At 36.5% G+C, this 72,089-nt stretch overlaps 1 long non-coding RNA gene and 1 other non-coding gene across 2 annotated transcripts; one reads left to right on the forward strand and one right to left on the reverse strand.

The window, feature by feature from the left end:
• Positions 1 to 18,838: 18,838 nt before the first annotated feature.
• Positions 18,839 to 51,756, forward strand: LOC136208404 (uncharacterized). Its single transcript, XR_010677112.1, has 3 exons — positions 18,839 to 18,896; positions 18,982 to 19,085; positions 51,645 to 51,756. It is a non-coding gene; the product is annotated as an uncharacterized lncRNA (long non-coding RNA).
• Positions 37,913 to 38,019, reverse strand: LOC136210053 (small nucleolar RNA R71). Its single transcript, XR_010677764.1, has one exon. It is a non-coding gene; the product is annotated as a small nucleolar RNA R71 (small nucleolar RNA).
• Positions 51,757 to 72,089: the final 20,333 nt, after the last annotated feature.

A 72,089-nucleotide genomic window follows, 5' to 3' on the forward strand; every position in this document is an offset into this window, starting at 1 on the left:
GGGCATGTTTCTATGCCCCAGCTACTTGATCGCCCTGCCCATAGTATTGCCACGGTAAGATGATACTATAAATCTTTGCATTTGGGGTCTATTTTATCTATTCATGTTTGGGGTCTAGTTTATCTACTCATGTTTGGGGTCTAATTTAATTTATCTATGTATTTTATAGCTGCTGTGGAATATTTATGGACTGCTGGTAGAGCCCTTCATTGAGGGGCCATTTCCTGGCCGAGAGCGAATTGCTGAACGATACATCAGCAACAGGGCAGGTTATGTAGCAACTGCCAGGAGATGGACTTAAGAGCATGCAGGGGATATATGATGTGCAAATAGCAAGTAAGGGGGGCATTATGATATGACGTGCGAATAGCGTACAAGGAGGGGCGTGATGTGTGAATAGCAAGAAAATTTGGATGTTGGGCAATCATTGAGTTAGATGGTGTGGACTACTGGATGGGCATAGAGCCAATCTTGAAGAACAAAATGATTACTGATTACAAATGTACTTGGTATTCAATCTGATCTTCAATGTTGGCTCCATGCCCCGCCAGTATTCGACGCCATTTAACTCTAATGGTTCCCCATCATCCCGATATCCTTGGTTACCATCTGCACATTCTTGAAGAAAAGAGATTTGGATGCCAAAGAAACACTGAGCTGAATGGTGTGGACTACTGGATGGACATTACTGATTACAGAATGATTACAAATATAGCCCCCCCTTGTACGCTATTCGCACGTCACATCATAATACCCCCCTTGCACGCTATCCTTTTTTGATAGGCAATACAAAGTAGACAACTTATTCAAGTAGACATATATATGTATATTCAAGTGGATCATAACATGCTATAACAAAGTAGTCAACTTATTCGTTTATGTCTATTAAATTGAATCAGTTCTACTTCCTAACACATAACATGCTAAATTGATATGAAACATATGTCTATTCCTGAATCAGTTACTTCATAAACAGAACATAAAACAAGACAACATGCTTCATACATAGACACATAACACATAACATGCTAAATTGACATGAAACATATGTCTCATCAGCATAACTCATGTTAAAATAGAAAAGAATCAGGCAAGTTCATCATTTTCAGCTTTAAGAGTATGTATGATCAGCTACCTTCCTAAACATAATATCAAGTTCATAACTTATGCTGATAGCATCGAAAACCCATCAACATCCTGAATGGTTTCAATCAGATAACAAGCCAAGTGGAAGGTATATTGTAAACTTATCTCATCACCATCCTGAATGGTTTCATAACATTTTTAGCTTTAAGAGTATGCCTAACATGTTATAACAAATAGACAACTTATTCGTGCATGTCTAAAACTTGTTCTCATAGCATCATAAAGCCACCACTATGTACCTGCCACTTGGATTGTACAGTTCATGATGAAGTTAGCATGGTGATGAAGTGTATGATACTGTCACCACAAGCTTAGTCATAAACTTGTGTTGTTAGAATCATACAACTTCATCATACATAGTAATGGAGATTTAGGAGTATGTCTAACATGCTATAACAAGTAGACAACTTATTCAAGCAGGCATGTAAATTCAAGTGAACATGCTATGACAAGCATACAACTTATTCCTTACTTATCATCATAGGTCATGTTCAAATAAAAAAGAGAATGGTGATATATATATTATCATTTGCAAGCTATATCAGTACATGCAATTAGCCTAAATTTACCCTTTAATACATGCTTCACACATGCTCAATGACCCTTTTACAATGTTCCTCTAATACTTGATGCATGATTAATAAGCTACATGCCCAAATGAACAATCGTACACATACTCATATAGAACCTCAAACATAAACATCAACATAACATCAGACATAAACATGTTTCATACACATACACATACTCAATCACTTCTATCAGTATAACTCATAGGTGTAAGAGTATTGTCAATCACAATGAACATTCAAAGCTTTAGAGTATGCCTAATCAGTTATATCTAACCAATCAGTTCATACCAATCATTTCATCATCACCCACAACATCATACATATATGTAATCGTTCAGTTCAAACCCACATAACAATATATATATGTATACTCAAAATCAGGCTAGTTTCCTAAATCAATGAGTTCTATGTTCATATACATACACATATGATGCGTGGTTCGTCTAGCTGTGTTTACGGATGTAGTGTGATATGAGTGTGCTATAGGACTATGGATGTGGTCTTTCTAATTGCTCTAAATTCACTAGACGCAACGACTACTTAGGGGCAAGTGTACCCCGTCGTATCAAGTAATAATCCGGTTAAGACTGGGTATCGAATCCATGGGATTTATAATTACAAGTATTAGACGACTCGGTTTCGTATGTTATTTAAGCGGTAATTACTTTGGGGTTAAGTAAGACACAACTACACACTATTCCTCACTATTGGCGACATAGATTTATGTAGCTAAAACTCTATGAAGTGGGATGAATATGATAAGTTATAACCATGATAAATAATGACTCTAAATGTATACGGATAATAGTTTACTCTTGCAAAGACGACCAAGTGTAGTAGAACCGACCCGTGAAGCACTTAGACTACGTGATTCCTAGTCAAGGCGTGTCTAATGCGGGGGAATTAGAAACTAGGGCCCATAAGTTCCGTGGCTTGTCAATTCCTACGGTTTCCGGTTTGTCACTTCCGGTAAGGCAACACCTATATAACTCCCTAAAGATAGCCCGAATGGCGGCGGTAATCGCGTTCTCCTACACAATAATCAATTATCAATATCAAAACAAGCAATAAATATTAACACATAAAGGGAAATAGAGATTATAAATCATAAATTATAAATATGGAAAGTGATTAGATGAAATACAACCAAGCCTAGTACATAGGAAGAGTACAAGGTAATTAGCAAGTAAAAAGGGAGAATCCGCCCTTGGAACTAGCTTATCTGACTCAAAGCCGTCTCCTAGGTCGTGGAGGTGGAACTCTCGAGCTTGGTGACGAATGGTGGAACGGAACTTCAATGGAACGCCGGAACAATCGAACAAGCTCTCGAGGGGGAGAGTTTAACTTACAAAATCTGAATCTAAATTACAAGGAAAGAAAAGAGTATAGTGTAGCTCTCTAGTATGTAATTGGTGTCAAATGAAGTTCAAGAGCTTCTTATTTATAGACATCAAGCAAGGGCAAGTTTGTAATTTCACAAAGCACAAGTATTGAGCAACATTATTTGGTGCAGAAATCCCATGATACGCCCCGCGTAAATTGGTGGATTTTTGCTCATTTCTCGTACCTGAAATACAAAACTTAAGAGCCGAGTTAGCTTGACGTTTTTATTTCCTAAACTAATCAAAAATAAGGAAAATAAACTGAAAGTATGAGATTTATTTTTATTTCTTTATTTTATCAAAACACTTTATTTTTTGTAATCAAACTTATTTATTTTATCCAAAATCAACCCGTAAATCACGCTAAAAGATAGGGGTAAAATACCCTTATCAACATACTCATTCAGATAACAATCCAAGTGGAAGATATATTGCAAACCTATCTCAGTAGCACCACCCACAACAACATCATACATGCAACCAATCAGTTCAAACCAACATAACAACAATATATACTCAATAAGTTAAAGAAATCTTCCCATATGCTAAACGCAAGAACTGAATGACAATCTCTTCAGTCAGCCTTCGCATGTAGCATTCTTACTATCCCTGCAAATATTATGTTCAAATAAAAAGAAATCAGAACATCTTCAGCAACCGGCACTGTATTGCCCTAGGTTAAAAAAAATGACCCAAGAATTTTAGCGGTGAATCTAACAATGAATATAATAAAATCAGTATCTAAACGAGAGATCTAACCCTTTAAATCATAGCTCTGAAAATCAATAGATCCTTATTCCAGCTGCTGAAATCGACATACACAAAAGTAAATCAGATGAGGAAAAGAGAGAGATTAAGGAACAATGAAAATCAATAGATACTTACCAGTACCGTGTTTATAGCTCAGCTAGTGATTGCATGTTCAAATAAGCCATAGAGATGGAGAGGGATGAGAGGGATGAAGCTCTTGTGTAACCTAAACTGGGGTTTGGGATTAGAGAGAGGGTTTATATATCAGCTGAAATTCCAGTCAAACAAGAGCGCCTAAAATTTGGGGATTGGCCGCGTAAGTGAAATTTCATTTGCCATTTTTTTTGTTTTCGCCAAACAATGACATTCATTTATTAGAAGTGTCATCTGTTGAGTAAGTGAAATTTAACGAAAACGTTCGTTTTCTTTAGATGACGGGATTATGTAATCGTAATGTCATCTGAGAATCAAGCGCATTTTTTATTTCGCTTTCAGATGACATACAGTTAAAATACTATCACGAAAAATATTCACACGACACGAAAATAAATGTCTGTCATGTATCTTGTGTCATGTGAAAGGGAAAATGACATAGTGATGACTAATAATCAAACGATTGTACGGGAAAAGCAAGGATTGTGAAAATGTTTCCCTGGGTTCCTAGTTGCCGTCAGCACGACTTTAACTAGAATTGGACCAAATAGTTTTCAATAATTAAAAATGTAGGAATAATAAAGCAAACACAAGAATTTTGGAATTTTTTCTTTATATTTACTTTAAAATAAGAGTTTTGGGTTACAATAAACCGAATAGGAATAATTACAGCCAAGACAAATAACAAATTTAATATCCACAATGTCAAAAGCAATAATAATAATTGAAATGAATTAACCAAAACGGTGAGCTGTTGTGTCAAAGCGTCGCGTTGAAACGTTGTGTCGAAGCATTGCGTTGAAACGTTGTGTCTGTCTGAGGTCGTTATCCCAAGACCGATGCTTGACTTGAGTAAAATGCGTGTTTAGTGGGCTTAATTGATTGGGCTTGAATATTTGGAAATTGGAATTGCTATGATAAGATTGATATTTTGGCTAGGAAATTGAGTTTTTGGATGTGAATTTGAGTAGGAAAACGAATCAGAATTGTGTTTGGTTGGAAAAGAGCAAATTATACCGAATCAGGGACCGAGAGGGACAATTTTAGTGGCTAAAATCGGACAAAAAGGGGGCTGTTGTAAATTGATATTCAAATTGATAAACAAAAGCTCGAGATTATAGCGATTGTAGCTAAAATTGATTATAAGAATCAAGGATTAATGATTGGAATTTGCTCGGAAGCTGGAGAATTGTATTTAGGAATGAAATTAGACCGAATTGGGACCGAATTTGGCTAGAAAGATATGAATAGGCTAAATATAAATTGTATTGATATGTGTTGTGTATTGTTGTATTGGATTGATTATTTTGGTATTGATATTGATTTTTTGTATTGATTGATTGGTTGTTGATTATTGGTTGAGGGGGTTTGAATGAAGAGGAGGAAATGTTATTTATAGGAGGAATTTACACCCACTAAGCACACACTTACCCACTACTCATACCATGACTCCACTAAGCACAAAATGGAGTAGTGTTTCCTTATTTTTAGGCCTCAACTTGGCTTGTGTAAGTTGACCCGAAATTGCTTGTGTTTCTGCAGCTGACTTCATAAAATTCCTGCTCTCTCTGTATTCATCCTATGGTGCTGCTGAAGATGGATCCAGAAAGCTGGGGACGTCTATTTTCTGGATCCAAGCTCACTTCTGAAGTTCTTGAACGTTTAGCTCTTCGAACAATTTAATCAAAAGTGATCAGTGGCCTATTTCGGATTTTCCTGCATTTAGAAGTTAGTTTAGTGGCATTTTCCACTTTGTCACCCACTAACCACCACTTTGTCACCCACTAACTCACTTTCTTCTCTTCTTTTGACTATTTCTTTTTTTCTTTTATATTTTATATTTTATATTTCTTTTATTTTTGTATTCTTTTATTTTTCTTTTCATTTCCTTTATTTTTACACCAAAATACTAAAAATGACAAACTATAGGTTATAATTGTAACCTATGGTTTGAATACGAATAAATGTAAAAATGACAAACTATAGGTTATAATTTTTGTATTCTTTTATTTTTCTTTTTATTTCCTTTATTTTTACCCCCAACACCTTCTAAAGTCCATAACACTCAATTCCTTTGTTACATGTCGTAACTAGATCTAAAGTTCGGTAATTTGGGTCCTTTTACTATTATGTTGTCAATATCCACAAATTTCGGTATAGACAGCTGAATTTAGACTCGCAATATGAACCAAGTATTTGTTTGGACTTTTGAATGATTTAATTCAATTAAGCAGAAGCAAAAACATACAGATAAAACCTCAATTGGAATCAATACCGAAATTATATTAAAGATGGAAAATAATATGTCACAGATACAACCAACTCAGAATTCATAGTGAAGATCTCAAAGCTAACATAGACTAAGAAGGTAGAAATCCCTTTTTGGAACCTCTCGACTCAAGCAGTTGTCTTTCTGAGATTGGAGGAGGAGACTTGAGAATCCTTGAAGCGGAGATGGAAGAAGCTTTTTGGTGCTTTTAATGGCATATGGAGGATTGAGGGATGACTTCTCATGGCTTACCGAGTTTTAGCAATTGACAGTGGATGATCTACAAATTGAAATACAAGCCTATTTATAGGCCAAAATAAACCTAAAAATGCTCAAGTTAATGTTACAATTCAAAATTAGGAATACAGAGGTAAGATCCCACTAAATATGGGAGAAGAATCAGTCTTAAAAGACTGATTAATAGGTCCAACTTGCCGAGCTAGCCCCAGGAGGCGACGCCAGCCCATAAGCTGGCCCCCAAGGGTCCCCAAGTGCGATTTTTTTCTCTTTTTTGTCCCGGACGATCTTGCCCTTTCCGTATTTGACCTGCAACACCACACTAAAACTCCAAAAATATTAGTTCTAAGGCTAAATTGATTCACCAAATTTAATCTTTAAGTACCGAATCAATTTATAAAGACATTTAGTGAATCAATTAGCCCAAAAGATAAAAGGAAACTTTAGTCGAGTGCTTAACTTGGCATTGTTTTATTCAAAATGACATAAAAACTACATAAAAGTGATAAAAGTGCTAAAAGTGAACTAAAAACTAAATATTTGATAAAAGTGAAATAAAGCATGGGAAATTGATATTAATTTATTGGAATTGGCATAAAAACACCAAAAAAACATAAGATAGGGGGTTTTCACCCCTATCAATATGTCAAACGGCGGATACTGCAACACATACACCTTTGTATTGGATAACATGTGCATATACCAAAAGTACAAATAGTGCATCATATACACCTCTCGATTGGAGAGCATACGTCAACACATGGATACTATAATTCATACACCTCTCTAGTGGATAACATGGGAATATGTTACAAGTGCAAATAGTATACCTTATACACCTCAATAGTGGATAATGCAAATCGTATGTCAAAAGACGGATACTACTACGTGTACACCTCTATGGTGGATAACATGGGGAATACGTTAGAAGTGCGGATAATGCACCATATACACCTCTCTAATGGATAATACTAAGCATACACTTTCAAAGTTTTCAAAATTCCACATTCGAGGACTGGATGGACATGTGGTACTCATGAATTTTCTCCCCTTAAGGGTTAAGGGAAATGTATATATGTATTTTTATTTTTACATAAGAGGACAATTTTTTGCTTCAAAATATTGGTCAAGGTATAAAAATACGTTTTTACTAAAAAAAACATTTCAATATCAGTCCATCTTAAGTCCCGAAGTTGATGACGGGGCCCTCTGACTTATTTTATTTTTCCTTCCTTGAATCTTCTTCATATTTTTTGAGGAACCTATCCAACTCACCACTTTTGATCATCTTCTTTGGCTCTATTATCAACTGTCTACAATCTTTAGTTTCGTGGCCCTCACTTTTGTGGTAGTGACAGTATTTCTCGTTGCTTCGGCTCTTTTTGAGCTTAGGTGGATATTCAATTCACATTTTGTTGTCTTCTATCCAGAAAGCATCTCTTTTTAGGAGCGTTAAAGGTGACATGAGGTTTGTCCCTTTTCTCCCAAGGATTTGGAGGGTTTCTATCTCTTTTATCTTTATCTTTGGATTTTTTTTATTATTAGGCCCCCAGCTTTATTTTAAGCAATGGGTTCGACTTGTGCTCATCCCATTTAGTATATATTCTTGCCCTCGTCATTAGCTCTTGAAAATCTTTGAGTCAAGAGGTAATAATGCCCTGCTGGAGTGCTCAACTTTGACAGTTGCTTGCCATAGCATCAATGGCTCTGCCTACACTGAAATCCTTGATTCGAATGGCCAAAGCTTGGGATCCCTCAATGAACTGGGCCAAGGTTTCGCCTTCAGTTTGGACCAATCCATTGAGGTCCTGCAATGTTTTTCCCTCTAGGATGGAAGTTACGAAGTGGTTTACAAAGGATTCGACCATCTGATTGAAGTTGTGGATGGATTTTGAGAGAAGTTGTTCGTACCAAAAAGTTGCTGACTCCTTTAGAGTTGTGGGAAAAAAGATAACAAAGCACTTTTGTCCATGGCTGTAGAGGCTTTCATGATCCGTCTAAAGTTTTTAACGTGGTTTATCGGGTCTCCACTACCTCTATATTGGTTGAAAGTAAGGATTCAAAACCCCTTAGACATTGTTTAATGCTGGATTTCCTTGGATAAATGTGTGCACATGTCTGATAAGGATGAATGACTGTTTTATATACTGGGTCTACCCAATGCTTCTTTCCTAAGGATTTCATATATCTCCTTCTTACTAACAAAGCTTGTCCTTATTCTCCTCATTCGATGTGCCCTTATTCGCTTGCCTGCTATAATTAGCTACAGGTTTTCGATGAGATCACTTTCTACTTTCGCTTCGCTCTTTCGAATGGTGCTTTTGCCTGCCTTTAGGACTTTTTGCTTTTTCTTTACGTCTAGGAGGACTTCTGGCTGGGTAATATCTTCTTGTGGGGGAGAGACTTCTAGAACGCTCTTTAGGCATTTTTGTAGATCGACGACTGGATTCTACCGTATTATTGAGATTGTTTCGTAAATCCTCTTTGGCTTTTTTCAATTGTTGCTTGAGTTCTGCCATCTCTATCTCATGTGCAACTCTTATGTCGTCCATCTCTTTTTTCATTGCCACCAAGTTTTGCCCAAATATCCAGGAGACTTCGTTTACCAATAGTTGGTATTGAGGCTCTAGTTGTGGTGGGTGCTCAACTTCCTGAATGGATTCTTCTCTATTAATCTGGTGAATTTCCGACTGGATGCGACTTGACTCTTCCATCTCTGAATGATTTGATTTATAGCTCATTTTGTTGAAGGTCGATGCTCACCACACCAATGATAACGTGTTTATGGACTCTGAATAGAGGGTCCAAACATCTTGATGAATCTTTTTAGATGAACCTGTAAAATAGAACCAAAAGTCAGTAGGGGTCGGAGTCCAATGAACCCACTCTGATGTCTATTCAATATGTGCTTATGAAAGGTTGAAGAGTAAAAAATCAGTGTGGGTTATAGAGTTAACGTATCATAGAATGTAGCTATACATGTCTATATATAGGGTTAGACCGAATCCCTGTCTTATAGGAATCCTTTATCTATTAGGATTTCTTCTCCTGTTAGGAGTCTGGTTTCTAAAAGAAATCGTCCATGGTGAGGAGTCTTTGACCTAGCCGCATGGGGGTTCCTTTCTTAAGAAGTAGACGTTACATGGAAGCTTCGTGGTAGATCCGAAGGCTTGTTTTGAGATACGTGGTGGTTGATCTGAGAACTCCTAAGATGCCACGTGTCGATATTGTCTTATACAATATTAGTGAAAATACCAATATTTTTTAATAGGAGAAATGCCAAATAGTACTTTTGAGTAGGGAAAAAACAAGCCATGTTTTAGAAATGGCCCCCATTTCCTAAAAAGGCCATCTCTCCCCATTATATTAGGTGTTTTTTTGCTTTCTCCCTTTACATTGTAAGAAACAGAAACAACATTCACTTTGATAGCCTACTAATCAATTCATTTTTTTTTTCTTTTGTTTCCACCTTATTCAGATGAATCAGATGAAGTGATGTTGAAATTGTTTTTTTTTTTGTTCAATTTGCAATTATAATATTACAGAATATTAAAACATTTATTTAAGATATAAAAGAGGACTCCATTAATTAGAATGTCTAAAACATAGTTTATCCTATATTAAAGTTTGTATTTATAAAAAAAATAAAAGGAGAAAAAATAATAATATTATCTTTAGGGCCATAGATTAATTTTACAAGAAATTATAAACTTACATGTGGCAAAATGGAAAATATTTTCATGTGCACAAAATAATTGGAATTTTTTTTTTATCGTAATTCACTTTAATGTCCTAGCAACTAGTCAAGTCTTTTTCTCTTTTAAGAAAAAAAGGACTTCCTCCCTAATCAATCAATGCATATCTTAAAATGTAACCCTCCATTATAAGAAAACATATTTGATTTACTTGTTAAATTAGAGATTGATTAAATAATAATAAAAAGAAGAAGTGGGTCAAGTTTCTCAAATGCAAAAAGTATTGTGAAATCTTTCCTATTTTATTTAGATATATTAAGTTATCGATAATTTATATTTATTAAACATTTATTTACTAAATCATTTAGTTGTGAATATCGAATTAAGTTAAAAAGACAATATTTGTTATTCAATTCATTTATGTTTAAAATTATATAATTTACTGTTCGAACTAATATTTTTATAATTTTTTTATAACTACATTATATATATAAAAAATACTTTTAGACGATAAAAAATATAAATTTTAAATACATATGAAATAAATACCATTCTACTAACTATTTTTTTATTATTAAAAGTTTGATGTGAGAAGTTCGAATTCTAATGTACGTAGAAAATTTTAATTGGAAAAGGATCCATCTAAAAAGTGTTTGACGAGTCTTGAATCGAAAAATCGGATAAATTATATATATATAAAAAGCTTGATGTGACAAAAATTAGTGAACCAAAATGAAATATTAGCACCTAATAATGCTTGATGGCTTTATCAAATTGGCTGGCTTAAGACATGTTTAGCATACATCATGGTCAAGGTAGAGTGTGAGAGAGATGTTATGGTGTGGGCCATTCCATAGGGACATTCATGGGATATATGTCTTACCAAATCTAGGGGAAATAATGGATTTATATTACATTTCTGGAATTTTTTTTAAAAGTATATTTATTATTAACATAAATTATAATACATATTTTTATTCATAAAAATGGCATATTATTACAATTGCAATGAGTTTTAAATAGTTATCCTATTGGAAAAAGTTACAAAAATAAACCCGTGGTTTAGTGGATTTGTAAAGAGAGTTCTCGTAGTTTAATTATGAACATATGTCTGTACTTTATGAATTTTATGATTAAATGATATATGTGTCTATTTTTCAGTCAAATAATATTTATGGTTTAGTTATTTTGCAAAGTTAGATCTTGAATTTTAGATAATTTGCAAAGTCAGTTTTTTTAATTGCTCCAAATCGTTTTATTTTGGAAAAATAGTCACGACAACAATTTTTAAAAGAATGATTGAATTTGTAAACTGCAAAAAGCACAAACATCTGTTTACAAATTTTTAAACCATATAAATTATCTTTTACAAACCCATCTTTTATATATATATAATATATTCACATTGATAATTAATACATCACCTAATAAATATAAATAATAAACATATTTGATAAATGAGAAAAATTATTTTATATAAGGGTAATTAATTTATTAGTCCCTATATTTTGATAAAACACACTGTTTAGTCCCTGTATTTTTAAAAACACATGTAAAGTCCCTAACATTTTTCTCAGTGAACTGTTTAGTCCTTCAGTCTGTTTGTTAGATTTTTTTACCGTTTATGACTTCAGAAATGACTAAATTACCTTTTACTATTTACATTCAAACTTCAGAAGAGGGAATCCAATTTAGAAGAAGAAGCTATTTGTATGGAGAACAAGAAAAAGAACAGACCCAATGCTTACAAATTTGAACGATTAAGAAGAAAATCAAGAGAAGAACATTCAAAGTTAATTTCAGATGCATTAGAGTTTAAAGAAAAAGAAAATAAAAGAAAAGAAGAACGCAAATCTAAATTGACTAACAAAATCTTCATGAGAGTCTAACGGCAAGGACTAAATAGTTCACCGAGAAAAACGTTAGAGACTAAACAGTTCATCGAGAAAAATATTAGGGACTTTACCGTGTGTTTTTTAAAATACAGGACTAAACAGTGTGTTTTGTCAAAATATAAAGACTAATAAATTAATTACTCTTTATATAATTATAAAAATCCAAGATGTAAAGCAAAACAGAACATGATGATATATTTAATTATGAAATAGCACTCATAGAATAGTTTATTTATATTATAAAAATAAAAACACATAAATTGTTGGGTTCTTTCTATTTTAGGGTTAATACTTGTATATAACTTTATATTTATTCGTGTTGTCATATATATTCTTATATCAAATAACAATAAAATATGTACTCATATTTTTGAAATGACACAAAGTCTCTATATCACTTTGATTCCACATATCACTCCACCTATATCAAATAAACAACTAAATATGACATCATAATTATTAATGTTAGAGAAATATACTTTTAGTGGTGCAGGGGCGGATTTGGGGGGGGGGGGGGGGGGGGGGGTCAAAGGGGGCATTTGCCCCCCTTGAGCCGGGAATTTTTTTTTTCTCTCCAAAATGACGTCGTTTTAGTTCCAAACAAAACGATATTGTTTTGTTTTATGCTTTTTAATTTATAAAAGCAGCGGACGCACAAGTGTATCGTGCGATTCTTCTCCTCGACTCCATCCATCGACAAACGCAGTGCAAGCGCCCCTCTCCTCTCCTCCAGCAAGTGACGCCCCTCCTGTCACGTCCGTGTCTAAATTTCTAGAATTTATATTTTTATATTAGTATATATTATAATTATTGGTTGTGTGAAGTTAATTTGATACTATAGGAAAAATTTAGAGTTAATTTGAGGGTTTTATGTGTAAAATAAAAGTTTAGAGTAATTTTTAAAGATTATATAAAGATGGAGGACCAAACGGGATTTTTGCCGGATTTGGGATATATATCCCAAATCTCCGGCCACGTTCTACTCTATTCTTTTCTTTTTTTTTTTCGTCTTCTTTCTGCTTCTTTTGCAGATTCATCGATCCTGAACCGTTTTTTCACCGTTTCTTTGATTTACGGAGATTCGACCGTCCGAATCACTCGAAATTTTAAACATAGCATCCTTATGCATAGATCTAAGTCCTAACCGAAAAGTTTTTGAGTTTCGGCAGTGTTTGGAGGGAAACGTCTTAGACAAAATTTAGACGAGAATTGAACGTGTGTTTTCCTCAATTAGTAGCCAAGGTAAGTAACTATCAACTATATTTTGAGTTTTGTATATATATATATATATATATATATATATATATATATATATATATATATATATATATATATAATCAAAGAAGTTTCAGAAATTGATATTTTAGGGTTATGCAGGAATTTTGTAAAATTGGTGGTTTTCCTGATTTTGCTTTTTATTGTGACATTACGGTTCAAATGAAGCTATTGATTATGCTTCTATGTGAATCTTAGATTTTACTTGATTATGTTGATTTAAGGCTTAATTTGGTTGATTTACATATATACATATATGTTTTTGGTTTCAATATATATCTATATTGAACAAAATGAATTTGATGATTTCTTACGAATTGTTTTTGGATTGAGAAATCTATTGTGGTTATTGTTGTTATTATTTTGGATTGAAGTCCAAATATGATTTTTATGATATAAAAGGGCTAATTGAAGCCAAATGATTTATGGTTATGAAATAGTTTGGAATTTGATTGTGAAAGGAAATTTGAGTACGTTATGATTTTATAATTTTATATCCATCGAGAGTTATCCGGATCGGTGGTTTTATATTTGAAGACCATATTTAGTGAGAAATATGGCCTGTGTACACAGTCTGAAGACCTATTGGGTATGGCAGTGAAGTGTTGGGTAAGACCATATGGGATAGGCAATGTTAAGAGACGTCTCGACTATATGTGTGGTTATGGATTGATACTTAAGGGGAGAAACTCGAGGATGGATACAATGTTTTAAGTTCATTTGGATTACGTTTTCGGTTATGATTGATTTTGATATAAGGTTTTACGTTTGATTGATTACGAGTTGATTTGATAAAACATTTATTTGATTATGAATTGGTTTGATGAAACGTTTATTTGTTTTGATTTGTTTTGACAAAAAGCATTATATATATGAAGTTATATGAACTTAAGTTTTGAGTATATTTTATAAGGTTTTGATTAAATCACTTTATAAATGTATATATGTAGATATGTTAAGTAAAATTGGTTTTTTTATAGCTTATAGTTTCTTACTGAGATTTTTGTCTCACGTTTTTTTAAATGTTTTAATGTTTTTAGGTGAGAAAGTACAGGATATAGAGAAGGTTACCGATCGATTAGGCGAGATTTGCAAGTTGGCTGCTTATTGTTAGAATTATGGTTAGAACTTTGGTATTGCAATTGTAATATAATGATATTTGGATAAATTGGAGACTCCTAAGTATTGATTATGATATTTCTATTTCACGCGCGATGCCGATTGAGGTCGTTTAGGGTCGGGTGTGACAGTTTGGTATCAGAGCTCTAGGTTAAATTCTTCGGATCTAAGGTTGATAGTAATTGAGGAATATGAATATTTGGTGATAGCTAAGACATAATCGATAATAATTACGGAATATGGATATTTGATGCAAGCGAAGAAATAATTTGAGATTTTTTTAGGATTTAGTGACTAGCTAATGAGGCGCAAAAATGAGATTTGATGGTTAGCATTATCTAGGTGTATGAAAAATAGGAAATTATTTGATATTTGGGTGATATGGGTTATGAGTAAGTCATAACTTTGAGCTAGAGATGTAGAGAATTGTCTATATAGGTGCTGCTGGAAAATTAGATTCGTACCTGAATTTTGTGATGCATTTTTAGACCAGATATAGGCCGAATCTGTCATGAAGTCCTAAATGAAAGTTCTTTATTTTTATCTTACGTTTCCAGGGGTTTTTGAATCGCCTTAATCGGACTCCGTATGAAAAAGTTATGCTGGAAATGACATATGTTGGCTATTTTAGCTTTAAACCAGAATTTGGTTTTTATTTTGATTTTTCTCCTTAGTATGACTTAGAGTTGATATTTGAGAGTTTAATAGTTAGCTGAAAAATATACGTATCTCAGATGTGAAGTAAGGTTAGGAGACTTTGAAATTATATGATGAGTTTTGAAGTTAATATATATGTGATCAAGAAAGCGAAAATGTGGAGATTTCAATTAATTGTTTTAGAGGTTGATTATAAATTGGAGATTATGATATGAGTTTAACAAGTTATGAAATCTTAATTTGAATAAATGATATCCGAATTCAAAGTGCAGATCTATTGTTGAACTTTATCGGGTTGAGGTTTAGAATTATTGAGAGTTATTTAAATGATGTTTAGAGAGATACCGATGGTAGTGATCAATGAGAAGTAAAGTGGGAGAATATATTTGATGTTTGAGGAAATAATTAAGATATGAATTTTGAGGACAAATTTTTCTGATCTTAAGCACAGTTTGAGGTAGGAAATTAAGAGATAAATATGATATAAGAGGATATAGATAATTGAAATTTTGTAGTACATATATTGTTAATAGAAGTTATTTTTAGTTGAAGTTTGTGTGATTATAGTTTAAGTTTATATAAGGATCAAATTGAGTGTTTATAGGTCAAATAAGAAAATCGAATGATTTATAGATTTATTGACTTTTATGTGTGTAAAGATATTATTTGGAGTTTGGAGGAAAAAAAACATTGATTATCATAATTTAGGTACTCTATCTTCCTTGGGTATACGGTTTTATGGTTTGGAGAAGAGATTGAAGTTTCGAGGATTATAGTATAAATTTACATAAAGATCAAATTGAGTCGTTATAGATCAAATAAAGAAATTGAATGACATTATAAAAATTTTAGGCTTTTATTGTGTTTGAGGATATTGCTTGGAGATTTCAAAAACTGTTACATTGCGATTTAAGTAAATCGTATTTGTTATCCATATAGTTTGATGAGAAACTTAAATTTATTTGGAGTTATTAATGGGATGTAGGATGATGGGTATAAGAATGATCTATATTGATTTTTCTTATCGTAAGGATTTGATTATAGAGGTTTTACAAAAATAAATAAGTCAAGGTGATATTCATAGAGGAAATATGTTATCGATAATAAGGTTTATATTTGATTGATGATGATGACTTGGAGTTCGTATTCATCATGATTGGAGTGAAAAATTAGAGATATAAGTACTATTATTATGATGAAGTAAGATTATATGCTGATGCAAATCATTGATTCGAATTATTTGAAGTTTAAGAAAAATATAATATGTAGCGGTTCAAAAGTGATATTTTTGAAGTCTGTAGAACTTGGAGATAAGTGAAATATAATTGATATATATGCAATTGATGGAATCAATTGTGATTTAAATTTATTAACGTGAGATTTAGTGTATGTTAGGAAGATATGAATGATATTTGAAGTTTAAAGTTACTAAGATTTATATTTAAAGGATTGTTATAAGGATGTCGATATTGATAAATGTTGAAGTTAATGGAAGGAAACATTAGAATTTGTGGTCTTATTATGATTATGAGGAATCTTGATAATGTGAAATAATTTTGTGATCTTGGAGATTATTTGAGGAAGAAAATTTAGATTAGAGAACATGAATTTCGAGGACGAAATTTCTTAAGGTGTGGAAAATTGTCACGTCCGTGTCTAAATTTCTAGAATTTATATTTTTATATTAGTATATATTATAATTATTGGTTGTGTGAAGTTAATTTGATATTATAGGAAAAGTTTAAAGTTAATTTGAGGGTTTTATGTGTAAAATAAAAGTTTAGAGTAATTTTTAAAGATTATATAAAGATGGAGGACCAAACGGGATTTTTGCCGAATTTGGGACATATATCCCAAATCTCCAGCCACGTTCTACTCTATTCTTTTCTTTTTCCTCTTCTTCTTCTTTCTGCTTCTTTTGCAGATTCATCGATCCTGAACCGTTTTTCTACCGTTTCTTTGATTTACGGAGATTCGACCGTTCGAATCACTCGAAATTTTAAAAATAGCATCCTTATGCATAGATCTAAGTCCTAACCGAAAAGTTTTTGAGTTTCGGCAGTGTTTGGAGGGAAACGTCTTAGACAGAATTTAGAGGAGAATTGAACGTGTGTGTTTTCCTCAATTAGTAGCCAAGGTAAGTAACTATCAACTATATTTTGAGTTTTATGTATATAGATATATATATAATCAAAGAAGTTTCAGAAATTGATATTTTAGGGTTATGCAGGAATTTTGTAAAGTTAGGGTTTTTCCTGATTTTGCTTTTTATTGTGACATTACGGTTCAAATGAAGCTATTGATTATGCTTCTATGTGAATCTCAGATTTTACTTGATTATGTTGATTTAAGGCTTAATTTGGTTGATTTATATATATACATATATGTTTTTGGTTTCAATATATATCTATATTGAACAAAATGAATTTGATGATTTCTTACGAATTGTTTTTGGATTGAGAAATCTATTGCGGTTATTGTTGTTATTATTTTGGATTGAAGTCCAAATATGATTTTTATGATATAAAATGGATAATTGAAGCCAAATGATTTATGGTTATGAAATAGTTTGGAATTTGATTGTGAAAGGAAATTTGAGTACGTTATGATTTTATGATTTTATATCCATCGAGAGTTATCCGGATCGGTGGTTTTATATTTGAAGACCATATTTAGTGAGAAATATGGCCTGTGTACACAGTCTGAAGACCTATTGGGTATGGCAGCGAAGTGTTGGGTAAGACCATATGGGATAGGCAATGTTAAGAGACGTCTCGACTATATATGTGGTTATGGATTGATACTTAAGGAGAGAAACTCGAGGATGGATACAATGTTTTAAGTTCATTTGGATTACGTTTTCGGTTATGATTGATTTTGATATAAGGTTTTATGTTTGATTGATTACGAGTTGATTTGATAAAACATTTATTTGATTATGAATTGGTTTGATGAAACGTTTATTTGTTTTGATTCGTTTTGACAAAAAGCATTATATATATGAAGTTATATGAACTTAAGTTTTGAGTATATTTTATAAGGTTTTGATTAAATCACTTTATAAATGTATATATGTAGCTATGTTACGTAAAGTTGGTTTTTTATAGCTTATAGTTTCTTACTGAGATTTTTGTCTCACGTTTTTAAATATTTTAATGTCTTTAGGTGAGAAAGTACAGGATATAGAGAAGGTTACCGATCGATTAGGCGAGATTTGGAAGTTGGCTGCTTATTGTTAGAATTATGGTTAGAACTTTGGTATTGCAATTGTAATATAATGATATTTGGATAAATTGGAGACTCCTAAGTATTGATTATGATCTTTCTATTTCACGCCCGATGCCGATTGAGGTCGTTTAGGGTCGGGTGTGACACCTCCCCTCCTCTTCTCCAGCAAGCGACGCCCCTCCTTCTCCGGTCGGCCACCATCAACGCCTCATCAATCAATTTCAGGTTAGCGACTCCCCTCCTCTCCTAACCGTTAGTTTAACTTTTGCCCTTTAATTTTAATTTTAGGTTAATGGATATTGATTGATAGTTTGTTCTTAATTTTAGGTTATTCTTAATTTTAGGTTAAATGTTAATGGACAAATTGATTGAATATTGATTGATAGTTTATTCTTAATTTTAGGTTAATGTTAATAGACAAATTGATTGAGTATTGATTGATATACACATGCTGTCGAAGAGGGTTACAGAAGCTTTAAATGCCACAAAAGCAGTTGTCGAAGAGGGCATTGTACCTGGTAACTTAAGTTCTAACTTTCTCTTCATAGATAATGGAAATGAAAATCAGTAGGCCATTCTCTTATGTGCACTCTTCTTTTACAGGCGGTGGTGTTGCTCTCCTTTATGCATCAAAAGAGTTGGATAAATTGCAGACTGCTAACTTTGACCAGAAGATCGGTGTCCAAATCATTCAGAATGCCCTAAAGGTTTGTCGATTTACCATGTTAACTCAATTAGGTTGCAAGTCTGAGGTCTGAGTTGAATCTTCCAAAATGTGTGATGATTATGTTGAAACATCTTTCCACATAATTTTGATTTGACAAAATTGTTTAAGTATAATTAAAAACATATTCTAAACACACTAAGTTTAAATGCTTTGATTTATTCTACTAATGTGTTTGTTCAATGTTGAGTTAAATTGTTTATAAGACACAAAGATTAAAAGGCCCAAAGCCCAATACGGAAGTCAAAGCCCACGTCAAACAGTTTAAGGCAACTCGGCCCGCATATGTCAAAACGCTGTCGTTATGTACAAAACGCAACTCAGCGGAAGAAGGATCTAGAAGACCTTCGTGGAACAACTTCGGGATGAAGCTGCTGAGTTGATTCGACAAAGAGTACAAGACATCAGTTGGCTAAGAACAACTTCCGGACAAAGTGTTTCCACTTTGGGTAAAGTTCAGAAGACAAAGAATGCTGTCTAGTTGACTTTACCAAAAATGGAGAGACATTTTGCCGAGCTGACCAAAAGCTGACCGAGGACAGAAGATACTCAAATCTGATTGGCCGAGAGCTCTGAGCAAGTCAGGATGACAATGACAGGAAGCCGTTTCCCTCCAACGGTTATTTCGAAATTCGAAATGACCAATGCCTCAGATGTCTCTATAAATAGAGCCCTTTAGTTGCTTCATTCCTCTGAGAACTTGATCAAGCCATTACGCTGACCAAATTTCTACGCAAAGTTCTGCAAGAAAAAGCAAAGCAATCTTACACTAAATTTCATATCTTTTGTGTAAAAGTCTAGAGTGATTATTCAATCATCTAAGGTGTCTTAGCAATCATTGTTTAAGACAAACACTTATCATTTCTAGAGATTAGAAAGGAGAGGCTGAGTACTCGGTTATAGTACTCAGCAAGAGATTAGGATTGAGTAGAGGTATAGAGTAAGGTACTCTTGTTATACTCAGTTGCTAAGATTGTAAAAGGTTTGATGCTCTACCGTTAAAGAGCTCAGTAGAGAATTCGAAATCTCGAAACGTGTTCCGGGGACAGGACGTAGGCTTGGAGGCCGAACCTGGATAAATCTACTGAGTAACACATTTCTAACCTTAAACTCCTTTATATATTTATTGATTGCTTAAACAAAAACTGACCAAGTAAAGAGGTCAAGCTGAGTTGTGCGCATTGAATATCTGAGCTCAGGAATAGACTCTAAGTGCTATCTCCTGACTCAAGTAAAGAAACTGACCTAGTCACTAGTTGACTAAGCCAGTATCTTGCTATTCACTCAGCGCCGCTGTTAAAACCTTTTTCTCACGAAAAAGAAGTCTGCCCTAACTTAAATTTTTTTAAATAGTTCCTAACCCCCCCTTGGAACTATACTTGTAACGTTATAAGGGACCAACAAGTGGTATCAGAGCTTAAAAGCTCACTGTAAAAGGTTTAACCACCTTGAGCTGATCCCCACTATGGGCGAAAACAGCACTCGGTTTCTCCCAGGAAACCAAACAACTCAGATCTTACCTGAGGGGCTGTCCATTACTCGGCCTCCCCCATTCTTCGGGTCTAACTATACCTTCTGGAAGAATAGGATGAAAAATTTCATTCAGGCTACAAATATGAGTGCCTGGCTATCCATAGTCCAAGGCCTATTTGTACCTGTCGAAGTTATGGCTGGCCAAACAGTTGTTAAAGCTGAGGCCAAATGGACAGAGGATGATCTCAAGAAGCTACAAAATCATGCTTCGGCTATAAATATGCTTCACTGTGCGCTCGATGCTACAGAATATAATAAAATCTCAGGTTGTGAGTCGGCGCAAGAGATCTGGAAGAAGCTGGATGTCACCTATGAAGGAACCAATAAAGTAAAGGAGTCCAAGGTGAACCAGCAGATGAGACTGTACGAGCTGTTCGAAATGAACAATGATGAGGGAATATCTGACATGAATGCAAGATTTACCAACATCATCAATGAGCTCAAGAGACTTGGGAAGATCTTCACTGAGGAAGAACAAGTCAAAAAGATACTCAGGAGTCTTCCTAAAGACTGGCAGGCAAAGAAGACCGCTGTTGAGGAAGCTCAGGACTTAACCACCTACAAATATGACGAACTCATCGGATCGCTGCTGACCCATGAGATATCAATGAAAAACTTCGAGGTGAAGGAAAAGTCTGAAGACAAGAAGCAAAAATCTCTTGTCATGAAAGCTGACTCCACTGATGGGAGCTCAACAGATGATGAAGAGATGGCTATGTTCACAAGGAAGATGAAAAGGCTGTTCAGAAAGAATGACAAATATTCTAAGAAGCCTTACAGAAAGTTTGATAAGTATAAAGCTGAGTCCAGCGATAGCAAATACAAAAAGGACAACTCAAAGCCCATTACAGGCTTTGAATGTCATCAAACTGGCCATATCAAGTCAAGCTGCCCCACGCTGAGGAAAGAAAAGAAGAACAGCAAAAAGGCAATGGTGGCAACATGGAGCGACAATGATGAGTCTTCATCAACAGAAGCTGAGGCCACCGAGTCAGCAAAGATATGCTTCATGGCTGACGAACTTGCTGAGCCGTGCGTCTCTGAGCATGCTAACCCCTCCATTGCATCTGATGATGAGGAGCAATCAAATGAGGTAATATCACTTTCCCAGCTCAGAAACGAAATGGGTAATGCCCTGAGTGACCTCTATACACTTGTCAAAAAGTGTAATAAGAAAATTAGAGCACTCAGCAGGCGCTGTGATGAGGTTGAAGAGGTCAAGCTAAGTGACCTTAGATTCCTTCTTCAGGACAACTCAACTTTGCATGATAACATGGAGATCATACATAAGTTTGTCTCTGAAGTCCAATCAGATTCAAAGAAACTGAGAAAGGACGTCACAAATATCCAGAACCAACTGAAGGTTCAAAACAAAAGGAATATTCCTCTGAATGTTCAGTACCGAAGTACTGGTCAGCAGAGATGGAATCCCCAGCGAAATGTCCAGTGTGACTTCTGTGGGAAGAAAGGACACACCACAAAGGTGTGCTGGCATGCTCAGCATTGGGGTGCTGACCAGTCAGTAAAAAATCCTAAACGGAAGGTCAGCTGTGACTTCTGTGGAAAGAATGGCCATACTATCCAAGTATGCCACCATAAAATAAAATATGATGCTTTACCTGTTGAACCTAACAAGCAAGGACCCAAAAAGAATTGGGTACCTAAAAGTAACTAGTTACAATGCAGGTAAGCCTGAGGTGTGCTGAGAAGTCAAAGATGTGGTATATTGACAGCGTATGCTCGAGGCACATGACTGGTGATGAAACTCAGTTCATCACGTTTGAGCGTAAATGAGGAGGAAGCGTAAGTTTTGGAGATAACAAAAAGGGTAAGATAGTAGGATCATGAACCATCAGAGGTAATCCTACTATTGAGTCAGTCTCCCTAGTCAGCGGACTCAAATATAACTTACTCAACGTAGCTCAGCTATGTGACAATGGGAGAAAAGTTATATTTGATGCTACTGGATGTAAAATATACGAGGGAAAAACAAATGAGTTAATTTTAACTGCCCCTCGGATTGATAATGTCTTTATGCTAGACTTAGAGAAAAAGTTTTCAAAAACTGTATGCTTAGTTTCAAAGGAAGAAAATTCCTGGCTATGGCACAGGAGACTTGGTCATGTAAGCATGGACCTCCTAGCCAAATTAGCAAGAAAGCAATTGGTTGAGGGACTGCCTGAACTTAGATTTGAAAAAGATCAATTATGCCACGCTGGAAAACAAACCAAACAATCTTTTCATAGCAAAAACATTGTCTCAACTAAGCGTCCGTTAGAGTTACTACACTTGGATCTCTTCGGTCCAGTCCAGCCGCTGAGTCTGGGTGGAAGAAGATTTTCCTTGGTCATTGTAGATAACTTCTCTCGGTACACTTGGGTCATCTTGCTGAGTAGTAAGGATGAGACCTTTGAGACATTTTCAAATTTGGTTAGAAAACTTGAAAATGATAAAGACCTAAAATTGGCTCACATCCGAAGTGATAATGGTGGAGAATTCAAAAACCAACAGTTTGTTGAATTCTGTGAAGCCAGCGGCATTGACCATAATTTTTCTGCTCCTAGAACGCCTCAACAAAATGGGGTTGTTGAAAGGAAGAACAGAACCTTGGTTGAAATAGCCAGGACAATGCTGAGTGAGCATAGGCTTCCAAAGTATTTTTGGGGAGAGGCCGTTAACACAGCTTGCTATATTCTTAATAGGGCTCTTGTTAGACCTATACTAAAGAAAACCCCCTACGAACTTTGGAAAGGACGAAAGCCCAACATTGGATACTTTCGTGCCTTTGGCTGTAAATGTTTTATTTTAAACACTAAAGATAGCCTAGCTAAATTTGACTCAAAAGCTGATGAAGCTATCTTTTTAGGCTACTCAACAAACAGCAAAGCATACAGAGTTTTCAATAAACGAACTCAAGTTTTAGAAGAGTCAGTATATGTTGAGTTCGACGAAACTAACCCTGTAGGAAAATATCTGCCGCTGACCGAGGATGATTCACACTCAGCACCCGCTGATCAAGATACAGCCGCTGAGTCATTCCCTCAAGATGACAAGAAACCAACTCAGGAGGTACCTCCGTAATGTAGCCTTCGTCTTAGTTCAGGAACCTAAGAACTTCGCTGATGCTGAGGAAGATGAATTCTGGATGAGCGCAATGCAAGAGGAACTTGACCAATTCAGAAGAAACGATGTATGGGAGCTAGTGCCACATCCAAGGAGTCAGAAGACCATTGGAACAAGATGGGTCTTCCACAACAAGCTAGATGAGCAAGGAAACGTAGTCAGGAACAAAGCAAGGCTTGTAGCTCAGGGCTACAGTCAGCAAGAAGGTATTGACTACGGTGAGACCTTTGCTCCAGTGGCAAGGCTAGAAACTATTAGGATTTTATGTGCATATGCATCTTACATGAACTTTAAACTGTTTCAAATGGATGTTAATAGTGCATTTCTTAATGGAGTTATAAACGAGGAAGTTTATGTTAATCAACGTCTAGGGTTTGAGGATCCTAAATTCCCAAACCACGTTTATAAACTCAAAAAGGCTCTGTACGGCCTCAAGCAAGCACCACGTGCTTGGTATGAGAGGCTAACCAGTTTCCTGCTGACTAGAAATTATGTCAGAGGCAAAGCTGATACAACCTTATTCATTAAGAGAAAGGGTAAAGATACCCTGCTGGCTCAAATATATGTTGATGATATTATTTTCGGTGCTACTAATGAGTCAATGTGCAAGGAATTTAGCAAGCAAATGTAGACTGAGTTTGAAATGTCAATGATGGGAGAACTCAACTTCTTCCTTGGACTTCAAATCAAACAAGGCAAGAATGGCATTTTCATCAGTCAAGCTAAATATGCCAAGGAGATATTGAAGAAATATGATCTTGAAAATTGCAAGCCAATATCCACTCCTATGGGCACTGACACTGTCCTCTGTGCTGACGAGAATGGTAAGTCGGTAGACAGCAAATTGTATCGAGGTATGATAGGCTCTCTACTTTACTTAACAGCAAGTAGACCGGACATTCAGTTCTCAGTATGCTACTGTGCTAGATATCAATCTAACCCTAAGGAATCTCATTATATAGCTGTAAAAAGAATCCTTAGATATTTGCAAAGCTCAGTGAACGCAGGTTTATGGTATCCCAACACTCATGGCTTTACACTCGTTGGATACACTGATGCTGACTATGGTCGAGACAAGCTGGAACGGAAAAGCACCTCTGGAGGATGTCATTTCTTAGGAAGCTGTCTTGTATCCTGGTTCAGCAAGAAGCAGGCGTCAGTAGCCTTGTCTACCACTGAAGCTAAGTACATTGCTGCTGGTCACTGTGTTGCTCAAGTCCTATGGATTAAGCAACAGCTTGAAGACTATGGTGTTCAAACAAAGACAATTGAGGTCAAATGCGACAACAAAAGTGCAATTGATCTATCAAAGAACCCAATTCAACACAGCAGAATGAAGCATGTTAGCATAAGGCATCACTTCATTAGAGACCATGTACTCAAGGGTGAGATAAAGCTGACCTATGTCCCAACGGATGAGCAGCTTGTGGATATCTTCACAAAGCCACTGGCTCGTGAACAGTTCAGTATACTGAGAGAAGCCATTGGTATGTTTAATCCTCTTCAGTAAAATCCTGTTCTAAAATGAAAATTTATGCTGAGTGAATTACTATGCTGAATGATTTATGCAAATGCATGCTGAGTGATTGTTATGCTGAGTACTTAACGCAAAATACATATCAATACTGAGTAAATATGCACACCGAGTAGTAATCTTAAACTGAGAAATCATCCTTTCATATACTACTGACCACTTAGAATATAAAACGCTTAGTATTCTAAACGCTGAGTGTTAGGTCCGTTGCATTAAATGCAAAAGCACGCGAATAGCCACCTAGGATGACGTATGCGCCGAATGTGTCATAAAAGCCAGGATCTTTGTCGGTTGACAATCCCAAGGCAAAACTGACACATGGATTCGATAAGATCCACTTTTCACCGCTATAAATAATGGGTGAATCCCCATTTTTTATTTTCTTTATACTTACCGAATTCTTTGGCAAAGCATTCTCTCTCTACAAACTCTCAAAGCTTCCCAATCCTGTTCTGAAACTATGACTAGAGTCTCTGTTAACATCTCCGGTGTCGGTCATCCAAAGACCAGCTCCGATGAACCCTCCAGACAAACTACTGTGCCTGAAACCACCAAGGTCACTACGCCGAGCAAAGGCAAAGCTGGCCAAGCTACCTCATCTAAAGGAAAGCCGACCAAGGCCAGAACCTATACCAAGGTATTTGAAAACATTAGCGAATGGAAAGTAGACTTCTCACGATGGGTTTCTGAGGCCTTCGTGACATCCGAGCAACCCTTCTGCGAGTGGGTATCGAAGAATGACTGGACAGAGCTGTTCTCCATTAGAGACCACACCTATCCTGACCTAGTAAGGGAGTTCTACCACAATCTCCGAGTTGCTGATGATAACCAGGACCATCTGGTTACTGTGGTAAAGGAAAAGACCATTTTCATAAACCCTACCTATCTTGCTAACTTGCTGAAGTTAAAGAATGAGGGAACAAAACTGAGGCGATCTGGAGATCATGAAGGTACTGGGTACGATACCACCTTCTGTAAACCCTCTGGCCACTCTGGAGAAGTCTCAAGTACCTCCATGGGTCAGCACTAAAAGATGGCTCACTATCTGCTGACCTACTTCATTTATCCCAAGATCAACTGCAGCACCTCAGCAACGAATTTTGAGCAATGCTTCATATGGCATATGCTGACATACAAGCCGATCAATATGCCAGTATTCTTGATTGCTGGCTTTCTAAGGAGCACTGGAACTCTCAGGCTGGGATCGCTCATCACCAGAATCCTCTTAGATCATCAAGTTGATCTATCTGAGGAAACTAAGGCTAGAGGATCTGAGATAACCGCTGCTTCGCTGAGGGCTTTGAAGTTCAATCAGCCACTAAAGAAAGGAAAAGCTGCCGCTGAACAACAAGCTGAGGAAACAGCTCCAAAGCAAAGCAAAAGGACAAAAGCTCCAGCTGCCCGCAAGAGGAAAGTTGTTGAGACTACTTCAAAGAAGTCTGAGCCTCAGGCCAAGAAGCCTAAGTCAGCTGCTGAACCTGGTCAGGAGAGACCTAAGTCAGCTGAGAAAAGGAGCAGGCAAGATGAGCCTGAAATTGAGGAAAGAACAGATGCTGATGAGCAACCTCAAAAGAAGTAGAAGTCTTCTACACTGACTCCTATTGATGCTATCCCTATTGACGTCGTTGTTCCTGGTGATTCTCACTACACACAGTGTCTAGGAACCGAAGCTGTGCATCAAGAAGATGATGTACATCTGGACGATCAGTTCATTGCACAAGTTGAGGAAGAATTAGATGGCGATAGTGAAGAAGATAAAGAACAAGAAGAAGCAAAAGGTCAGGATGACGCTGAGGACGCTGAGGAGACAGCTAGTGAGGTTGAAGCTGAGCCAACTAATACTGACTTGGCTGCTGCAGAAGAACAAGAACCTTACCAACCCAATATTGATCAAGAACAATAATAAGCTGACCAGCTAAATGTTGATCAAGAAGAAACTTCTCCCTCTCACTCAGGAGAGTCTATTCAAGCTGACACTCCTCCTCGAAGAAGAAGATTAGTTAAGGCAAGTCAGAAGTCTGACGTCGTCCCTCCTGTTCAGAAATCAACTGTCCCTGACTTTGTTATCCAGAAGCCGACCCAAGACCCTTCTAAACTCAAGCTGAAATTTTTCAGAAAACAACCATCTTCTACTCCATCGGCTTCCCTTGAAAAGCAAGCCTCTGTTTCTTCACCAAAGGAACACGCCGACTTAAATGCTTCTGCTAACTTTACAAGCCAAGTGGAGCCAATTCCCGTCAATGCTGTTACTACAAGCATTGTGCTGACTCAGGACATTCCTGCTCCAGTCAGCACAGACAGCATTCGGATTACTTCGTCTCTAATCAACACTTCTGCCGATCAATCAGTTCTACCTGAGACTCAAGTGCAGATTGGAAACACACTTCCAGTCACTGACCATGTTATTCCACTGACTCATCCTCCAACCGGTCATACTGAGGAAGCTAGGCAAGTTCATGAAGGCTCTCTTAGCTACTTGCATGCCACCGAGTTTGGTAAAAGAATCATCGACTCGGTGCAAACATTAATTAAAGACCTTCATCAAACCACTCCACCTGCTGCTGGGTCTTCTACTGTTGAGACAACTCAGCTCTCCCAAGTAACTCATCTTCTCAATGAAGTTAAGGGATTCAAGGATTTGCTGAGTGTCATAGTCTCCTTTCAAGCACAGCAACCTAAGCAGGATTCCATCACAAAGCTGTCTGAGCTCCAGCTGACAATTGTTCAACATCTCAATTCTCTTCAAGGATAAGTTCAGACCCTGTCAGCTGCGAACACGCGATATGCCACTTCTGATGAAGTTAAAATGCTCTTTTCTCAGCTTCACACCGAGCAAATCAAGACTAATGAGCAAATGGTCTCCTATTCTCAATGCTCAGTGGAGCAAATTGGTGAGGCTGTTCGATTGTTGAACTTGAACAAATAAGAGATGGACACTGACGCCATGAAACAAAATGAAATACTGTCTGTCACCAAACAAACTTCAACCATGTTCGTCACAGCAACATTCAACGCCAATACTATGACACATCCTTACTGAAGACCTTTCATTCAGTCGTTGCTGGCCTGACCGAAGCCATTACCTGAGTAGGTAAATGTTAAGCCCAAAATATACCTAAAATATCATCAATAATTACATCAATATTGCTACGAATTTATGATATTTATAACTATTTAGAATACTTTTACTCTCGAATATGTTTCTTTCATGCAAGGTACATAAATATTTGGTAAAATCCAAAAAGGAGTAAAAAGAGCTCAAAAATAGAAGAAAAGCCCTACAAAAGGAGTCGAAGACGACGAAAATTAATAACGCCAAGTCGAGGACACGAACGAGAGCCAAAGAAGTGAAAAATGCTCCATGCCGCGACCGCGGCCGCCAATATTCACGGTCGTGACACGCGTCCCTCAGCCTCTCCTTCCCTTCGTTCGAAGTATAAATTGTTGCTCCCCCATTCTCGGTAGAGAATTTAATATTCTCGGTACGAGCAGGAGATTTTAGAAGCCTAGTTACACACTTTCGTTTTCGACGAAACGCGATCGTTCGGGTGGATAAAGACGTCCTTTCGCAGCGGACACGATCCTTCACAACGGACATGACACTTCAATCAAGACTCTTCAACATCTATAAATAAAGAGTTGATGGAGAGTTGAAAAATAAGATTATGTGTAGAAGAAAGAGATTAGTATAGAATTTATGCAGAAATTCCGAATCAAGTGATTCAGAAGTTAGATTTCGATTCTGTTCAAAAGCAATATGCTGTACACACATTGTTTACTAAATAATAACAAATTTAGTAACGTTTAGACATTGTTCTAGTTTAGTTTTCATTTTGGTAGTGGACCGATGATGCGGATTCCGTGAAGAACCCGATCTGAGGGATAAGTGTACCCCGTCGTTATCAAGTAATAAATTTCTGGGTTTAAGTCCAGGTTATCGTCCACAGGATTTATTTCTGCAAGTACCGAATTACTAAGTCTCGGATGTTATCTAGGCTTAAGGGGTTTGAGTTGGTTTTGTTTAATTAATCTACTCCTAGGTTGGTTTGCACTAATCCTAACTAGATTATCTAATTCTGACTAAGTTATTCTAACCCTAACTAAATTACTCTACCCCTAATTAAGTTAAACTACTCCTAAGTGATCTTTTGTCAATGCAATCATCTAAAGGATCATGGAGGGATACGATGATAATGGAAATAGATTGTTTAAACAATTGAATTAAAATCTAAGTCACTTGTGTTCGAGGCGATTAACCCGACCTATCCTCCTAAAGTTCCTAGTTCGTGATTCCCCTGTAAGGCCGAAACTAGCTCTAAGGCTCAGTAATTTGGGCTTAATCTTCTATAGGGTCGTCAATCCTATAGGCACTGACTAGGTCAGATTCAGCTCGCAATATGTGCCAACTTGATTTTGGGATTATCGAATGAGTTAAACCAATCAAACAAAGCGTAAGACAAAGATTCAAAGCATTAAAACAATTGAAGAAACAAAACTATTATATTAATCAAAGATGGAGAACATTGTCACGAAGTTACAATAAGCCTAAGATTCATAGCATGTATCATAGGATAAACAAGATATAAAAGAAGAAAAATCCCTTTCAGGGAACCTGTCAACCAATGCAGGCGTCTTCCTAGGACTTAAGGATGGAGCTCGAGCAATCCTCGGTGAATGGAGCTTCGGAGGCGTCTTCAATGGAGGTTTGAAGGTTTTTGGAGGAGGTGGAGAGGATTTCTCGAGGTGGAAGATAAGAAAATTACAAAAACAAAAGATATCTAATTTACAATTGAAAATTTCTATTTATAGATGCGTCTCGGGCCTCGTTTTGACCTAATTTCGTGTCCTTGTTGGTGTAGGAAGACGTGGGGCCGAACGTGGCTTCGTGGGGGCGGAATTGGTCTTTTTGACCAATTCCCGCAGGTCTGCTCGCCGAGCAGGAAAGGCTGCTCGCCGAGCAGGATTGCGACGAGCAGCCCCTGCTCGGCGAGCAGGCGCCTGGTGGCCTGCTCGGCGAGCAGAAATGGCCCCGGGGGCCCTGCTCGCCGAGCGTTTTCGCCCGAAGCGCGCTCGATCCGTACCGGATGACTTCCAAACCCTTTTTCGTCTGAACTTACACCTGCACATGCATAAAAACTCCAGAAAACATTAGTCCAAAAGCCGAATTGATCCGTCAATCGCTTATTTTGAGCAAACGCTTCGTTTGGTGCGACTTTTGACGGACCAATTAGCTTCAAAAGATAACGGAATTCTATTATGCGTGTTATTTCGGCCGTATTTGCCTAAATTGATCACAAAACGAGCCTAAACGACGAAAAGTAAATAGAATGCTTCCAATTTCTAACTAACTCACACAAAAGCATTTAAATGCGAGAATTGCTCGCTTATTAGCCAAATAAACCTAAAAACCGTCCTAAAACCGTACCCAAAGATAGGGGTTTTTGACCCCTATCAAACCTCCTCGCACTTAAAACTTTACTTGTCCCCAAGTAAACTAAAAAACTAAACCCGCCATCACAAGCAAGCTAGAAAACTTCCCAGTTTAACTAGGTGCTTGACACAATTTCGAGCATCTGTAATTACATGCATTCGGAAATACAAAGTAGAGACACGATATCCAAAAGCCGCATTTCAATTACAATAGGTCATAGTTTTAAGTAAAGGAACACATGTTCAATTGAACGAGCTTGAGGGGATCGCTAAGTAAAACACCTCACCATAGGTAGTTCACTCATTCACACAATTTTGGTGGCTAAAGTGTTTACTCTCGGCTTATATTCTTGCTTAGGATTACGTTGATTTTGAACGTTCATCCGAGTTCCTCTACTATGCTATATGACTCTGATGATATCAAAAACAGCCTCTAATTGGGGTTGTAATGTGGTTAGAGGGTTAAAGGTACAACAAAGGTTAAGTGTTCTAGCGCTACAACAACAAAGTTTAAATGGCTTTAGCAAATATGAAGTGATTGAGCTTTTTATTCGTCCCTTATTGTTTTCTTTTTGGGATGTTTTCTTTGAGACATTTTTGATTTTTCTAAGAACTAGGGAATGGAGTTCTTCCCTTTTGTTCGTCTCTTTTCTTTTCTTTTTCTTTTTCTGTTTTTCTTCTTCTCTTTTTTTTTTTTCTTTTGGGATAGTGATGCTCATTCACTTCTTATCCTTTTGGCTTGCTACTATAATGCCATAAACAACGATAAAGCGCTAGAGAAAAACAAAGGCTCAATTTGAGCTTTGCAAAAACAAAGGTTAAGTAGCGAACCAAGTTGTGGTTCGCAAAAACGGGTTAGAACGAAAGAAAAATCTACAAACTACAAAAATGTCGGCTCAAAGGGGCTTCCTAGAGTGGATGAAAAAGAAAAACAAGGTAAAGAAAAGGTTAATTCTAATGAGGCTGATTCATCGTTTATCATCTCAAATCATTGCATGTAGGTTCAACACAGTATTAGGTGCAAAATCTGTAATCTTCCACAAGTCAAAGCATTCACACAAAAATGTCAAGAAAAAGAGCTTTTTGATGTTCGCTCTTAGGCTCAAATTCAACTCACAATTCTTTGGGTTTCAATTTTGTGTTTACTAGTTTTTCCCCAAACTCAAGTTTAATATTACATGCCTTCAATTCTTAAGTTATCTACCTAAGTAATGATTTTAGCATTTCTTCAAAAGTAGGGTCTAAATGCAAACTGTAGCTCATGCTTTTACAGATACGAGAGTTGTGTCCCACACCTAAACTAGTTGTCATGCAATTTTAGATTCGGTTCTCAGCCCTCAAAGACAAATAACGAAGTTTAGATTCGAAGGAGGTTCACAGTTTTAGGTCCTAAACATGCAAAAACATAATAAAACGCCAAAACGCAAACCTAAACTAGACACGACGCAACAAAAATTTAAAAATTTATACAATTTTTGTAAGTTTGTCTACCCTTCCTCCTCACACTTAAAATATGCAATAAGTTCCAACATTGCATTCTAGATCATGAAATACGAGTGTAAAAAGTTAGGGTGGAGAAGACAACTTACTGATCGGCCGGGGGATAAGGCCAAGGCATGTTGTAGCGCTCGCAGTAATCAGCCGCTACGTATTCAAGACCCGAAAGCCTTCGGTCCATATTCTGCTCAAAGTTGGTGAACCGTTGGTCCATCTGTTGAACAGTGTTAAAAGTCCGAAGGTTAAGATCCCGCATTTCTGCCATCATGGTGTTGATGGCTTGGAACTGGGCCTCCGTCCCCGACGCTTGGTGTTCCCTTTGGTCTCCTGCCGTTGCAGGTTCTTCTTCCTCAGGTTCTTCATCCCTTCTCTGTTGTGGAACTCGTGCCCTTTTTCTTCCTCCTCCGCTGGAGCTTGCTCCTCCAGTTGTGTTCCTGTTAAAAACTCCTTGAAAAGTAGATTTCTCCAAAAACTTTGAGTTTAGCAGAGTAGGATAAATAGCAACTTCGGGATTATCTAAGTTCTTGAATTGGCTCTCGAGCAGGTTGGTAACTAGATGCCCAAGACCTAGGGAACCACGTTTTCTACTTGTTTGGCTCGAGAAGCCTTCAAATACGGCCTTGACAGTGTCCACGGGTTTGTGGTTGGCCACACACCATAATATGAGCAATTCCGTCTTTGAGACTTTATTACTCTCGTTTTTGGCCAACAAGTTATGGGCCACAAACTTGTGGACGAGATTGAGAAGCGGGTCTCGGAGAGCGCCCGGGCTAGCAGTCTGGGAGTTAAAGCTGGATATGCCTGTGAGTTGCTCCCAAGCTATATCTTTTGTTAGAGGCAATTCAAAGTCTGAGATTGTCTCTGGGTGATTATAAACCCCCATTAAGGCTGCTAGTGTGGTGGCATCAATGCGGTAAGGTTTACCGTTTAGCCTAAAGGAATGCTTCCCACCGCCCAAGGGCAGCTCCTTTTTCCAAGTTGTCAAGAATTCAATAGTAAAATTGTGATAAACCGGAGTCTGGGTTGTGGCTAGTCTATACCAGCCGTGGAATTTGAGGAGTTCATTGAAATCCTTCTTTAAACCTAGACTCGACAAATAGGTTTGATCGACAATTATATGTGTAGCAAGGTCTTGTTTGGAAAACCTATCATACAAAAGACCCTCACGTTCATCAACAAGGCCAAAGGGTGGATCATACTTAGCTTGGAGGTTCTCGTCGAACTCGACCTCCGATTCGGCTTCGTTCTCAAAGACGATCTTAGCTTTTCCTTTCCGACCCATATCTCCTGAAAAGTTTTATTAAAACTTGGGTTGCCTCCCAAGAAGCGCTACGTTATAGTCGGTGAGCTCGACATAGAATTCCCGCCTAGGTGTATGCTTCTACTCGCGTTAGAAATTCAAATTCCTGAATAAATAATCCGTACCTACAAAACGGATTAAGAGCCTCTAATAAGTTTAATGAAAGAAGGAGGCCGAATTTAAACATATTATGAAAAAGTTTGGTTTGCTCCCTTTTGGATTCTCTTGGTAGGTCGAAGAGAATGAAAACTTCTGAGCATGAAACAAACCTAAACTTTTCTAATATTTGAGGAAAAGGTACTTGAGATACACAAGTTTTGATTTGATCTTTTATCTCTACCACATGATTTAGAATTTCAGATTTTGAACCGGGGTTGCTTACCGCTTCCGGTTCTTCACTTACCTCGAGTGATGCATGTGATAGTGGACTTGGTTCTACCTTTTTGTCATTCCTCAAAGAGATGGCTTGAGCTGATTCCCTTTGTGGGATTTCTATGTTTTCCTTTATGCTTGGGAGAGCATCTCGGGATTGCTTTTGCATCTCTTGGTTTATTTGAGCCAGTTGGTTGCTCAAGTCCTTGCAAACCTCCTCGTTGATTGTAAGTCGGGCTGATATTCCTTTCAAAAGGGACAGCACCTCATCTCGTGAGCTAGAGGGTTGTGGAGGAACTTGGCTTGCTTGTTCGTAAGGGAACATTCCCAATTCGTTTTCCCTGTGCTCATTAACAAACCTATTTGGAGGCCTCAATATGTTAGGGTTCCCGTAGGACAGATTTGAGTGTTGAGGTCTCCTCCAATCACTACCATAAAAGCTGTAAGAATTGGGGTTAGAATTATACCTTTGGTGATTACCCACAAAACTTACACTTTCATTGGTGTTGAGGCTCAGATTTGCCATCAAGATATCCATTTTCTCATTTAAGTCGGCCATGGAGGGATTGGGAGCCTCATTCTCCAGGGTATGAATGTATTGTCTTGATGGGATAGTAAACTTTTGAGCTTGCCACTCGACTTTTTCTTGCCAATTCATTGATCAGAGAATGCTGAGAAAAAGTGAAGTTCTAGCACAAAAGTTGATAAGTAACAGTATACAGATATGAACAAGTATAGAAACGTATAAAGAAATCATATATCAACAAGTATAAACGATATAAACAAAGATATTCACAATGAATGCCTAAACTAACAAATCAACCTTTGGTTCGATATTGCAGAAGAAATAAATCCCCGGCAACGGCGCCAAAAACTTGATGCGGATTCCGTGAAGAACCCGATCTGAGGGATAAGTGTACCCCGTCGTTATCAAGTAATAAATTTCTGGGTTTAAGTCCAGGTTATCGTCCACAGGATTTATTTCTGCAAGTACCGAATTACTAAGTCTCGGATGTTATCTAGGCTTAAGGGGTTTGAGTTTGTTTTGTTTAATTAATCTACTCCTAGGTTGGTTTGCACTAATCCTAACTAGATTATCTAATTCTGACTAAGTTATTCTAACCCTAACTAAATTACTCTACCCCTAATTAAGTTAAACTACTCCTAAGTGATCTTTTGTCAATGCAATCATCTAAAGGATCATGGAGGGATACGATGATAATGGAAATAGATTGTTTAAACAATTGAATTAAAATCTAAGTCACTTGTGTTCGAGGCGATTAACCCGACCTATCCTCCTAAAGTTCCTAGTTCGTGATTCCTTTGTAAGGCCGAAACTAGCTCTAAGGCTCAGTAATTTGGGCTTAATCTTCTATAGGGTCGTCAATCCTATAGGCACTGACTAGGTCAGATTCAGCTCGCAATATGTGCCAACTTGATTTTGGGATTATCGAATGAGTTAAACCAATCAAACAAAGCGTAAGACAAAGATTCAAAGCATTAAAACAATTGAAGAAACAAAACTATTATATTAATCAAAGATGGAGAACATTGTCACGAAGTTACAATAAGCCTAAGATTCATAGCATGTATCATAGGATAAACAAGATATAACAGAAGAAAAATCCCTTTCAGGGAACCTGTCAACCAATGCAGGCGTCTTCCTAGGACTTAAGGATGGAGCTCGAGCAATCCTCGGTGAATGGAGCTTCGGAGGCGTCTTCAATGGAGGTTTGAAGGTTTTTGGAGGAGGTGGAGAGGATTTCTCGAGGTGGAAGATAAGAAAATTACAAAAACAAAAGATATCTAATTTACAATTGAAAATTTCTATTTATAGATGCGTCTCGGGCCTCGTTTTGACCTAATTTCGTGTCCTTGTTGGTGTAGGAAGACGTGGGGCCGAACGTGGCTTCGTGGGGGCGGAATTGGTCTTTTTGACCAATTCCCGCAGGTCTGCTCGCCGAGCAGGAAAGGCTGCTCGCCGAGCAGGATTGCGACGAGCAGCCCCTGCTCGCCGAGCAGGCGCTTGGTGGCCTGCTCGGCGAGCAGGCTCCTGCTCGCCGAGCAGGCGCCTGGCGCCCTGCTCGGCGAGCAGTCTCCTGCTCGCCGAGTAGGCCATCAGGGGCCTGCTCGGCGAGCAGAAATGGCCCCGGGGGCCCTGCTCGCCGAGCGTTTTCGCCCGAAGCACGCTCGATCCGTACCGGATGACTTCCAAACCCTTTTTCGTCTGAACTTACACCTGCACACGCATAAAAACTCCAGAAAACATTAGTCCAAAAGCCGAATTGATCCGTCAATCGCTTATTTTGAGCAAACGCTTCGTTTGGTGCGACTTTTGACGGACCAATTAGCTTCAAAAGATAACGGAATTCTATTATGCGTGTTATTTCGGCCGTATTTGCCTAAATTGATCACAAAACGAGCCTAAATGACGAAAAGTAAATAGAATGCTTCCAATTTCTAACTAACTCACACAAAAGCATTTAAATGCGAGAATTGCTCGCTTATTAGCCAAATAAACCTAAAAACCGTCCTAAAACCGTACCCAAAGATAGGGGTTTTTGACCCCTATCAACCGACCCAGTCTTTATTACGAAGATTCAACGAGAAGATTGAGTAGAGGATTCGCCCCTGAGCCTGACAAACTCTAACGAAACCCAAGAAAAGGATTGACAACCCGTTCACTTGCACGTCGTCGAAGAATTCAATGCTCCATGTTCTCTGTAAACTTGTATCAATTTATATTTCATCTAATAAAGTCCGTTCTATTCGATAGATCTTTATGCAGCACTTATGGTAACCAATCCACTAAAGTGACTGCTGGTGTTTTCATTAAAACGTAGTTTAATTCAAAATCTTTACAAGGAAACTTTGTTGAACACTTAGGCAAATTATTATCTCGAAAGAGTTTTAATTTGATTAAGGGCAACTATCCCGAAAGGGTTTTGTCGCGTTCAAAGCCAATTAATTAGAGGTTCCGTCATTTATTTCATCTTTATAATTCGTACAAAGTTTAAAGTTGTTTTCTTTGCTTAATGCAAACAAATATACTTGTTTACTTTTCTAAAGTACTAAAACGTTCCTATTTTGCAAATTCATTCTTAAATCAGATATTTTCTAACATCTTCATATTCTAATCTAATTCTTATTCTAGCAATTTCAAAACCAAAAACCGATTAAACGATTTTTCCATATTATAAACCTTAAAGTAAATTTAACCGATTATAAATAAGTTTTGTAAAAAAAAAATGTTCCATGTGGGATCGATATCTTTTATTACTACAAGCGTATACCGTGCACTTGCAGAAATCGCTCAACAAGTTTTTGGCGCCGTTGCCGGGGAACGCCAAAATTTTTGACAAAATTTTAAATTTTTCGTGTTTTATTACGAATCTAGGTTTATTCATACTTATTCAAACTTTTATATTTTTAATTATTTTTCAATTACTAACATATTTATTTTTTTCAAATTCCGTTTTGTAGGTAGTTTCTGTTCGTGCGAAATTTCAAGTTCATGCGCAGTTCTCGAAGTTCGGGCACGTCACCAGATCTTATTGACCCAGAAATTGAAAGAACTCTTAAAAAGAACAAGAAAGAAAAGAAAAACAAAAACCAAACCCCAATAAAAACTAAAATTACCGAGCCAGAAGTTATGGCCACACTTATGGATTATGCTAGGCCAGGAGTGGCCGGTGTAACAAACAGTATAGTTAGACCCCAAATTAATGCACATCATTTTGAAATTAAGTCTGCGTTGCTTAATATGTTGCAAAATAATGTAACGTTTTACGGGTTACCTAACGAAAATCCTAATACCCATTTGACAAATTTCTTAGAAATTTGTGACAATTTTAAAATTACTGATGTAACTGCAGACGCAATCAAACTTCGCCTTTTTCCTTTTACTTTGAAGGATCTAGCCAAAGAATAGTTAACTTCTATGCCAGTCGCATCAATTGAGACTTGGGAGCAATTAGCCCAAGCATTTTTATCAAAAATTTTCCCTTTAGCAAAAACCGCAAGAGTCATTAAAGAGTTAACATCTTTTTCTCAAAATGATAGTGAAACTCTTTATGAGGCTTGGGAACGTTTTAAAGAACTTCAACGTTTATGCCCACACCACCAATTGCCCGCTGAACTTTTAATGCAAACATTTTATAATGGACTAAATCCTACAACTAGAGGTTCATTAGACGCTATGTCTGGAGGGTTATTCATGAAGAAAACATCTGCCCAAGCAAGAGAACTTTTAGAGGAAATGGCAATCAACAGCAGTATGTGGCCCACGGAACGTGGACACATACCAGTTGCGAAACCATCATCCTCAACTACTTCATCAGTAAAAGGTATAGTGAATCTTGATCCAGTAGCGATGTTGCAAGCCCAATTTTCTGCCTTGTCGCACAAAATTGATAGGTTTATGGCACCGTGTGATCCTAATGGTCAACCAATCCAAACGGATGTGGATTACGAAGGTATGAGTGAAATTGAACAGGTAAATTTTGTCCAAGGGCAAAACCAAAATAATAACCCTTATTCCAACACATATAATCCTGGATGGAGAAATCATCCTAACTTTAACTGGAGAGACAATAATAATGTTAATCAAAATCGTACTACTAATTATCAAAATCAATCAAGAGATTTGATTAGCACTTTATCTTCTAAAATCGACAAATTCATTGATGCGATGAGCGGAAAAATAAGTAATCACGACGATGGTTTTAAACGGATCGAGAATAAATTCGATCAGCTTATTAAAAACCAATCATCTAGCATCTATAATCTAGAGATTCAAATTGGACAACTCGCTAAATCAATTCCATCCCGCAAAGAGGGAAGTCTTCCAAGCCATACGGATGAAAATCCGAAAGAGCATGTTAAGGCTATCACTCTTCGTTCAGGGAAAAACTACTTAGGCCCGGAAATGCCCGAAAATTCGACTTTACCTGGAACTAATTTACCGAAGCCCAAAGAAGATATATTAAAACAAAAAGATGCACCGATTGACTCTAGTACAAAAACTTTTGTATCCAAACCACCTTTTCCACACAAAGTCCGCAATAAGGACTATGACAAACAACTTTTAACATTTTTAGACAAACTTAAAAATTTGCATATTAATTTAACGTTTATGGATGCGATTACGCAAATTCCCAATTATGGTAAATTCCTCAAAGATTTAATTTCAAAGAAAATCAGTTGGGAAGGAATTTCATCCATTTCACTAACTGAAGATTGTAGTTCAATTGTGTCAAGTAATTTGCCCACAAAACTCAAGGATCCCGGATGTTTTACCATTCCATGTAAATTGGGAGATATTGAATTTTCCAGTTGTCTCTGTGATTTAGGAGCAAGCATTAACTTGATGCCATTATCTATTTTTAATAAGTTAGGCTTAGAAGAAGACATCAAACGTACCAATATGGTTTTACAATTAGCGGATCAAACCACTAAAAGACCATACGGTATAATTGAGGATGTTTTAGTTAAAGTTGACAAATTTATTTTTCCTACCGATTTCGTTATTTTAGATTTTGCTTATGACGTAAATTGTCCGCTAATCTTTGGTAGACCGTTCATGAACACGGAACGTGCTCTAGTTGATGTATCAGAAGGGAAAGTAGTTTTACGAATAGGAGATGATAAGATTGAGTTTGATATGAACCAAACGATGAAATATCCTATGGAAGATTTCGCTTGTATGAAACTTGATTTAATTGAAGAATGTGTAAATGACATTGTTCAAAAAGAAGAAATAATAGAACCTATAATGAGTGAGGAACTAGAAGATAAGGACCCAGAACCTTTGATTCGAGAAGATGGACCAGTTCCGCCTTCAATTATAGTTCCACCTAAATTAGAACTTAAAGAATTACCAAGTCATTTGAGGTACGCTTTCTTAGGCAAAGGCGATTCTCTACCTATTATTATCTCTAACAAATTAACACAAGTCCAAGAAGAGAAATTGAAAGAAGTTGTTAGAAATAGGATAGGAAGTATGGGTTGGCAAATTTCTGACTTAAAAGGTATTAACCCAAGCATTGTAATGCACAGAATACACTTAGAAGAAGATAAGCCACCTAAAGCAGATAGGCAAAGACGCCTAAATCCGAACATGAAAGAAGTAGTAAAAAATGAGATTACTAAACTTCTGGACAATGGAATCATCTACCCTATCTCAGATAGTGAATGGGTTAGTCCAATCCATTGTGTACCTAAAAAGGGAGGCATAACAGTTGTAAGGAATGAAGAAGGTGAATTAATACCTACACGAACCACCACTGGTTGGAGGGTTTGTATAGATTATAGAAATCTAAATAAAGCAACTAGGAAAGATCATTTTCCTCTTCCTTTCATTGATCAAATGATCGAAAGGATAGCTGGTCATGCTTTCTACTGTTTTCTTGATGGTTACTCCGGATTCTTTCAAATATGCATTTACCCGGATGACCAAGATAAAACAACCTTCACATGTCCTTACAGAACATTTGCATATAGAAGAATGCCCTTTGGGCTATGTAACGCACCTGCAATATTTCAACATTGTATGACTGCGATTTTTAATGATTTCATCGAAGATATCATGGAAGTTTTTATGGACGATTTTTCAGTTTATGGAGATTCTTTCGATTCATGCCTAGAAAACTTGGATAAAGTTTTGTCTAGGTGTGAAGAAACAAATTTGGTATTAAATTGGGAAAAATGTCATTTCATGGTTGACGAAGGAATTGTTTTAGGTTACAAAATATCTGAAAAAGGATTAGAAGTAGATAGAGCAAAAACCTCAGTAATAGAGAAATTACCCCCTCCAACTACTGTTAAGGGAGTAAGATCATTCTTAGGACATGCTGGTTTTTACAGAAGATTTATTAAAAAAAATTCTGTAATTTCCAAACCACTTACTAATTTACTCATGAAAGATTCCACCTTTGATTTTAATGAAGAATGCGTTAAAGCTTTCGAAACATTGAAAACAACTTTAGTCAGTGCACCTGTTATTGCTAAACCCGATTGGGATTTACCATTTGAAATTATGTGTGATGCAAGTGATTTAGCTGTCGGATGTGTTCTAGGTCAAAGGAAAGATAAGAAACTTCATGTCATTTATTATGCAAGTCACACACTGTCTGGTGCACAATTAAACTACACCACAACAGAAAAAGAAATGTTAGCCGTAGTTTTTGCATGTGACAAGTTTAGGTCATATTTATTAGGTTCAAAAGTTATTATTTATACTGATCATGCAGCATTAAGATATCTATTTGCTAAAAAGGATGCAAAATCGCGCCTAATTAGATGGGTTTTATTGTTACAAGAATTTGATATAGAAATCAAAGATAAAAAGGGAGTAGAAAACCTTGTCGCCGATCATCTATCAAGACTTGAAGATGAAAACGGTCCTATAGGTGAAACTATCGGTATACGAGATGATTTCCCTGATGAACATCTCTATCAAATAAAAAGTGCCATGTCACCTTGGTATGCAGATATTGCTAATTATCTTGCAGCCAATATTGTTCCGGAAGGATTAGATTTCCAACAAAAGAAGAAATTTTTCTTCGATATTAAACAATATTTTTGGGAAGATCCTTTTCTGTTCAAAACTTATGGTGACGGGATAATTAAGAGATGCGTTGGTGAAAATGAATACGAATCCATAATATCGGAATGCCATTCTAGCTCTTATGGAGGACATAATGGAGTTAACAAGACAACAACTAGAATATTTGAAAGCGGTTTCTTTTGGCCTACGATGTTTAATGACGTCCAATCATTTATTACTCGTTGCGATAAGTGCCAAAGAACAGGAAATCTAGGAAGAAAAGATGAGATGCCCCTCACAACCATATTAGAAGTTGAAATCTTCGATATGTGGGGAATAGATTTCATGGGACCTTTTCCCCCTTCCAATGGTAAAACTTACATATTAGTTGTCGTCGATTATGTTTCAAAGTGGGTTGAAGCAATTGCAACCCCGACGAACGATTCTAAAGTTGTCGTTAATTTTCTTGACGATATATTTTGTAGATTTGGTTGTCCAAGAGTTATCGTTAGTGATGGCGGTACTCATTTTATAAACAAGAGTTTTGAAACGCTTATGAAAAAATATGGAGTACGCCACCGCGTATCAACGTCGTACCATCCTCAGTCAAATGGTCAGGCGGAGATATCAAATAGAGAACTCAAATGGATTCTCGAGAAAACAGTTTCATCTTCTAGAAAAGATTGGTCTTCTAAACTCAATAATGCATTATGGGCATACCGTACTGCATTTAAAACACCAATAGGAATGACTCCGTACCGCTTAGTGTATGGAAAGGCATGTCATTTGCCAGTCGAATTAGAACATAAAGCCTATTGGGCTATTAGAGAACTTAACTTTGATTTACGACAAGCATGTAAGAAACGTTTGCTCAATTTGAATGAGTTAGATGAGTTACGTCATCTATCTTACGAAAATGCAAAGATTTATAAAGAAAAAGTGAAAAAATGGCACGATGCCAAAATTAAAGTCAAACACTTTAATGTTGGGGATAAAGTGCTGTTATTTAATTCACGACTTCGTTTATTTCCAGGAAAACTTAAGTCCAGATGGTTACGACCATATTTAGTCGTCAAAACGTTCGATTATGGTTCTTTAGAACTGGAAGGTCCTACCGGAGTTCGATTCAAAGTTAATGGTAATCGATGTAAAATCTATTACGAAAATATTTCACAAATAGAAATTCCGTTCGTAACAAGATTATCTGACCAATAAATTACTCAGTTTATCTTACACAGTTTCTTTTGTTTTATTATTTTTATATTTTTATTCATTTATTTTATTTTAGTTTAATTTTATTTTTCAAAATGCCATTTTTATGATTAGATGACTTTATGTTATGATTTAAATGCATAAAATATTTTTATTTCATGATTTTAGATTTAATTTGTAGGAAATTAAGATGAATTTGAAGTTTCAGGCAATTCTCTACCGAGAATTTAGAATTTCCTGCCGAGAATCCTCTTTTTAAGAACAATCCAAATAGGTTAAGATTTCTCTGTTCATACCGAGAATTTTAAATTCTCTACCGTGAATCAGGAAGAGCTATCGATGCCTGATTTCCGCAAGGAAATCGCGTGTCGCGACCGCGGCTTAGCCATTCTCGGTCACGACACGCGTAATTTCTGCGCTATCAAGTCTGAAACATCCTAACCCTTTCGACGAACCTCTTGCCAAACGAAACATTAAGTTTCTTCATTCCTGAAAGGTGTAATTTTATACCTTTTCATAATTAAAACAACACCTCTTTTCATCTAAAACTCTTATAAATTAATCCTTGAGGAATCTAGTTCTGTTACAATTCTTTTCATCTTTGTCAGAACTCTGATTTTCTTCGCAAACACCGTTCTTGCTAAAGTAACACAAACTTTGCACCATGCCTACCAAATACAAACCATCTAGGCACAATGCTGCCTCAATCAACAAACGCCCAGACTTATCCAAGCGATATGGGGTGCCTTTTCCTATCTTCAATCACGATGAAGGTAGGCGTTATTGGAATCTCCGTTACAAATTCTTCACCGGAATGTTGTATATGGATGAATTCCTTAACACCCAACTTGGAATTAGTGATGACATGAGCCGCTATATGGAGCGCTTAGGGTGGACAAAATTCGCCCAAATGCGATTTCCAATAATAGGCGACTGGATACTCGAATTCTTTTGTACCATGCGTTTCACTAATAAACGACGAGTACGTCTCAGTTTTCGTCGAGAAGGCGAAATCTTCACTTTCGGCTATCCCGAGTTGCATGCTTGGTTTGGTTTTTCCCCCAAGGGATACAATCAAACGTCATCCTAGAAGAGACATGACATCCACTGATATTTGGAGAATGCTCACTGGATTCTGGCGATTCAATTCAAAACTCGCCTATAATCACTCTTTTCGCTCCAACTCCATGCTGTATCTGCACAAATTCCTGTGTCACAGTTTATTCGGGCGCACATTCAGTAGTGTGGTCCGTGACACAGATTTGTATGTTCTTGGAGATATATTCCAGGGTAATGCAGTGGATTCTTCCAAAATTCTGATGGAGGGTCTTGTCGCCGCTTCTCGATCCAAGGATAAGAAGATTGGGTTCGACAATATAATCTGTGGAATAATTCTCGGTTCAAAGGGTACCATTGATGTTCCCTAGAGTGATGATGAATTCTTCCCGACAATTGACTATGAATTTCTCGAGCACGAAGGACTTGTGAAACGTGTCTTTCGAGCAGGGCCTCAATTTTTGTCTGCACCAGAACGTGAAACTTTCGTGCAGTTTCAAATTGATCGTATTAAGGCTAGAAATATCCCGTTTGATAGGGATGAATATGTAGAATAGTTTATGTTTTTCATTTTATTTTTGTATATATTTCGTTTTGTATTAATTATTGGTTTGTTTTCATTATTTTTACATATGTTAATATCATAAAGATCTTATTTAGTTCAATTCTTAATTTTATTAAACTTATCCATTTGATCCATTATCTATACTTAGCATATTTCATATGGGTCAACTCTAATTATTCTTACTCAAAATTAAGATAAAAAAGGATTCACATGAACTAATATGGTTTTCTATTTTTCCACACATATATCCACATTTAATTCTATTTGTAACTCAATTTATTTTCAATGAATTAAGTTATCTTTTTATCAATTCAATTCATGTATTAAATATGTATTAACATGCACTTATTATGCATTTAATATGGTTCTCTTAACTTATATGCAAAAATGAACATTTAAGTTTCATTAATTCTTCATAACAAATTCATTATACTTTAATTCAATTTATTAAGGTAATACCTTTGGTTTTCCTTGCAATTAATGTCATTTATTTTAGTTTTTAAGTGCAGGAACACTTAATATTAAGTTTAGGAACCATTCCATCAACAAAATTGCACAAACCAAGTCAATAGGCACCCAAATAGGCCATTTTTACCAATTCTCTACCGAGAATTAATAATTCTTCGTATGAACAGCAAAACTGGACCGATTTTAGGGCGAAAATTCCCTGAAAATCGCGTGCCGCAGCTTTGCCATTCGCGGTCGCGACACGCGTATAATTTGCCCATTTCACTCCGATTTTGACACTAAATTTTGTCTATTCCTATTCCTATTCTACCTATTCACCTACCTATACAACCCTATATAAACCTACCTCTTACACAAACCTCACATCACCTCTATTTTTACCCAATCCCTTACTCCAAACTCTTCCCCAAAAATTTACTTTTACTCTTCCCAATTTATTCACTCCAATTTCTATCCTCTTTTCTATTTTCAATCACTTCCAATTCAAAACCCCCAAACTCATCTTCAATCTTTACTTTTTCTCACAATTCCTTTTTTTTTTCTTCTTCTTCTTCTTCTCAAACCCTAAAAACACTAAACACCATCACCATGGTTAGGACTAAGCGTGTTGGTAACAAGCCCGCCGTTACGGAAGCTAATCGCCTTCGGGTTCAATGCGGAGCTTATTTCGATATCTATTCAGAGGAGGAAGCCGCTCGTTTCAAACATTTTTCTCAAGCCGACCGCCAATTTGTAGATATGCACTTCTTAGACTTCCATTCGGTAAGAGCATTAAATTTCTCTACTCGAATTGATGCCTTTATTGAAGCGTTGGGTTGGCAAGAATTCGTTAATATGCGTTTCCCGCGTATTAATGAATATGTAGTGGAATTTTTGGTCACTTTGACCATGAACAAGAAGAAAACCTCAATATCTTTTAGGAATAATGGTATCACATACACCATTGACTATGAAGCAATGGGAAATATGTTTGGTTTCCCTACTTCTAATTTTTATGATAAGCCTAAAGATTTTGATAATGATGCGGTTTGGCAAACTCTTTCGGACCAAGATTATTTTAATTCGAAAAACACTTCAAGCAAGTTGATTAAGGACAATTGTGTGTTCTTCTTTCATAAGTATTTGAGTTTCTCCTTGTTTGGTCGTGTTGAGAGTTCCAAGATTCAGGTTCGGGATTTGTATGTTTTAGATAGTTTGCTTAAAGGCTTGCGGATTGATAGCATTGGTATTTTGTTTGATAATTTGTTCCGTGCTTCGAGGGCTAGTACCATTCAGATCCCTCTTTGTAATTTTATCACCACTATTGTGTTGGGAGCACGGGGTGAGTTGGCCGATTATGACATGTCCACCTACCGTGGATATGTTCCGCTTTTGGACATCTCGGCTCTTGAGCGAGCTCATTTATTGCTTCCACAAGGACCTCCCATCTTTATTTCCTATGCTACCCGCATTGCCCATCTTCGTGGCACTATGGGTGGTGGCGCTTCAAGTTCTCAATTTGTAGGTACCGAAGGCGGCGGAGAGGCAGAAGGCGAGGAGGATGAACCACCGGCTTAAGCACAACCCCAAGCACCTCAAGCGGAGGATGATCCGGTAGATTTGCGGAGGATTTTGAACCAAATCAATTCCAACAATTGTCAAATGAATTTAAGAATTGATGATTTGGTTGAAAACACTATGGTGATGAATGACAACCTCAACCTTTTGAGGCGTGAACATCGATCGACTCGGCATCAGATGCTTTCCTTTTTCCGACGCCGCAATGTGGAGACGTCACCTACACCTCCCGATTCCCCACCTCAAGCTTAGGTTGTTTTCTTTAATTTTATTATCTTGTTAAAATTTGGTACAATTTTAATTTTCCTATGTTTGGTACAATTTTCAATTTTTAATTTTATGTTGAATGTTTCATTTGCACCATTCCTATCTTTATTTCGTATGCTTAATTTTTGTGCTTTTATTCTTGATATCTCACTTTTGCACCAATGAGGACATGGTCCAATTTAAGTGTGGGAGGAGATGTACATCATTTTCGTTTTTCTAGCACAAATAACAAATGCAACGAATCATTTATAACAAATGCAACGTATTTTGCAACGTAAACTTGTTTAAAACGCTATTTTTATTAACTTTACATTTTCATATGTTTTTAAAATTAATCATAAGTTAATATGATTATTTTTAGGTTATCATTATCGTTAGAAATGATATTTCTATACGGGTAATATTTTTCAAATTTTTCACAAATCTCCGATACGATTTTAAATAAAATTGTCTCGAGTGAATGTATTTAAGTAACAAAAATTCTTTATTTTCAATCTCTATTTTATATCATGCAATTCATGATACAATAAATCTTATTTTAAATTTTCAATTAGGTTTATAGGCATTAAATTGAACTAACAATTTTAGTTCGGTTTGATTTCGTCTTACATTAACACCAATTGAAGTTCTTAAGGAAATTTTAGCCATAATACATGTTGAATTTTAAGTCAATATAGGATGAATGTGCTATCTTTCTTTTTCCCAAAAATTCAATTTCAATTATAAATTCATATTAATTAATCAATTAGTTGAATTCTTAACTTTTGGCCATGATTGAGACCAACCTTATCACAATCGAGGTATGAAAGGGAAGAAAAATTAAGTACCGTTTACTTTTGGCCACGGTTGCGACCACCCTTATCACAATCGAGGTATGGAAGGAACGTTTTAAAGCAAAAAAAAATAATAAATGTGTTTAAGTTTAAAGTAACGATTGCGTCCACCCATGGCATGGTCGGTACCTCTTAAGCAAACACAAAGCAATAAAAATACGTATAAAGTTACGATCAAGACCACCCTTATCTCGGGCGTAACTAAGCAAATAATTAACCCAAGTACTTATTTAAATATATAATATATCTCGTATATTAGTCTAGGTTTGGGAAAGAAAATTTTAGTGCTTTGAAATGCCTTGAGACGAAAGACTCAATAACATGCGTGATTATATCGTCCCGAATGCTTCAATACAAAAATTTGGAAATACAAGACGAATGATATATCGTATTTATACTAAGTTAGTTTGATATTTTGCGTATAAATTTGCCATGCGAAGTTAGTCTTTTCGGCTTAACTAATTTAAAAGGTAATATAGAGATATATGTTTTATTTTCATAAAGAGATTAGTTAGAGAATGAATTCAGTGAAATTTTTGCTCGGGACTAGCAAAAGATTAAGTGTGGAGATTTTGTTAAGCCCAAAATATACCTAAAATATCATCAATAATTACATCAATATTGCTACAAATTTATGATATTTATAACTATTTAGAATACTTTTACTCTCGAATATGTTTCTTTCATGCAAGGTACATAAATATTTGGTAAAATCCAAAAAGGAGTAAAAAGAGCTCAAAAATAGAAGAAAAGCCCTACAAAAGGAGTCGAAGACGACGAAAATTAATAACGCCAAGTCGAGGACACGAACGAGAGCCAAAGAAGTGAAAAATGCTCCGTGCCGCGACCGCGGCCCCCAATATTCACGGTCGCGATACGCGTCCCTCAGCCTCTCCTTCCCTTCGTCCGAAGTACAACTTGTTGCTCCCCCATTCTAGGTAGAGAATTTAATATTCTCGGTACGAGCAGGAGATTTTAGAAGCCTTGTTACACACTTTCGTTTTCGACGAAACGCGATCGTTCGGGTGGATAAAGACGTCCTTTCGCAGCGGACACGATCCTTCACAACGGACACGACACTTCAATCAAGACTCTTCAACATCTATAAATAAAGAGTTGATGGAGAGTTGAAAAAGAAGATTATGTGTAGAAGAAAGAGATTAGTATAGAATTTATGCAGAAATTCCGAATCAAGTGATTCAGAAGTTAGATTTCGATTCTGTTCAAAAACAATATGTTGTACACACATTGTTTACTAAATACTAACAAATTCAGTAACGTTTAGACATTGTTCCAGTTTAGTTTTCATTTTGGTAGTGGACCGACCCAGTCTCTATTACGAAGATTCAACGAGAAGATTGAGTAGAGGATTCGCCCCTGAGCCTGACAAACTCTAACGAAGCCCAAGGAAAGGATTGACAACCCGTTCACTTGCACGCCGTCGAAGAATTCAATGCTCCATGTTCTCTGTAAACTTGTATCAATTTATATTTCATCTAATAAAGTCCGTTCTATTCGATAGATCTTTATGCAGCACTTATGGTAACCAATCCACTAAAGTGACTGCTGGTGTTTTCATTAAAACGTAGTTTAATTCAAAATCTTTACAAGGAAACTTTGTTGAACACTTAGGCAAATTATTATCTCGAAAGAGTTTTAATTTGATTAAGGGCAACTATCCCGAAAGGGTTTTGTCGCGTTCAAAGCCAATTAATTAGAGGTTCCATCATTTATTTCATCTTTATAATTCGTACAAAGTTTAAAGTTGTTTTCTTTGCTTAATGCAAACAAATATACTTGTTTACTTTTCTAAAGTACTAAAACGTTCCTGTTTTGCAAATTCATTCTTAAATCAGATATTTTCTAACATCTTCATATTCTAATCTAATTCTTATTCTAGCAATTTCAAAACCAAAAACCGATTAAACGATTTTTCCATATTATAAACCTTAAAGTAAATTTAACCGATTATAAATAAGTTTTGTAAAAAAAAAAACGTTCCCTGTGGGATCGATATCTTTTATTACTACAAGCGTATACCGTGCACTTGCGGAAATCGCTCAACAGTAAATCTCAAGCTTTCATCGTCAGCATGATCAACGCTGCTGAACTCAATATACCCCCAGAGGTCTCAGATAATGGAGTTGCTATTTTTGACGGTGTCAATGAAAGCGCCGATAGACTTAAGGAGCTGTCCAACGAACTGACCAGGGCCGTCTTAACCGACGCCTTTAGGATTCCTCCTCCCGATGCTGCCAAAACGGGGGAGAAAGAACAAGCTAGAACACAGCATGAGCATAGTCAGTCCAAGCAAAAGAAAAAGAAATAGAAATTAGGCTAGCTCAGTAATGCTAAGTTTGTAGTCTCTATGTTTATGCTTATCTTTTGTTGTATACGCTGACTACTTCTAGTAATATCAATACTTGCATCCTTTTATCCAAAAACTTATGAGTTATTTTATATGATGCTGAGTTTTAAGTTATTATGTATTTTCAATTACATCAACTATGTTTATAAAACTTGTTGATCGTACCCAATGCTGATAACATGTTTGACATTGACTTGTATGCTTATAAAACATTGTCTTATAAGACTCATTGAACAACAAATTACTCAGCGCCCTCTGAATGTTATAACTTCCGCTTAAACACTGAGTAAAATAGAATATGTTCCATAAGCTGACCTATATCTAAAAAAAAACTGACCTTAAGACTTACTCGATTAAACCTTTAAATGTTTAAGAGTAAAACTAAGTCAGTGGCTCAACCCTGACGGGGGAGTTTGCTAAGCTATATTGGGTCAACTATCATGGGGGAGCTCAATACTGAGTTCTTCGCTGAATAGTTTTGCCAACATCAAAATGGGGGAGTTTGTTGAAACACCTTTCCACATAATTTTGATTTGACAAAATTGTTTAAGTATAATTAAAAACATATTCTAAACACACTAAGTTTAAATGCTTTGATTTATTTTACTAATGTGTTTGTTCAATGTTGAGTTAAATTGTTTATAAGACACAAAGATTAAAAGGCCCAAAGCCCAATACGGAAGTCAAAGCCCAAGTCAAACAGTTTAAGGCAACTCGGCCCGCATATGTCAAAACGCTGTCGTTATGTACAAAACGCAACTCAGCGGAAGAAGGATCTAGAAGACCTTCGTGGAACAACTTCGGGACGAAGCTGCTGAGTTGATTCGACAAAGAGTACAAGACAGCAGTTGGCTAAGAACAACTTCCAGACAAAGTGTTTCCACTTTGGGTAAAGTTCAGAAGACAAAGAATGCTATCTAGTTGACCTTACCAAAAATGGAGAGACATTCTGCCGAGCTGACCAAAAGCTGACCGAGGACAGAAGATACTCAAATCTGATTGGCCGAGAGCTCTGAGCAAGTCAGGATGACAATGACAGGAAGCCGTTTCCCTCCAACGGTTATTTCAAAATTTGAAATGACCGATGCCTCAGATGTCTCTATAAATAGAGCCCTTCAGTTGCTTCATTCCTCTGAGAACTTGATCAAGCCATTACGCTGACCAAATTTCTACGCAAAGTTCTGCAAGAAAAAGCAAAGTAATCTTACACTAAATTTCATATCTTTTGTGTAAAAGTCTAGAGTGATTATTCAATCATCTAAGGTGTCTTAGCAATCATTGTTTAGGACAAACACTTATCATTTCTAGAGATTAGAAAGGAGAGACTGAGTACTCGGTTATAGTACTCAGCAAGAGATTAGGATTGAGTAGAGGTATAGAGGAAGGTACTCTTGTTATACTCAGTTGTTAAGATTGTAAAAGGTTTGATGCTCTACCGTTAAAGAGCTCAGTAGAGAATTCGAAATCTCGGAACGTGTTACGGGGACAGGACGTAGGCTTGGAGGCCAAACCTGGATAAATCTGCTGAGTAACACATTTCTAACCTTAAACTCCTTTATATATTTATTGCTTGCTTAAACAAAAACTGACCAAGTAAAGAGGTCAAGCTGAGTTGTGCGCATTGAATATCTGAGCTCAGGAATAGACTCTAAGTGCTATCTCCTGACTCAAGTAAAGAAACTGACCTAGTCACTAGTTGACTAAGCCAGTATCTTGCTATTCACTCAGCGCCGCTGTTAAAACCTTTTTCTCACGAAAAAGAAGTCTGCCCTAACTTAAATTTTTTTAAATAGTTCCTAACCCCCCTTGGAACTATACTTGTAACGTTATAAGGGACCAACAGACTATACATGTATTATCTGCTTATTTGTTCAATTGCAGACTCCAGTATACACAATCGCTAGTAATGCGGGAGTAGAGGGAGCTGTTGTTGTCGGTAAGCTATTGGAGCAGGATGATTATGAACTTGGCTACGATGTTGCTAAAGGTTAGTGATATTCTACACTTTTGTGATGGTTTGTCTCAGTGTAAATTGATTGTAAATTAATGTTATTTTGTCTAAAAAAAATTACATAGAGTTTTGCCCCCCTCCCTCAAATCCTGGATCCGCCACTGTAGTGGTGTGATGACAAACAGAATTATGCCAAATAAGCTTACCGTTTATAAGGATATATTTGGTTGTCATTAATAATTACGAGAGCATATTTGACTGTTTATTTGATATATGAACATATGTGACAAAACAGACAATTCGTTCCATCAAATATTCAATATACTTTTAAATAATCATAAGAGCCAAATTTAACCCTAACGTTTCAAACAAAATCCAGATTTAGCCTTAATATAAAAAAATGGTACAAAGTTAATCCTAATCTTTTCAAGCAAGATCAATTTTAGCCTTGTATTGTCGAAAATTGAAAAAACTGATTTGACTGTTATTTAACTGTCACATCATATTTTCTAAACAAGTTTCTTGATAAATTTAAGCAGTTTCGTAAATTTTTTATTTGTTTTTTTATAACTATATTAATAATACAGTAAATATTTTAGACCGTTGATAAAAAAAAATTATCATTAACTTATATGTAGCATATTTAGATTTTAGCATTTTAACATAATTTTTATAATTTTGTTAGTAATACATTAAATTCTAGATATAATTGATATTAGAAGTTTTGAAGTAACAGTTAAACATCAGTTAAACCAATTATTCTAATTTTCGATAACTAAAGCTAAAATTTATTTTGATTGGAAACGTTAGGGTGAAATTTACATCATTTCACATATTAAAATTAAATTGGTACTTCTTTTAAAACGATGGGATTATATTTGTTGTTTATCCTTTTAAATTTGATCTGATTGAAAAATATATGGAATCTATGCTTTTATGTAATAAAACCTCCATTAATCCTTATCTAATCTAATGCCTATAAATTGTTTGTCAAATCACATTGTTTTACATTTTAAATGCGTTTATACATAGATTATAAAATTAAAGTGTCTTATTATCATATATAAGATTGCGTAAGTTAAATCTTATAAACCAAGTCTTAACGTATATAGGAAAAGAAATTAGTGAGAATTAATTGAAAAAGTGGGGAAGTGATGGGATTATAAAGTTGGCCAAAAGTGATACTAAGAAAAATAAGAAGCCAGCTCATTTAAATCCAAATGGAAAAATGAAACAAGAAATACAACTAACAACAACTATTTATACCAATGAAGGTTGATTTAGCGGTTAAGAGCATCAAGTCGTTTAAATTAGATTTCGAGTTCGATTTCTAACATATACAAAAAGCTTTAATTGAGAGAGGATCTATTTAAAGAGTGATTGACGATTCTCGAACCGATAAATCTAGGGCCGTCTTAAACATTTTTGGGATCTGCGTTAAATAAAAAAAATTGGACCATATTCATTAAAAAATTAATACTTTTATATAATAATAATAATGATTCTACAAAATGAAATACCAAAATACTTTTAACTTAATTTTTAATATAATAAATATAATAAAAATAATTAAATTAGATATTGTATAATAATAATAAAAAAACGGGTCCCTTAAGACTCTTCGAACGTTAATTTTCTAGATAATTAACATTCACTTAATTTTTCACAAAATAATTAATAACAATAATTTGTTTAGATTTGTATAATAAAAAAAATTGGGTCTTCTTAAATTTGGGGTTTTGTGCAGGAGAACTCATTGTACACCATTTTCATACTCCTCTAGATAAATCAGACAAACTATAAAAAAACAATAACAATTTAAAATTATTATTAATAATAAGTTTAATGCATCAATAGTCTCTTGAACTTAGTTAAAAAAAATCGATTGGTTCTCTGAACTTACATAATGTCTTGTTAGCATTTTAAACTTATTTAAAATAACATATTAGCCACCATAATATGTTTAAATTGGTACATTAACCTCCTGAATTTGCTTACATTGCTCTATATGCCTTTGAACTTTCTTAAAATAATATATATTTCAATTTTTCACAACCAATCTTGTTCCGTCATGTGGCTTAATCATATCATTTTAAACAAGTTCATAAAATTAACGGTATACCTTGTAGGTTCAAATGTCAATTAACTTTTTAAGCCAAATTTAAGTAACTTCTCGTATATTAACCTTATTTAACAATAACTAATAGGCATATCAAAAGGGAAAAACACCCATCACCCTCTGCATCTCTTTTCCTCCTATTTTCTCCGCAATCTATTAAATACACAAACTTTTCTATTTTGAGGTTTCCTTCTTCCTCTTCCACTGAATTAAATTTAGATTTTTTTTGATAGAAATATCAAAAAATCTTATTAAGCGCCAAAAAACTTTTACAAGGAACAAAGGACAACTCATACATTTAGGTCCACTTGTTCCACAACAAGTTGGAAGATTGAGATTTACATAATCTCATTTTTACATTTAAAGACACTTGCCTAACAATTTGATCCTTACAAAAAAGACCATTATCAAAAGCAATTCTATTCCTAGTCAACCACACCCAATACACAGTTGCTGCAAAAGCAACTCTTCTAATAGAAGATTTAAGAGATTTTCCTGCAGCATTCCTTGACAACCAACTTATAAGCCTTCTCCATGGTAGATTATTAGGTACATCACACTTACCACTAATCTCCATCCAGACACTACTACTAACGGAACAATAAAAAAATAGATGGGGCATTGTTAAATTTAGATTTTATATGTTTTTTATTATTGTTATTTTCTTTTTCGTCTATATTCATATATTTTATCTGATATCTTTATTCCGTTTGAATGTATATGCGCTCTATTATTCTTTCGTTTATTCCTTTTTCGGATTTAGCAAAAGCGGAAACGGTTTATCTTGTCCATAGATAAATACATCTACGTGATTGCAACAAAAGAAATGACTCAGATCCGAATATTCGGAATGGTCTTAATGATGAAGATTGGATTGCAGATAATTTTCCAGGCATAAATTTACAAGAAATATATGTTTTTTCTATTCTTTTACGTTTTTTATGGTTTTATGATTTCTTTTATTATTTGCAGTAATTTTCATCCTTATATAGATATTATATTAGTTTTAGTTTATACCTACGTAAGAGTTTAATGCATTTTCATTAAAAAAAAACCTAATAGGCATATTAGGAGTGTTCAAAAATCGAACAAGACCGAAATAACTGACCGAACCAAAGAATTTCAGTTTTTTGATTCGGTTTTCGATCTATTAGGTTCGGTTTTGGTTTTAATTTTTGTAATATTTTGGTAATTTTGGTCGGTTCGGTTTTTAAATCAAAATTACCGAATTAACCAAACTGATCGAAATAAATTAAGTATAATTAGAAATTAAATTTACTTATTATATAACTGGTGTATGTCGTGTATTGTTCTAGGTTATATTTGATTTAGAATTATATTATTGGAATCTTTGTTAAGCATGGTATTTCTTAGATTTCCTACAACTGATTATGTTATTAGTCTATTTAATGTTTGCCTACCAATTTAGTACAATTGTACACTAATTCATATTTGGAACTATCCACAAGATTTATTTCATTTCTATATAAAATTTCTATTTTTTTTCCTTTCTATTCTTTTTTCTTTCAATAAAAGTATCAAAAATCAAAATCCAAAAACAGAAACAAAAATTATTGTGTATATAAGTAAATATCCAATAACATCATTAATAGTGTAATATTAACTTTATATAGAAATAATTATTAGTGAAATTTTTTAATGCAAGAAAACCGAATAACCGAACCGAACCAACTGAAATAATTCGGTCGGTTCGGTTCAGTTATTTGTTATTATTTGGTTAGATTCGGTTTTTATTTTGAAACTATTCGGTTATTTCGGTTCTGTTCAGTTTTCAGATCGAATCAATTGTTGAACACCCCTAAAACATATCACTAATCGGATATAGTTGACTTGATATATCCATAAATAGAGGTGGGATTCAATTTCTTCAAAATTTATATATATATAAAATTATCTTTATTATTATTATTTCTAAATTACATCATGTAATAATGATGGTTATTAAAACTAGATGAAATAAAGAACTGAAAAATAGAAAGGGGGTAAAGAGAGATTCAACCAAGATTTAGTTGGGGTTTAAGAAATCTTTTGAAAAAATGATATTTAGTAAATATTAATAATAATAAGAACAACAACAACAAACTTTAAAAATAAATTTTATGATTTGATTGATTTGTAAATCTGATATATAATTTAAAGTTGACAAACAGTTACTTTGAGGTTCACACTGTTACAGTTACATATATTTTTTTTTTTGTAATTACAGAAGAAAAATAAACAGAAAACGAGCAAAAACTAAGAGGCTAAAAGCCTCGAGAAGGCTACTCCTAATTGGTCTTTCCCCAGAAGGTTAACAATATCCGATGGAGCGGTAGGCAGATTCCATACACCTGTCGGGTAGCTGTGCACTACCGAGCTAAGAAGTTTGCACTTTTATTTCTTTCACGATGAACATGATAGACACTGATCTCCTCAAACTCAGACATAAGCAGCCTCATACTCCTAATGATCGCTCTTGTCAGATTCATCTGGAATTGATATAATTAACCGCTTCAAGATATAGTCAGATTCTACTATCAACTTATAATAATTCAACTCTAGTGCTGGGGACATTCCCGTATGTAAGCCCCACAATTCTACTTCCAAACTATTCCCCCTGTTGATATTATGGAGAAAGCCACCTAGCCAACTGCCCAAAATATCACGAAGCACTCCCCCGATGCAATATTCTTTATCGATACCGAATAGGCCCCATTTTGCTCACATGATAAATTTTGTGGGCTGCCATATACCGCAAAGCTTATACTTTGCACCGCACCTTTTTGACAATTTTGCCCTCCTCATAATTTCAAATCAAAAACTCAAAACTCTCCAATCCTCTCTAGCTTTTTAGATTTTCAAAAAACCCGACCTAAAACGACATGCCGTCAAGGGAAGAAAAGGGTAAAGGCTTCATGAAGGTTCCGGTAAGTTTTTTTTAAAAAAAAATTAGTCCGAATTCACGGAGGCGGAACCCAGATTTTTATGCCTAAACGGCAATCCGATGCCGTTGCCACCACTGGCGGAACGGACGAACTGTCCGTTCCCCCGTGGTGGCAACGACATCGGCCGTGCTTTCCACCGTAAGGTGGAAAGCACGACGCTCTCATTCCACCGTAAGGTGGAATGAGAGGCGCACTCGTTCCACCTTACGGTGGAACGAGAGGCACGTTCGTTCCACCTTACGGTGGAACGAACGGCGCATCCGTTCCACCGTATGGTGGAATGGTGCCCGCTGCCCGTTTCACCATACGGTGGAATGGGAGCTGCTCCTAGGTCGGCCCTGTGGCCGACCCGAGCGTCGCAACCGTTCAGCCCAGCGGCCCCGAAATTTTTTTTTTCGGTTAAATTCATTCGACCCGACCCATGGCAAGGCCAAATTATTAAAAAAACCAAAAAAACGAGACATTGAGTATATTTAATGCGTTATTTGCTTATATATGTAAATTTTTTTTTGGTTTTACAGGCTGATATTGCTGAGGCCCGTTCTGGACAGAGACATACACGGTCACGTGTTGTGACTGCCTCTGCACAGAGGCAACGGACGGAGCAGATATTGAAGGGGATGCCCAGAGGGCACAGACTGAGGAGATGGCAGATGCTGTGGAGATGGATGGAGATGACTCTATGCCTCCTCAGAGTTCATCCGCTGTGCGAGTACCTACTAAGACCATACCGAGGAGTCGGGATGGACGTTTTGCTTCTACAGCAGGGTCGTCTTCGAGTGAGAAATTTAAATTTAATTATTATTATGTGATTTATTCGTGATTATTAGAAAATATACGAATATTATAAAATGAGTTTACTGTAATTTCAGGTAGCAGCAAGCGCTCGAGGAGTGATGGAGAGGATCAATGGATCGTGAAAACCCCGGTTCCTGGGGGTCCATCTGATGGTCTTGTGATCCCGAGCTTCTTAGGACATATTGCCCATGCTATCTGGAGCAGGCAGGATATGGGCCTCCTCAGGTGTCAGACACGCTCAGTATATTGTGGGAAGCTGTGTGTATGGTACGGTGGTGCTTCTAAGAAGATCCAGACGCGTATAGAGTCATATGGATTGTCCCATTTACCCAATATCATGTATGGCCACATCGATGCGCCCCTGATTGTGGCTTTTGTGGAGCGGTGGCAACCAGACACGTCATCATTCCACATGCCATTTGGTGAGATGACCATTATGTTGCATGATGTGTGGCAGATTTTGTGCATCCCCATCGATGGGGCTATGGTGACTGCTGATGCGAGGGTTGAGGAGCTTCAGTCTTGTGTGATGGAGTTGTTTGGTATGACTCGGGAGGAGTTGCTGAAGGGTCACTACTTTAATGGCGGTATACGAGCGGCTTCCGTCCTGGAGTATTGTCAAGGAGATCGGATTCCTGATGCACAGGCTACAACTTGGACGTTTCTTATGCTCGGTTGCACATTGTTCATGGACAAGAGTGGGGACCGCATTCGATTTTCCTATCTGTTGGAGGTATAGGACTCGGTAGCTAGAGCCATTGGACTCTCATGGGGCTCAGCTGCACTAGCATATCTATACCATCATCTAGGTATTGCTAGCAGAGGAGACTGCGGGCAGATCACGGGTTGTTTGACACTGCTTTAGGAATGGATTTATGAGTACTTTCCGTGCTTCAGGCCTCAGCGGGAGGGAGTCACATTGGATCCGACGGTTCCGAGGGCTTGCATATGGCCATCTATACCGTTGGAGAAGAGTGGGGATCGACTGAGATCATATCGCATCCGGCTTGATAGATTGACTGCTGATGAGGTACTGATAAGTCTCCAATTCAACGTTCAAATGTCCACTTTAGTGCTAGGTTATTGAATTAATTTGGTGTTATTTTGGGTATTATTACTTGTTTTGGTTTAATTTGCCTCCACAGGACTCAAATGATTAAAAGGAGCAGAATTGGGCTTAATTGGAGAAACTTTGGACCATAAAGGAATTTGGTGCTGAATTAAAGGAGCTGAAGCGAAAATGGAGTTAGTCTTGCCCAAGACTAAGGACCTCCGAATCTTCTGATGTTCAAATTGACCAGGACCTTTTCCAACTCGAAATAGAAGGCAGAAAATCAGGGATTTGAAATTTGTAAAAGAGGTTGATGATTTAGATAGATATTATTTTGTTACCCAACTTTTAGGAGGGGGTTTTCTCTATAAATAGATGAGAATTTACACCTTGGGGGAGAAGTTCTTTTTAGGTTTTCTTTCTTTCTTTGGTTTCTTAGTTAGCTTTATTCATTTATTATTGTCTTTAATGGCTATCATAGTCGATTTCATGACTATGTGTGGCTAAACACTTTATTCGGTTAAGGGATTAATCAAAGGCGAGCATTATTTTCAATTGTGAGATTGTTGTTCTTAATTTCAGTAATCTAATTTTATGTGATCTGTTTACATATTTATTGATCTATGAAATCATACCTTCAATGAAAGTTCAGGTGAAGGTTTGGCCAGACTTTTGCTTTTTTATTCATCGAACAATGTTAGGAAATAGGATTTGTAATCATCTGAAATCCTAACTATTATCAAGCGTATGAATATGTAATTTGGTTTGAATCGGAATCGCTAAGAATTCGGTTAACTTAGGTTGGGTCCTTCTAATTCCTAATGCTTTCGACAGATTAAATTCTAAGCGCTAAGCTAGAACTGTCTGTCGAATAGGAGCTTATCTTTAGGCGCTCTAGGATTTGCTTTACAATTAAGGAAGGATTAGGTCGGGAATGAATAAGGAACGGCTATAACCAATCCAGATCATGTTAATTAAGATAATGTCTCACCGTCAATGATCGATGGGAAATAATTGTTTGGCCTGCGGAATCCCCCTTAACTGAAATTCCAACATTTAATTTTACATTCAATTTCAATTTGATTCTGCAATTTTTATTTATTCATTAATCAACAATTTCAATCCCCCTCTATTTAATTTTTGTTAATTGCTTGATTATATTTGTGATTAGATTAGTATTAATCCTTTGGGTACGACCTTTACTTGCTCTTTTACAATTTATTTTCGGCTAAGTAAAGTTATAATTATCTTTGGTGGATTCGACACCCATCAAATTTTGGCGCCATTGCCGGGGATTAATTTAACTTGATTTAATTCCATATATGAACAGGTCTGAAACTTCCAATTCTAGCGAAGAAGAGGAAATTTCCAGCGAAGAAAGCGAGTCATCTGAAGCAGAAATAATGGCAGGCAAAACTTTAAGACAACTCCATACGCCTCAGGCTGATCAACAGCCCTTATGTGTCACATACCCATTCCTAAATGCGGCTTTTGAACTTAAATCGGGACTGATTCATTATTTGCCTAAGTTTCATGGAATGGAAAGTGAAAATCCACATAATCATCTCAAAGAATTTCATGTGGTCTGCTCAGGTATGAGTCCACAAGGAATAACCGAGGAACAAGTGAAATTAAGAGCTTTTCCCTTTTCTTTGCAGGATGCGGCTATAGACTGGTTTCTCAATCTGCCCTCTGGATCCATCACAACATGGATGGGTATGGCACAAGCATTCCTAGAAACGTATTTTCCAGCTTCTCGAGCAGCAATGATTCGAAGGGAGATTAGTGGAATAAGACAAAAATATATTGAGACACTCCATGATTATTGGGAGAGATGCAAAAGGCTATGTGCAAGCTGTCCCCAACATGGGATAACTGAACATTCTCTTATTCAATATTTTTATAAGGGAATGTTAGGAATGGAAAGAAAAATGGTAGATGCAGCTAGTGGGGGAAGCCTGATTGATAAAACTCCATCTGCTGCTAAAGAATTGATCCAAAGCATGGCAGCAACTTCCCAACAATTCGGAAAACAACAAGATGCTCCACGAAAAGCGTATGAGGTAGGTACTTCTTCCATTGAAGAAAAATTAAATACTTTGACATCTCTTGTACAAAATTTGGTTGTAGGAAAGATAGCTCAAGTGAAAACATGCGGGATATGCTCGGTTATTGGACATGCTACAGAAAAATGTCCCACATTGCATGAAGGAACACTGGAACAGATTAATGCCGTCCTCGGATATCAGGGGCAACCTCCACATAAATATGATCCATACTCGAACACATACAACCCCGGATTGCGTGATCATCTGAACCTGAATTATAAACAGCAAAACAGTGTCCCGCAACCAAATCCTCCACAACAGTACAGACCTCCCCAGTCCGACCCAAACTCAGGTATAGCATCTAGTTCTAATGATCATTCTGTCATTACTAATTTGGTTAAGTTTCAGGAGGAACAAAGCAAGGTGATTACCAGCCTTCAAGCAAACTTACAGAACCTAGAAAAACAGATGGGACAGATTGCGACCTCATTGAGTGCAATTCAAACACAGGGGAAGTTGCCTTCACAAACTGAGGCGAATCCGAGACAGAATGTGAGTGCAATCTCACTCTGCAGCGGAAAAGCTTTAGTCTTGCCCAAGACTAAGTCCTTTTCCGAATCAGAACAGACTGTGTCAGAGAAATCTGCAAGCAAAGAGGAGGTATTCGAAAAAGAAACGAAAGGTTTAGCTACAGAAGGTTCAACTGGTAAGTCATCCGAAGAGCAAGACATGCCTTTTGTAATTAAGGTCCCTTTCCCTAGTCGTTTAGCCAAATCAAAGAAAGAAAAAGAGGAGAAAGACATCTTTGAGGTATTTCGTAAGGTTGAGGTGAATATTCCATTGCTTAATGTTATTAGACAAATCCCTCGATATGCTAAATTCCTTAAAGAATTGTGTGCTAACAAGATTAAAAAAATTGGGTATGAAAAGATTACCATGAGTGAGAATGTGTCTGCTGTACTCCAAAAGAAAATGCCCAAAAAATGTAAGGGTAGAGGTATGTTTGCTATTTCTTGTCAAATTGGGAATACTAGTATTAAGAAAGCAATGTGTGATCTAGGAGCGTCAATTAATGTCATGCCTAAATCAATTTATTCATCTTTAAATGCTGGTCCTTTAGAGAAAACAGGAGTAGTAATCCAACTCGCTAACCGATCTATAGTTTATCCCGAAGGTTTGTTGGAAGATGTTCTTGTGCAGGTTAATGGTTTAATTTTCCCAGCTGATTTCTATGTCGTAGACATGGAAGATGAAGATCACTCTTCAGATTCATCGGAAATCCTGTTAGGTAGACCATTCCTAACAACTGCTCGGACAAAAATCGATGTTCACAAAGGAACAATGACTATGGAGTTTGATTGTAAAATTGTTCAATTTGATGTTTATAAGGCCATGAAAATTCCTAATGAAGTGTCTTCTGTTTGTGTCATAGATGCTATTGAACCAATAACTCATCAAGTTTTTGAAGTATGTAGGGAAGACAAGATGCAGGTAGAAAGCTTAGATGTGAGCAGCAAAATAAAGGAGAAAAACGTGGAGCTTGGAGAAGATGTGCAGGAAGAAATGCAACAGATGGAAGCTCTGAAATTAGAACCTGAGCGTTCTAATCCTAAAACAATTTCACACACAACTCAACATCTTTTAGCTTCCGTTTTGCAGGAACCAAAATCAGAACACAAAGCCTTATGGGCAATTGAGCAATGTAGCATGAATATTGATGAAGCAGGAAAACTCAGGAAGCTGAAAGTACAAGAGCTTGAGGAACTAAGGAATGAAGTTGTGGAAATTCAACGTTTGGAGAACGGGAAACTGCAGAAAGTAAATGGTCATCGTCTCACGCCATTTTATGAGAATATCCCGATTGAAAGTGGTGAAGTTATGAAGATACAAGTTCCTGGGGATTATCCTGAAGCTCGATTCCGTCTAGCCAAAGACGTTAACTAGCGGCGCTAATGGGAGGCAACCCAGTGTTGGTCCTGCCCAGGACCAGCATCTGTCATTTATATTCAGTCTTTGTTTTTATTTATTTATTTATTTATTCAATTCATATGGAATAACCAATTTTATCATCATCTTCTACAATTAAGTTGTGGTTCTGGATTCTGATTTGCAGGTGTGTAGGGAAGAAAAGAATGGAGAAATAAGCTTAAATGAGTGAAATAAGAGAAGTTAAAAAGAGGGTTAAAAACAATTTTTGGTTTTAATTCCTCTGTTTTTACCCTTGTTTTTAATTACCCTCCTTTTACCCTTAATTCTTTTTTTTTTTACTCTCACCACTGTATTTTCAAAATCAAAACCCTATCCCCATCTCTTTCAAGTCGCACAACCACCGAAAATCACGGCCGTCTTTTTCATATCGCAACTAGTGATGGCTGCGACTTCAACAGACACAGCAAACCCAACACATGAACCACCAAACAAAGGACAGTAAGCATAATCTTTTCTTCTCTATTTATTCATTTTTCTCATGTTTGCTGCCCTTTGCCCCTAATTTTTGTGAATTCCGCATTGGGGACAATGCGAGGAGAAAAGTGGGGGAGGGATCATTGCTATAGAAGTGTTTGACTTGTGATTTCATGATTAATTGGCTGATTGTGATGGTTAATTTGTTGAAAGGCTTCTAGCTTCGGATTGTTTTGGAAATTTTATGCTAGTATATTTGGGATTAAATTTAATGCTGCTGAAATTTCCTTATTTTACTGCTGCAATTTTCTGGGTTTAATTTTATGAAATGTGTGCTAAATTAGTGTGAGGTGTCCACCTCAAGTGAAAAAAAAAACCCAGAAAATATGCTCGAGTCTAGTGTGGGGTGTTCACCCTTTGTTTTGCCCCTAAAAATAACAATGCTAGCTCTCAGTTTTGCACTTGGTTGAAAATAGGTTGCCAACTCAGTATTGAAACCCCTAAATTTTGTTTTGAATAAAGCTGTCGATTTCAAAAGGTTAGGATTGCACAATTGTCTTGAGCATGCATATGAACCATTTGATTAATTTCCCATTACATGACAAACGTTTTGAATGAAACAACACCAATTTACCCCAATTTTTGGAAAGTTTTTGAGCCTAAATGCAAGAACAAAAACATTACACTTTGTTCTATTCTTTCTGAGTGTTATCCAATTCTAGTTTGGAATTCTAGAACTTGCCATGTTATGCATTTCGAGACCACACTGATGTATTCAAGCATTAAAAATGATAAGGGCAGTAGGTTTCTTTTCTTAGCCATTTCGAAGAAAATTCGAACCCTTAGTCTTGCTCAAGTCTAACAAAAATAACAGTACCAGCCCTTAGTTAGCCACATTTGAGCCTTTTCCCATTTTTGACACACCTTTGTTCGAGTCCCTTGGCCAGGGACGTTCTAGCCATCAGAATTTGTATATTCTTTCATTTATTTCTATGTTTAGTTGTTGCTTTGAGCAATGTCCATATTCAAAAACCACAGGTTCGTTAAAGTATAAGGATTCAATTGAATAGTCCTTTAATTATATGTGGTTATGCTTCAAAAAGTGTCTAAATGGACATTAGCATGAAAAGCAGTAGCTTTCTTATTCTAGCTTGAAGTATTATCTTTAGTAAAAAAAAAAAAAAAAAAGAAAAAAAAAGCCTCAAAGAAAAAAAAAGAGAAAAAGAAAAAAATCAGAGGCAGGAGAAAAAAAAAGGCAAAAAGAACAAAACAAATTTTTGTTTAGTTTGTTCATTTCAGTTTGTTTATAGTTGATTAAGTTCGTCTCATTCATTCATTCTGAAGTTTGAGAATTGTAAGTAATTTGTACATAATTGTGTTTTGGTTTTCATTTTTGGCCATTTCCATTTTCATCAATTACCCTTCTCATTCATTTCCTTTCCAAACCTTACCCCCAGCCAACGTTACACCCTGTTTTAAGTCCCTTTGATTTATTGATTGAATTCATACTAAGTGGTGGAGATTTGATATATTGGCAAGCTTATGGTAATTTCATTCTAGATTGCGACTTGAGTGATTCCTTGAAAACTAATCATAGCCTAAACACTTGAGTGCAATGAGTGGCTTCCGTGAGGGTGTTGTTGATTTTAATTCATACCTTATGTACATGGTCAAAAGCTCAATTGCTGAGATTCTTTAAGTAGTTACGTTGTGTGTTTAAACATGAATAATATCTTGGCTTTGAGAGTTGATGGATGATAATCTTCACATTATAAGGGGGGATTGAGAAAGGTTGGTAAACACGAAATCATAAGAGTAAAGAGCTGTTGACATGATCTGATATGCTTGGGGACAAGCATTGGGTAAGTGTGGGGTATTTGATAAGTCTCCAATTCAACGTTCAAATGTCCACTTTAGTGCTAGGTTATTTAATTAATTTGCTGTTATTTTGGGTATTATTACTTGTTTTGGTTTAATTTGCCTCCACAGGACTCAAATGATTAAAAGGAGCAGAATTGGGCTTAATTGGAGAAACTTTGGACCATAAAGGAATTTGGTGCTGAATTAAAGGAGCTGAAGCGAAAATGGAGTTAGTCTTGCCCAAGACTAAGGACCTCCGAATCTTCTGATGTTCAAATTGACTAGGACCTTTTCCAACTCGAAATAGAAGGCAGAAAATCAGGGATTTGAAATTTGTAAAAGAGGTTGATGATTTAGATAGATATTATTTTGTTACCCAACTTTTAAGAGGGGGTTTTCTCTATAAATAGATGAGAATTTACACCTTGGGGGAGAAGTTCTTTTTAGGTTTTCTTTCTTTCTTTGGTTTCTTAGTTAGCTTTATTCATTTATTATCGTCTTTAATGGCTATCATAGTCGATTTCATGACTATGTGTGGCTAAACACTTTATTCGGTTAAGGGATTAATCAAAGGCGAGCATTATTTTCAATTGTGAGATTGTTGTTCTTAATTTCAGTAATCTAATTTTATGTGATCTGTTTACATATTTATTGATCTATGAAATCATACCTTCAATGAAAGTTCAGGTGAAGGTTTGGCCAGACTTTTGCTTTTTCATTCATCGAACAATGTTAGGAAATAGGATTTGTAATCATCTGAAATCCTAACTATTATCAAGCGTATGAATATGTAATTTGGTTTGAATCGGAATCGCTAAGAATTCGGTTAACTTAGGTTGGGTCCTTCTAATTCCTAATGCTTTCGACAGATTAAATTCTAAGCGCTAAGCTAGAACTGTCTGTCGAATAGGAGCTTATCTTTAGGCGCTCTAGGATTTGCTTTACAATTAAGGAAGGATTAGGTCGGGAATGAATAAGGAACGACTATAACCAATCCAAATCATGTTAATTAAGATAATGTCTCACCGTCAATGATCGATGGAAATAATTGTTTGGCCTGCGGAATCCCCCTTAACTGAAATTCCAACATTTAATTTTACATTCAATTTCAATTTGATTCTGCAATTTTTATTTATTCATTAATCAACAATTTCAATCCCCCTCTATTTACTTTTTGTTAATTGCTTGGTTATATTTGTGATTAGATTAGTATTAATCCTTTGGGTACGACCTTTACTTGCTCTTTTACAATTTATTTTCGGCTAAGTAAAGTTATAATTATCTTTGGTGGATTCGACACCCATCAGGTACAATTTCAATTTAATTAAATAAACCAAATAAATTTACTTATATTATTTGTATGTTAATGTTGTTGTATACGTCTGTAGGTGATGTGGATGCCGTATGGTCCTGATCCCATTACGCATACCCCTAGGACGACATACGCTAGATGGATACGTTACAGGGATATGATCGAGCCGTACATGCCGGGGAGATGCCTTCGCCAGCTAGGTTACGTGCAGACCATACCCCGATCGATCTTGAGGCCGTTGAAGTCCGTACATCCTTGGTCCAGCTTGAAGTATCGGGTAGAAGTGCCTGCCGACATGGCGGAGGATCTTTGGACCTCATTTCCCGAGGCGTGCGTGCTTATATTGTCTCGGTTCACTCTAGCACGGACTCCTTCGGACTGTGAGGAGGGGTACATGTCGTGGTACTACCTGCATTCACACCCTCAGCTACTACCGGATATGCCTGCACCCGGACCGATTATTCATACTCGCTCGAATAGCGAAGTGGTAATTAATTTAAGTTTTAATCAATTTATTTACAATTATCAAATTATATTAAATGAAGTGATATTTATTCATTTTGGGTTATTTCTTTTGCTAGTGGGTTAGCCGTTGGGCTAACTGGGGAGAAGGTGCATTAGACGCGATGAACCTTCTTGATGAGGATGTTGCGGCTCAGTGGAGACAGTCGTACGACCAGCTTTTGGATGCTTGGAATTCGGCCAAGTGATTTGTGATTATGTTTGTAGTACTTTTTATTATAAGTATATCTTTTATTATGTACTTGGCATTCGGATAATATCTTTTATTATGTACTTGGTATTTTAGTACTTTAATTTTATAAGTACGTTGTTTATTACCATTTGTTAAACAGAATCAAACAGAATCAAACAGAATTCAATCAGAATTCAATCAGAATCAACCTGTAATATATACAAAGCTAACTGGATCAATCCAGAATATTACAGAATCAATACAGACACAACCCGTAACTCGACTGAACAAAACAGAATCAAAACAGTGACTGTTTGTTATCCAAATTCAATCAGAATCAACATGTAACATATACAAAGCTAACTGGATCAATCCAGAACATTACAGAATCAATACAAACATAACTTGTAACTCGACTGAACAAAACTAAGTCAAAATAGTGACTGTTTGTTATCTAGATTCAATCAGAATCAACCTGTAACATATACAAAGCTAACTGGATCAATCCAGAACATTACAGAATCAATACTGACATAACTTGTAACTCGACTGAACAAAACTAAGTTAAAATAGTGACTGTTTGTTATCCATATTCAATCAAAATCAACCTGTAACATATACAAAGCTAACTGGATCAATCCAGAACATTACATAATCAATACAGACACAACCTGTAACTCGACTGAACAAAACTGAGTCAAAACAGTGACTGTTTGTTATCCATATTCAATCAGAATCAACCTGTAACATATACAAAGCTAAATGGATCAATCCAGAACATTACAGAATCAATACAGACACAACCTGTAACTCGACTGAACAAAACTGAGTTAAAACAGTGACTGTTTGTTATCCAAATTCAACCAGAATCAACCTGTAACATATACAAAGCTAACTAGATCAATCCAGAACATTATAGAATCAATACAGACACAACTTGTAACTCGACTGGACAAAACTTAGTCAAAACAGTGACTGTTTGTTATCCAGATTCAATCAGAATCAACCTGTAACATATCCAAAGCTAACTGGATCAATCCAGAACATTACAAAATCAATACAGAATCAATACAGACACAACCTGTAACTCGACTAAACAAAACTGAGTCAAAACAGTGACTGTAACATATATAAAGCTAACTGAATCTAAGTTTAACCAATCTTATCCATTGTGTTGTCCTAGCTGCATAAATGCGATCCCACCCATCAACGCTACGTTCATGGTGTTGTTTCCACCATTCCAGTATATGGGGGACTAGAAAATTATGAGATAAATTTAAACGAATATAGTGGCGACAGTGAATACCCAAATGAGCTATGCAGATCTCTCGTTCTGGTCTTATAACAGTGGAAGGGGCATATAATGGTAACACAGTACCACAAAAACTAGAGTTAATTCCACCCAGGAAACCGAAAAATATTACAATAGTATTGTACAATGTAGCAATCAGAAACAAGTCATCATAAACGAGCATCCAATGCTCCTGCGAACAAGCTCCACCGTCCCAGCTAATTCTATTAATTGCTGCATCAACACCGTCAATTAACACAGTTTCATACCGAAAACGGTTAGCAATTACTTCATTCCTAAGGTTATGCCTAACTGATTGCCACTTCTCTTCGGTGCCAAAAATGTAGGTAGAAACAACACGGAAGCCACAATTTCCATCACCGATTACTTCACAATATGTTTCAACGTAGGGCTTAATGATCCCAATTATTTTGTCAGAATGTACGAAATCATTAACTTCATACGTATTTCCATCTGCATTGAGTGAAATAATATATTGTAAACCGCACATAACTTATGTTAAGTGTAAATGAATTAGCTATTGCAAAACTGTATTACCTGAGGATGCAAAATTATGGACAGATGATGAAGAGCTTTTCCTACCACTTCTACCACGGCTCATAGACAAACTACTAGAACGAGCACGTCCACGCCGAGTTTCGTTGTACTCCCGGGCACTAGGCGTATGTTTTGTGGATTTACTCACCTTCGGTCGTCCTCGAACGTTAATTTTCACATCAGGTTCGGTGTAATGTGCTTGATCAGGGTGTAGTTGATCATGTATAAGTATTGAAATGTTCCACAGCAAGGTTGGGTCACCTTTAGAGACCTGGTCGACTAAGGCTTTAAAATATCTCTGATCCTCTGTCTGATCATGACACCCTTCAGTTTCATGAGTCTGACCATAATTAATCAAAAGTGTTCTCCAAAACACATGAACCCTCTCAGTACTGATCATATCGCCAGACTCATAAGCTTGTTTAATCTCGCATGAACATGGTATCTGATGGGAGGTTCTCAATACACAACCACAAAGCGCATTCACTTCATGGCTCAAACTTCTCATGCGATCTAACTCAACATTGATCAATTGCATGCAGTAGTGGGAGACTTTGCATACCAGGTAGTTAAAGGGGAATCCGGAGTAATAGACTCCTTTACGAAGCCTGGACTGCTCAAGCATGTACCTAATAGGAAGATAAACATACTATCAGTTGACTGAAATTACAAATACATGATAAGAATACAAATATCTTCCAGTAGAACGTATTGAAAATACATGATATTAGTTGTCTGGGCTTTTATCTGCTTGTGAACCTTGTGCCATACCGTATCCAGCGATCCTGTGACTATATTGAGCCATTGCTTTAGACTCGCATGTTCGCTCTCCACATGACAAGTGGTTGTGTTGCCAAAATGTATGAAATTTTTCATCCAAGCAACAACAAACTTCTCCTTATGCACCAACCACGTCTCCTCAACATACGAGATAAGAGTTTGGTACTTGCTCATTGAATCCTTCATCTTGCCCAGATTTTCCTCGTACTCCACAATGGATAAAGATTGAATTAATGTTCTCCATTTTCCATTCTTGAATTTACCGGCAATTGATTTGTCTCCCATAATTCTGTACGCCCGATCTTCTACATCCTTGTTTATATGCCAGGTGCATAGCAAGTGTGTTGTATGTGGGAAAACCTCCAGAATCGGTTTCAACAACCCCAACTCCCTATCACTGACGATAACAGTCGGGTTAAGATCAAACCCAATCAAAACCCTCAGCCGCTGCAGGACCCAACGGTAGCTTCCTTCAGTCTCATCTTTAATAATGGCATATGCGATCTTGAAATTGTTATTGCAAGGCGTCATCCCAACAATTTCAACAAATGGCATTTTGTACTTGTTGGTTTTGTACGTTGAATCAATGCCGATGTACCAGTAATAAGTCCTGAATAAATCTACTGATTCTGGATGTGCCATAAACACATGTGTAATCACGCTAGAATCACCCTCAGTTTGTGTATAATGAGCATACTTGTTCTCGAGAGCAATATGATAGAACTGACTAGCCAAGTCTCTACCTTCGAACCCATCCTTCCTCATCTTATCTCTATAGTTGTAGACGTGTTTAATTGTTGGGTTGTCTTCGGGATGCTTTTCTTTAACGGCTGCTAAAATAGCATAAGGCTTTGCTTGAGCTAAACTCATATCACGAACGATTAATTTAGATGCGGTACTGAGTCCGCTCATCTGCCGACTTCCCTCTGGATACACATGTAACGAATGATTGTGCTGACCAGTTAATCCAGTCTTAGCCTTTATCCCCCAACCAGTAAGGTCTGACCGTTGATAGGCTTTAATCTCAAATTTACACCTGCACGCTTTATTTTAGTTTTTCGTATTAACCATGCGTCATCTGTTTTCCCTCTGTAGCGTTCACCCTGTGAACATCTCAATTGCTTTTGCTTTGCACCATGTTTATGCGAAGATATTATAATCTCAAACCCAATTCGAATAGCTACATGTTTTGCACAAGTAATAGCATCTTCACACGAAGGGAAAACGGTGTCCGTTATAAAACGGGAACTGTAATTAATGCCGTCGGGTTGCCAATGTTCTAACGGTTCCTGAATATATAAAAAATGCATAATATGTATTAACAATACGCGCAAAAATGTTAAAAAATGGCATTCGGGTGCATAATAGGTAGTAACAATACATGTAAAAATTTAAAAAATATAAATTTAAGGCTTATTAGGGCAGCCTGCACGTTAAAAATTACACTGTCGAGCTTGTTCGGGCCTCGTATAGGCTAAACGGACAGGCTGCCCGAATAAAAAGCAAAAAATAGGCCACATTAGGCCTAAATGGGCAGTCTGCCCGTTCCACCGTAGGTGGAAATGGGCAGGTCACGCTGCTCATCCCACAACGGAACGAGGGCAGTGTGCCGTCCGTTCCGCATGTGGAATGGGCAGCGCGCGCTGCTCGTTCGGCTGGTGGAACGAGCGGTGTATGCCGCTCGTTCCGCACGCCGAACGAGTAGTTCATCCATTCGGTCGTGCAGACGAGCAGCATGCGCCGCCCGTTTAGGCCAAATCCATTTAAAAAAAATCAAAATTTAAAAAACGAAATTTTAATTTAAATTTATATCGTAGGATTAACTCATGTTCGAAATCATGGTCTTCGGGAATGCTCTGGTCCATTTTCGTCCAATTCGGGTTTTTAGGCTTGGGAGAGAAAGAGAGGGAAAAAATTGGTTTTTGAAAAAAAATTATGAGAAGGGCATAAATGTCAAAAGGGTGCGGTGGGTGAAAAAAAAGTTGCGGTATATAGCAATACCCTAAATTTTTTTTATCAAATAATAAGAGGGCCAATTTTATCTTTTTATCTTATATTCTTTCCTAATCACTTTATCTCACATGACATGTCACGACACTCTCTCTCTTCTCACCCCTCTCTCTTAGATGCTAAAAATGGGTATTCATCTGCCACAAGTACTTTCTTCTTCCTCAAATTTGTTTCCAAATTAGTTTAGCATCGATTCTTTTTTCACTAACTCTTTAAATCCTTTTCTGAAAAATGCCACAATCAGGATAAATATCACATATTATTTATAGGTTATGAGGTTACTTCTTATTGCACAAATAACCTTTGATGTGAATTTCAGTGGAAGTATGGATTACCACGACCTTCGTATTATCGATCACACTTCGATTATGTCGTGGTTAATTAGGAGAGAAAATGATTGATCCATGAACTAAGTGGGCTGAATCAGAAAGACAGAGAGAGCGTAGGCGGCGGCTAAAGAGAGAGTGTGTGTGAGGCATCCTTTCACCGTCTTAGGTTATTTCTCT

The sequence above is a fragment of the Euphorbia lathyris genome, chromosome 10, assembly GCF_963576675.1.
Source record: "Euphorbia lathyris chromosome 10, ddEupLath1.1, whole genome shotgun sequence".
NCBI classification, from domain to species: Eukaryota; Viridiplantae; Streptophyta; class Magnoliopsida; order Malpighiales; family Euphorbiaceae; genus Euphorbia; species Euphorbia lathyris.